The following is a 71,646-nucleotide window of genomic DNA, read 5'->3' on the forward strand; positions in this document are numbered from 1 at the left end:
GATACTACAGTGGTAGAGGCCTCATAGCCCAGAAATGATGACTTTTTACCCGGCCCACATGACACCACCACAGTGAGAAGAGGAAGAGGTACCACATTCCTGTCAAGTGGGGGTAAAGTCCAGGCTCCCCAAATGCTCTCCATTGATCCTTTGATGGGGGTACCTTATTCCTGGACAGTGGGAATGCAAGTTTTATCACTCTACTTGATCTCTTACATCATCCCAGTGGGGATAACGAGGTGTCGAATTACTTAAATTAATGTATAGCATATACAGTAAAGGAAATGCATGTAAGAATGGTCACCAAAATATGATGGTTACTATTTCAGTAGGACCTTTCCTTTTTCTTAATATTTTATGGACTAGTGGAGCCTGTTAAAATAATCATGGATTATTAAACCCACCAGGGTTTATGTTTTTTTATATTTTATTTTTTAAAATATATTTTATTGATTTTTTACAGAGAAGAAGAGAGAGGGATAGAGAAAAACATCAATGAGAGAGAATCATCGATCAGCTGCCTCTTGCACACCTCCTACTGGGGATGTGCCCGCAACCAAGGTACATGCCCTTGACCAGAATCAAACCTGGGACCCTTCAGTCCGCAGGCCTGACGCTCCATCCACTGAGCCAAACTGGTTTTGGCCCACCAGGGTTTAAAACATATTTTTTGCACATTACATCAGAGGCCTACACTGTCACCTGCCTCAGTGATGATTCTGCATAGTGTTTTCCCCATCTATTCCTTGTGAAACAACACACAGAGACACTTGTATCTCGAACTCACTTGTATAACACAAAGAAGTCCAGGAGTAGAGATCACATACAGTTTAGGATTTTGATTAGGGTCATAGTGTAGGTTTAAAAGCCAACTTAGTATCGGTTTAAAAGAACTTAGCTGTCTTACTGCTGAGGCAGATGACAGATCAAGATTAAATACCCCAGCTGAAACATGCAAGACTCAGCTCATAATTTTTTCTGTATGAATCATCAAGGAGAGGAAATTACTCTGTGATTCTAGCCAATTACCAAATATATAGTGAGTGCTACTTTTCTAGGAACCGGCCATTCAGCAGTGGATAAAAGAGGCAAATATTTCTTCCCCATTGACGATTACAATTCCACTGAAAGAAGACAGACAATAAGCCAAGCAAATTAGTCAATTACCTAGCACGTTAGAAGGTAGGAAATGCTAAGGAGACGATTTAAAGGCGGCATGAATATAGAGAGAGCCAGAGATGAGTAAGAATTGCGATTTTAAATAGGCTTCAATAAAAAGGGATTTTTATTCATATCTTGAAATGAATTCTAGGAGGGAGCCATATGAACATTTACGGAAGAGCATCATAAGCCAAGGAAAAGAGGCTACAAAAGTCTTAATGCAGGGATATGCCATCGTGTTTTAGGAGCAAGAGGAGACCACCAAAAATTACTGAGGGGCTGGTAATGTAAGGCTTTTAGTTTTACTCTGAGTAATATAAGAAGCCAGTGGAGGGTTTTAAGCTGAAAGGTGACATGACTGAACTTTACAAACTGTTTATCATTTTATAATATGACACTCTATCCACTGAGCCAAACCAGTTTCGGCTATTTTTATTCTTTAAAAAAATATTTTTTTTCTTCTTTTCTTAATACTCCTCCCTCCAAGAGGTTTAATTTTTCCCCAGCCCTTGAGCATTATTATTTTTTAAATTTCTTTATTGGTTATGGTATCACATAATTGTCCTCATCACATATTTTTATTGATTTTAGAGAGGGAGGAGGAGGGAGAGATAAAAACCTCAATGCTGAGAAACAATCATTGATCAGCTGCCTCCTAAGCGCCCCACAGTGAGGATTGAACCCACAACCCGGGCATGTGCCCTGACCTGGAATGGAACTGTGACCTCCTGGTTCATAGATGGACCTCCTGGTTCACTGAGCAACACCAGCCAGGTGAGAAGTGGGAGAGAAGGCAGGAGGGAGAGATGGAAGGAGGAAAGAACAATGGAAGGGAGGATAAGTTCTTTCCCTTCTGAAACAGTTTGAAGGAAGTGGCCTCAAATGAAGGCAACAACAAGGAAAAGCAAGCGGCCAGGAAAGCATAACCCTGTGAACATGAAGGCAAAGAACCCAGTTTGAGTGGAACAGCTGAGTGTTTCATGAGGCGTCACAAAAGGTAAACCTGGAGAGGTAGTTTTCTAGGCTATAACTGGGACTAGTTTTATTTGTGTTTATCTAAAAAATAAGATATAAATGTTACTGATACTTAACACATGGGACTGACCCTGGAACTCTGGCTTACAAATGAAGACATTTGGGGTCAATATTGGGGGGGAAAATGTTTAAAAAGAACCAAATCCCCTGTCATTTCTCCTAAAAATCTGTCCTAAATCTCTTCTGTCTGCATGCAGTGAGCATCCAAAGGCACTTCCTTGGTGTCTGTGATGTCATTTCCTTTTGAAGCTACCAGCTCCCTGCAGTGTCTATGCTTTATTCAACCCAGACTTTCTGATAACAGATGTGATTTCCAGCTGTGTCTACACGCCAACCACAGCGGGTTCATTAATAACAATTATTAAGCACTTTGTGTTACAAATTGAGCTTGTGGCAACAGAGAAAACATCCCATCACTTGTTTTATGGCCTCTTGTCAGAGCTAACTATAAATCCCCATTATCTCAACATTATCAGCACTACAACATGGGTCTAAGCATGAGTCATGAATAAAACTTTCAAACAGCTCAATCATTCCGGAAAGAACAGAGCATAAATGAGCACTCGATGGTGTCATGTTATATGTGAACTTAAATAATAGCTCAGGCCTTCCTGTCAGCTAATTATGCAAATTATTATTTTTAAGACTTCCATCTGTAGTTGCATGGCGGGTTCATTTATTTAGACACACAATTAGAATTCAATAAGCACCCAGTCCATGCGCTGCCCTCGCGTAACCCAAGAGTTCCTACGAATGATTTATGAAGACCAATGAGAATAAAGAGAGAAAAGTCTCAACTGAGAGAATGTCTCCTGTGATTATAAGGAGTGAGGGGCGAGGGGCGGTTGAATCATATTTTCTCTGAATACTATATTTTACTGGAGAAATCGTTAAATTGGGAAAGATTAATAGAGAAGGAGCCACAAACTGTATTCATTATTGCTTCCTGGGTGGAAGCCCATATGGATTTTCAGTCAATTGTAAAAATATTTACTTAGTGATCGCTCTGTGTTGGGTCCAAGCTGTCTTAAATGATAAAGACAGGACAGAAAGATAAACTGAACGCATACATTTAATTTGTAAGAGAAAAACGGCCAATAGACACATGAAAATTGTCGAAGTTCACAAAGATATGCAAATTTAAACCACTAGACATTACTTTTCATGTTTTAAACGTTATTCCAGCATTGGGAAGGAGGCAGTGGAATTCGAGATCTGATCATCTGCTGAAAGGTGTGTGAAGGGATCCAAACCTTTGGCAATATCAACCAAGAGTTCTAAAAGAGCCCATTGCTTTGTTTCAGTTGAGGTATAATTGACATACCATATTGTACCAGTCTCAGCCATACGACATAATGAGTTGATATTTGTCTATATCGCAAACAGATCACCACCATAGGTCTAGTTAACAACCAAAACTATGGAACATTTCACAAATTTGTGTGTCATCCTTGTGCAGGGATCACGCTAATCTCTGTATCATTCCAACTTTAGTATGTGTGCTGCCGAAGTGGGCACAAGTGTCCATTATTTTTGATGAGTAATTCTAATGTTGGAAAATGTATTAGTTACAGATTTAGTACATGGGGTTTATGACATTGAATTTATAATGGCAAAAAAAAAAAAAAAGGAATAGCAAATAATAAGCTCCATGAAGGGAATGAGAGACTAGCTAAAATAAAGTCTAAAACGAAATGCTTAAATGAATCACAGCACACCCATATGGTGAACTGCCTTGCTGCCATCAAAGGTTATTTTGTAACCCCCGGCTGGATGTGGCTCAGGAGTTGCACTTGAGCGTGGACTCATGAACCAGGAGGTCGTGGTTCAATTCCCAGTCAGGACAAGTCCCAGGCCATGCACAGTTCTTTTTTTTTTTTCTTTTTTTTTTTTTTATATATTTTATTGATTTTGTACAGAGAGGAAGGGAGAGAGATAGAGAGTTAGAAACATCGATGAGAGAGAGTCATCGATCAGCTGCCTCTTGCACACCCCCTACTGGGGATATGCCCGCAACCAAGGTACATGCCCTTGACAGGAATCGAACCCGGGACCTTTCAGTCCCCAAGCCGACGCTCTATCCATTGAGCCAAACCGGTTTCAGCTATGCACAGTTCTTTGTGTCCATCAGCACCAACCTAACCTGAGCACCTATGATCTCTCCCCTGGAGAGACTGCTGTCTTCCCATCCACTCTGCCTGCCTCCACCTCATTACCAATATAAAAAGCCAAGTATTTTCTTTAAAATGTTGATCAAAAGTAATCACTTTCAAGAGTCAGAACGTCCAGTGGTGTCTTTAACAGGCATGCTAGGTGCAGAAACACACAGATAATGAAGCTCCTATGTAATCGCATAAAAATAAAGAGGAAAACCAGACCCCAAGAAAGGGATAGTTAGTTGCCAGAGAGAAGTCCACCGGAAGCTTCTCTGGTACACACAGCTGTATTTTCCTCCTCAGATGTGTGAGGTGCTGGGGATACCTAAGTAATTCATTGACTACATTGAAATTGACAAGGTACTTATTCAACTGTACAAAAATATTTGAACACATTGAAATTGTTTTTTTCCCGTAGGTGACTGCACCAGTGAAGTTTGTAAAAACAAATACACACTCTGTAGGAGCTAAGTTTCTCAACAGCTTCTATTATACTTAGAGAGAAACCTTCAATCCTTACCGCTGACCTACAAGCCTATGCGTGACATGGTCCTCTTCCTATCTCTCTAGACAATCTCTCCATGGCTTCTTATACTTACACTGAAATTTTTAAAATATATTTTATTGATATTTTACAGAGAGGAAGAGAGAGGGATAGAAAGTTAGAAACATCGATGAGAGAGAAACATCGATCAGCTGCCTCCTGCACTCCCCCGACTGGGGATGTGCCCACAACCAAGGTACATGCCCTTGACCGGAATCGAACCTGAGACACACACCCCCCCCCCCCCCCCCCCAGTCCGCAGGCCGATGCTCCATTCACTGAGCTAAACCTGTTTGGCCTTATACTGAATTTTTATCTCTTTATGATTTCAGCTCTTGCATACCTTTGTGTAGTGTCATTCCCTCCGTCTGCCCTACTCTTCACCTGAATAATTTCCACAGGGGTTCAACTATAGTGAAGCATGTATGTCAAACTGATGTTAGGGTTTGACAGGAATATATTTGCATATGTAGCTGAGGAGCCCCCTGAGACAATACTTCTGTTAGGGTAGGAAGCAACCCAGCTACCAAAATGAGCTCAACCCATCAGCACTATTCATTGCAATAAAAAGCTATTCTGAGGAAGGCATGGGTCTATTGCTAGCATTTGTTTCACTCAGTCCCACGAACTGGGAGAGTTGTGATTTAAAGATTGTTGTGGAAAAATCAGTACTGTTTTTTTCTCTTGCGGGAAACTGATTCATTACATAAAGAAAAATGAGTTGGATCCTACTGTGTTAGACACTGTTAGTCACATGTTCAATATCCATATCCCCCTTCTTTGCTGTTTGAACTTTAGTTTTATTTGGGGTGTTACAGTGTCTGCTTGAATGGTTGCTTCTGCATCCTCCTTGAAAGCTCATAGTGTTCACATGATGGACACAGTTATGGCTAATGATACACATGCAGGACACCCCAGGGAGGATGATACTTTGTTAGGAAAAGGAATAGATGTACCTGACAAGGTCTTTCCCCTGTTCTCATATCTTGCTCCTTTGGAGTTGGACATGAAGTCTGGATCTCCAGCAGCCATCTGCTAAAACAAGGAATAAAAAGCACTAAGCAAAGGTCAAGAGATTCACAGAGATGCTAGCCTGACATCAGCCAGCAACTGAACAACTCCATCAGACTTATATTTCCAATTGCACATGACGCTCCCCCATTTATTTATAAGAGAATCAAACTGGTTCATTTCCAAATAGGCAGCAGTTATAGAAAAGGCAGAGTCCATCTTTCCATGGTTGTGCACCTGGCAAGTAAAGTCCTGAACATGAGAATCAAGACACAGTACTGGCAGCCAGATGTCACCTTTCAACGTCCAGTCCCAAGTGTCATGGGTTTCAAGAGGCATTTGTGGCAAAGATCGTGGCTTTCTGACCCTGGATTGCAGCTCTTGCATTATGTCCTTGAGCTTAATAATTTCAATTCTTGATTCTATTCTTGCAGTAATTCCAATTATTATGAAGCCCCTTGCTTCCCATATTAAGTCCCTTTCTGTTTAAGATACCCAAAGTGGTGTTACTTTTGTGCACTGAGCCCTGACAGTAACCATGAATAGAGAATGCACTGGTATTTGATTTTGCCCCGATAGACACATCAAATCCCTTACCTAGAAAGAGTCAAGCCTTTCTCATCTGGAACTCACTGTTATTATGAGCCAAGAGAGCTGTGGAGTCGGGAGCCAGGTGGCACCCAACTTAGGCAGGGAGAGCTGTCATGTGCTCAACCTTTCACTAAAAGCAGCTCTGGGGAGAGATGCTCTCCTCCTGATTAAGTCAGATCACCCTGGAAACGATTCACTCTGCCCTCATCACCGTACCACACATGCTTTCTCAGACGACTCATCTTCAGGTGTCCTTCTTGGCCATATCTCTGATTCTCTCGGGGTCAGCACTCAACTCTCCCTACTGAGCACTCTACCTGTACTTGACCTTGGCTGACCCCACACCTCTACCTCTTAGGTGTCCATAAATCCTTGATCATTCACTACTTCTAGAACACCCAGCTCTGCACATTCTAGTCTTCATCCTGCCCACCTTCATGTTGAGGCAGTAATACTTCCTAGGACTACTTTTGACTTAGGAAGAAAAAGAATCACCAGAAATTTGTAATAAGAAACAAAGCAGTGATGTTTCTGGCAGGACTATGGCAGCCTCTCCACAGAATAATTTTTGCCCTACGAGGCAGCTTCATCATAACCTTAATGATGTCCCCCCACTGCTTAATATAGTGCTGTTCTCATCTCCCGAGCCAGGCGCAGTGTGGACATGGAGACACCCCAGGGCTTCCACGTGTTTGCGTTGTCAAGCTCAGCTCTTGCAAGGCTGTTAATTTCTTCAGAGGTAATTTAACTGCGATTAACTTAAGTTGCCACCAGGTGAATGTTGCAGCCCTAGTTAAACCACTGTAATCTCAGTGGCCAGATTCCCTATAGGCACGAGAAAACAAAGACAGAATGTCATTTGATTTCCACTTGATTGTGTTAAAAAAAAAAAAAAAGAAAAGAAAAGAAAAGAAAAGAAAGCAGTTCTTCGGCATACTGCTTAAACAAAATGAAAATGGAATACTCCAAAGATGTCTTATTCACGTATTTAACCAAAATTTATTGACAACCTACAAAGTACAAAAGATTTCCCTAGAATCTGGGATGGGGCAGAGAACAGGACAAACCAAGCACCTGGCTTCATAGAGCTAAATCCTGAGGGCAAAACAAACAACAAACAAACATAAAAATATGTTTATCAGATAAACTTTATCCTATAAAACATTATATATTATATATATTATATATTATGATATAGTATATAATGATATATAGTATAATGTATTATAGCTCCAAGCACACCAGCCTATAGAATCATAATAATAAGAACCTAGATTTTACTGATTCTTTTGCCCTACCAATTTGGCCATGAAATAACTCATTCCTCTGAAGAGGAATGTCCCCAACTCTTAAGTATTTCTGAACTTTTTAATTAAATTTCTCATGTATGGCTGAAACCGGTTTGGCTCAGTGGTAGAGCGTCGGTCTTCAGACTGAAGGGTCCCAGGTTCGATTCTGGTCAGGGGCATGTACATTGGTTTCGGGTACATCCCCGGTGGGGGGTGTGCAGCAGGCAGCTGGTCAGTATTTCTCTCTCATCGACGTTTCTAGCTCTCTATCTCTCTCCTTTCCTCTCTGTAAAAATCAATAAAAAAATATTTAAAAAAAATTTCTCATGTATGCTTATAGATAAGTCTAGTCAATCATTTTCATCAGCTACCATGTGATTCACACAAGCAACAATGAATATTTATTCTGAGTACCCCTTCCCCACAAGTACCATTGCCTCTGCCACAAACAACTGCTTTATCTTCTATTTACTGATCAAACATTTATTAAACCTCCATTGCTTCAGCAGGGAAAAAAACTAGCCTCTGTCCTCATAGAGCTTATAATATTGCAGTGAAGAAAGACAAGGAACAGAAATGTAGCTGTGAGTAAGTGCAAAGGGGGAATTGAGAAAAGAACAGAGGCTCAGAGGACAGGCTTCTGAACAAAGTCGTCTGTGGGCTGAGACCTAGAGGATAATATGCATTGATTAGGTGAATGACACATGGAACAGTGTCTTCTGTAGAGGAAACAGCATACTATGTGATGCTGAGATGCCCTGCAGGTCTACCAATACCCAGAATAGTCAAAACAGAAACACTGGTCCAAGAAGAAGTAATAGGAACCAGATATCAGCTCCCACTTAAAACAACTAAAAATCAAGGCATACATATAAAATAATAGTCCTGAAGACAGTAGACATTGGAGTACCAAGGGACAGTGAGGAGCGATGAGAAATAAGGTTAGCCCCATTATTTCCCAGTCTATTGCCTGGAGCTGTGGTCAGCAAACTGCCACTCGTGAGCCACATGCGGCTCTTTGGCCCCTTGAGTGTGGCTCTTCCACAAAACACCATGACCTGGATGAGTCTATTTTGTGGAAGCGGCATTAGAAGAAGTTTAAGTTTAAAAAATTTGGCTCTCAAAAGAAAGTCTAATCATTGTACTGTTGATATTTGGCTCTGTGGACTCATGAGTTTGCCGATCACGGGCCTAGAGAGATTCAGAAGGGGGAACTCCCACAGAGCCGAGCACTGTCCTTGAATGAAGGAGATGGAGGTGGGAGCCCAGAGAGGTAAAGGCAGTCAGAGTTTAGTAAGGCAGAGTGCCTTTTCGAAGAGAGTTACACAGAAGGAAAAGTCCAGAGATTGGCAAAGAAGTCCTCTACAGTATTCAACTAAATGCTGTGGACACATGCATGGGAGGAAGTTATGAAAAATCAGAAAAGAGGCAAACAAAAGCATTATAAAGCCAGAGGGATGTGGGGAGGGGGAGAAGGGGGTCGCCATATGAGGTGACAGGAGAAGATTTGACTTTGGGTGGTGGACACATGGTGCTATATAAAGATTTTATCATTTAGAAATCCGCACTGGAAACCATATGTTCATGTTGACCAATGTCACCCCAATAAAATGCAATTTTAAAGAAAGGATTAGAAAGAATAGACACAAAGCTCCCACAGGCCTGGAAACAATGCCTGTGCTCACCAGCCATAGGGAAAGCTTCATAATTAATAATGCACTGAAAAGAGTACTCAGAAGGGTTTTGCTGGCATAGTGGTGGGGAAAAAATAATCCGCTCCAAATGAAATGATTTCCTAATCCTGCATAACAGAAATTAAACGTGACACCGGAGGAGGTCAAATTGCTAACAAGTAACTTAAATACACCAGAACAAAACTCAAGAATATTGATGAAAGTACAAAAGCATCAAACACCAAGAAAAGTCATAATGTCTGAAATCTAGCAAAAAAATTACTTGGCATGCAGCTTAGCCCATAGCTCAGTTGTATGGAACCTTATGCCATACATCAAGAAGGTTGCAGTTCAGTTCTCAGTCAGGGCACATACCTAGGTTTCGGGATCATTCCCTGGTCAGGGCACAGATGGGAGGGAACCGATAGATGTTTCTCTCTCGTGTCACGTGAGAGGACCTCAAAACCTTTATTTATGAAATCTGGAAATTAACCCATTATTAATGGCTAAGCAGAACATGAAACTGCAAGCTTATCCAAGCCTGGGTGTCACAGGCATTGTCAAATAAGTAGCCTTGACACTTCCTAGTACCATAAGGACTACAGTCCCAAGAGTCTAAACTCTGAATCATGCATTCACAAAATTGACAATGTGGATATTGAAAACCTAATAGAATTTTTCTGCAAGACTCCTAGAGCTGAGCTCAAATAATTTATACATAAGAATCTCAGCGAGACTCTCTACGTCCAGCAACAAACTTTAAATTTGAAGCACTGGCCATAGCTTCATAGAACGCCACACTCTCTCCTTGCGGTGCATCCAGCACTGAGACGATGTCAAGGAGAGATCTATAATTTTCATATGAACAGTTTTCAGGGCTCTGGCAAATCTATTCTCCAGATCCCATAAGACCCTCCCACGATCAATCATTTCTCCATGGCATTGGTCAAGCAAACTCATTAGTCAACAGAGCCAAATATCAACAGTACAACGATTGACATTTCTTTGGAGAGCCACATTTTTTTAACTTAAACTTCTTCTAATGCCACTTCTTCAAAATAGACTCGCCCCGGCCATGGTATTTTGTGGAAGAGCCACACTCAAGGGGCCAAAGAGCCGCATGTGGCTCATGAGCCGCGGTTTGCCGACCACTGCTCCATGGAGATGCCCAGCTCCTGGTGGGCTGGTTCAAACTAGCAGGTGCTCCAGCCCAACCCATCAGAGTGCTGAGTTGTCAGGCCACCTCTACCACATACCTGCTCCATTCCTCCTGAGAACTCCATGTGAGATTATAACCAGTTGTCTGGTTGGGTTTTACGCTGGTTATAAATTAACATTTTAACTAGTTTTATTTCCAGTCGAATGTGGAGGATTGGGTAAGGAATGGATTCCAATAGGATTTCAGAATGGCATTTTATTTCATTCTCTCACAGCATCTTAGAAGAGTTACAGTAAAAATAAAATGCTGATGCCTCCCCTACTCTCCCCAGAATCCGCCTTTGCCTCTGTCTAGTAAACTTTCCATTTCAGTGGGGGGAATGAAGCTATTTGTCAGTACCAATGTCAAGAATGAATGCAACTCGAATTCTCCAGCCATTTATTTCGACAATTCTCTATTCCACAGCTGAAATAACTTAACATAAGAAATAGCTGTTCCCTCAGTATAAAACTTGCAAACCTGGTTCCACAAGGCATCGTTCTAAAGAAATAATAATAATGAATCTGGAAGGGCTGCTGGGTAAGACGTTCCATCCATCTTGGTGCCGTGGTAATGCCCACATCCACCGGAGCACTTCCCTCCACCATCCTAGGCTCCCAGCAACATCCCACCGGGCCAATCTCTTCACGTCCCTTTTCATTACCATCATTATAATTGCTGCCATTTCCTCATAAACATTCATGATCCGTCATCGTTCCTCTTTAAACTTGATGTGTTGATGACACCCAAATGGCCCTGAATGGGAAACCCTCAATGACTGAGACATCGGGAAAAATGAGAAAGAATGATGAAATTTTTCATTTTCCCCCTGACAAGTCCCTGGTGCAGACAGCTACAGAACACAAACCTGAGCCACAGGAACGTGGCTTTGTGTGGATGATGGAGTGGCAGTGAGGCTCCCGGGAGTCCTGTGGATAGCCTAGTGTGTTCCACGTCCATCATGTTTGGAAGGATTTCTCCTTCTTCACCAAACTTCTACCCACCTCTTCCACCCTAACCAGGGAGCGTTTGAGGGCCAAGAGCATTAAGAATGTTGTCCAGCCCCAACCGGTTTGGCTCAGTGGCTAGAGCGTCAGCCTGCGGACTGAAGGGTCCCAGGTTCGATTCCGGTCAAGGGCATGTACTTTGGCTGTGGGCACATCCCCAGTGGGGGGGGGGGGGGGGGGAAGGGGGGTTGCAGGAGGCAGCTGGTCGATGTTTCTAACTCTCTATCCCTCTCCCTTCCTCTCTATAAAAAAAAAATCAATTATACATATATATATATATATATATATATATATATATATATATATATATATATATATTTTTTTTTTTTTTTAATGTCCAGTGAAAAAAGCAAATGCTTAGCTTCTCATCTATACTCATAAAGGTGATTATGCTGATTAGACCAGACGTCTTCCGGACGGCTTTCCGGATGTCCTTCCCGACAAAGGACACCTGCCGCTCCAGCTGGCCCAGGAGAAGCCGCCCATGGACCATGGCAAAGAGGCCTCTCTGCCGACCAGCCTCCGCCATGGACCTGTCCGGGGACCTGCCGGAGCCTGAGCACTCACCTGCTGCTGGTAAGTGAAGAGCCGCCCTGCGGGCGAGGAGAAGGGGGCAGGTGGACAGGCTGGTGGCGGCCTGGAGGCCCCGGAGCCTGGGGTGGTCAGCTCGAGGAGAAGGCGGGCAAGCACGCTGGTCTCAGGCAGACCCCGGGGTGCTCACTGCAGTCCCAGAGCCCCATAGCGCTCCGCCACCTTCGCTCGATAGGAAGAAACGGCTCTGCTCCCGGCGCGGGCGGGGGCAGCGCGGTCCCGCTCCCTGCGGGTCTCCGTGTGCGGTCCCCACAAGTCGGGGCAGCCCAACTTCCGGCTGCTCAGCGTGGGCCTGGTGCAGAGCCCCTCCGCCTTCGCACATGGCGCAGCATCCGGGCCTCTAGCTGCAGCCTCCGGCCTGGGTCTGAATCCCTTTTTCATGAGCAACGTTTTTCCACCCGTGCATGTACAAGTTCAAGGTCTTGTTTGGTTTGTTTTTACCCCAGAGGTTGAAGGAATCGCCAGCGTTATTTTTCGTGTTTTTGAACCATCTGCGTGCGTTTTGATTTTTCAGTTGATAGTAGTTCCCGGGGTCACGAAAGTCTCCGTCCACAGAGTCAGGAGCACCAGCCCAGGCCCACCTATCAGCCTGGCCCTGACCATGGGGTGAGTTCCTGCAGGCTGGGGTTTGATCCCCACATGTTAGCCCTGGGAGACCGGTGCCTTTGATATTGCTGTTTGTCTGGATTTTAATTGGACAAATGCCCAGCAGTCCCGGGCACCAGCTTAGCAAAATCGTGCGGGAAGAGAATTAATTCTATCTGGATTTCTTTAAATTCCCTCAGCCCCTACTCACCCCTCTGTAAAGGCACAGAACAAGTGAGGCCCCTTAAGTAAAAATCAGAGGCCTCCAGCAACAGTGGGCCTCTCTCATTACAGTCATTTGGACTGGATGGCATTTGAGTATTTGTTTAGGCGCCATGACAGAGAAACACAAGCGCAAGTCATGATCTCTGCCCTTCAGTAATTCACAATCTTATTAGAGCCAGTGGGTGATAAAAGCGCAGTAATGACATCAGAATGTAAGGCAACAATACAGAGAGGAACAGAGGCCATTGCTAGGGTGATTTTCCAACAATTAGTAAAAAGAGCATGTGCTATGAATTAAATTTAAAATATATGTGTGGGAGTAGCTGCTTCATGAGTATGGCATCCCTTCCTATTTTAAAGGAAGCTGAGTTCCGTGTGAACTGTGTACTACGCTATGATATTTGAGGCACAGAACAAGGGAGGCCCTAAGTGTACCGTGCTTTGATATGTGAGACATTCTTTATTGTACAATGTGATTTATTTCTGTATGCCTCCGTTTTGTAATAGGTAAATTATTAGAATAATACATCTTGCCATAAAATATTACTAGAAGATCAAATGATCAGGTGACATTTATTGCTATTTTCTGTAAAGAACACAATCTGCCAGACGTAGGATATTATTCAGTGCTAAAAATTCATGAGTTATCAAGCCACAGCAAGGTCTGGAGGAGACTTAACTATATTACTAGGTGAACGAAGCCAATCTGAAGAGGCTACATTCTGTATGATTTCAACCACGTGACGCTCTGGAAATGGCAACACGATGGAGATAATAAAAAGGCCAGAGGTTGCCAGTGGGGATGTATGTGTACAGCACAGAGGACTTGGAGGTCACTGAAACTCTTCTGTATAATACTTTAATGGTGGCTGCATGTCAGTGCACATTTATCAAAACCATTAAAAGTGAACGTAAGAGTGAGCCCTAATTAATGTCAACTACGGACTTCCAGCGATGGTACTGTATCCATGTAGGTTAATCAACTACAACACATGTACAGGATGTTGGTAGTAGAAAAGACTGTGCATGTGGGGGTGCAGAGAGCATAAGGGAACTCTTGGTACTTTCTGTTCAATTTTTCTGTGAACCTAAAACTACTCTAAAATATTAAGTCTGGCCCTAGCTGGTTTGGCTCAGTGGATAGAGCATTAGCCTGTGGACTGAAGGGTCCCGGGTTCGATTCAGGTCAAGGGCACATGCCCTCATTGAGGACTTGAAACTCAGTAGGGGGTGTGCAGGAGGTAGCTGATCAATGATTCTTATCATTGATGTTTCTCTCTCTCTCTCTCTCTCTCTCTCTCTCTCTCTCTCTCTTTCCCTTCCTCTCTGAAATCAATAAAAAAAAAATAAATTAAAATAAAATAGTAAATCTACTTTCTGAAGAACAAGCTCTGCAGAAAACAGAGAGGCTGCAGCCGAAGTCCTGACTCCTGAATGATTACATTATGACCGGGGGTGAAGCAGCAAAGGGTCACAATACACTATATAGAAATATTTTCAACCATCATTTATCTTACCACGTTACTAAACAGTTTCTGAGGCACTGGACTAAGCGCTAAGGGTCTAAAATTAATTCAACCCTGACCCTGGTCTTGCGGAGCTCACCGTGTAATGGGACAGAGAGACCTGCAAACATACAGTTGTGCTAAGTAGCAGTGCCTCAACGCAGCAAATGTAAATTGCTCTGGGAGCCCAGGGAGAGATGAAAATTAGCCTGGAGGGGACTGCTGGCTAACACTCAGTGAACCAGAGCTCAGCCAGCCATTATTCACTGGTACCTGTACACGCATGTGCATTAAGTGGCATTGCACCAGGAAACAGGGAAACAAGAGTGAGCCAGATGACAAAGCTCCATTTGGAGAGGGAGATTACAGTTTAAAAAGCCCCTATTTTAATTACTGAAGAATATGATTGTTAAGCAGAACCAGGAAACCGCTTTCCAACAAGAGCAATTCATAAGAAAAAAATATTTTATGTTCAAATCACAGACTACTAACATTAAGGAGAACTTTAATTGCGTTCTGTTACAACAGTTTTCAAATCTAGTTACACATTAGCACCACACAGCAACCTTTTACTTAGCATCCATACCCACTCTTAAGCAGACCAATGAAATCGGAATATCTGGCAATTGGAAGTAGGTATAAGTGGTTTTTAAATATCCCCCAGGTGATTCTGGTGAATAGTGCGGGGTTGAAAATGCCTACTGACCTAATCTTGTCTTTTTATTGATTACAAATCAGTATCTCAAGGTTGAGGACAAGATTATAGAGCTAGTCAATATGACAAAATCCATAATCCACCATACAACTTAAGAACTACAATGTTACCAATAGCTTGTATGTATCTACACAATCCTCCAAGTCCTGTTCCCCAACTAATAATCACTACTCCAAATTGTATGATTGCCTTTTTTTGTTGTTAGTTTATGCCACATGCAGGTACTGTTTACCTCAATAGCACAGTGATGTAGCTTGGCCTTGAACTCCACAAAGAGGGTATTTACCAAATGTAGTCTTAGGACCTTGCTAATCAAAGTTTAACCTTTGAACAAAAGCAGAAGCATCACCCAAAACCTTGTTGGAAATGCACAATCTGGGGCACTAGCTCGGATTCGCTAAATGAGGATCTTCATTTTAACAAGGTACCACATGTTCAGGTTTCATAAGCTCTGTTCTAAAGACTTGTCACTTAGACTTTTCTAAGTTGTTATACTAGTACATGTAGCTGTGGTTTTTTGAATGAGCACTTAGGATGTTTCCAGGGATTTTTTTATATTATGAAAAATATGTAAATGTATTTTTGAACAATCTTATATGTCTCCTAGTGCACAGGGGAAGAATTTTTGTAGGTTACATATCTAAAAGTGGGATTTATGGAAAATAAACTACAGAAAAGTTTGTTCAAGTGCCAAATAGTTTTCCAAAGTATTATGAATTTTACACACCCACCAAAGTGTGTAATTCTCTTGATTTAGATTTTTCTGATTTACTAATAAGTTTAAAAATAATTTTAAATGTTTTCTTACCATAGTTCCTTTTCTGTAGAATGCCTATTTATTTATTTCACCAGTTTGTTTATCACGTTAGTTTGATGCTTTCTTATTGTGTATAGTTTTAAAAAAATATTTAGATGTATGAATGTTTTCAATCACAATGCATTTCCGATTTTTGGAAAGAAACTTTCCAATGCTTCCAATCTTTCCAAAAATCTGGACTTTTTTAAAACGCCGCGGGACGCGGGAAAAATTGTTAGAAATCAGGACTGTCCCGCCAACACCTGGACGATCTGGACACCTTAAGCAGGGGTCTTCAAACTTCTCTCATTATGAGAATCACCTGGTGGAGGTGTTAAAACACAGATTCCTGATAGCACTTCTTATAGTTGGGATCCGGGAATCTGTGTTTTAACAACTCCACCAAGTGATTCTCATAATGAGAGAAGTTTGAAGACCCCTGCCTTAAGGTAATTTGGGGGCTTAAAATGAGAACATTTTCTCATAGTGCTGTCGTGGCGTCTCCTGAACACCAGGGGGCGCCGAGCAGCGCCGCGCCTCCGGGGGAAGGGGGCGCGGCCACTCTCCCAGCATGCCTTGCTCCCGCCCACGGCGACCCGGAAGCTGTCGCCGGTGGCCGCAGGCCGGCCTCCCTGCAGGGCATCTGGGCTGCGGAGCCCAGTCTCCCGCCCGGGGCCGCCCCAGCTCGGCGGAGAGCCTCTGCGAAGCGCGCCTGCGGAGCCGACGGAGGCCACATCCAGCGCCCAGTGCACCCGGGCTCGATCTGGGCCCGCCGCCCGCCCGCGGGGGTGAGATCCCCGCCCAGGTTGGGTGTCTGTGAGTTTGGGGAGGGAGCCCTGCGGCCCCGCCCCGCCTCCTGAGGCTGCGAGGAGCCCAACACCCCAACATGCGGGCTGCGGAGGTACCCCGGAGAGCGGCGTGGCCGCCAGCAGCAGCGACAAGTACCAGGACGAGAGGCAGAGCCGCCATCCCTGGGCAGTGCCTGTAAGGACGTCGAGGCCCAGATCCGCGGCCCCATCGCACCCCAGATCCCCTAGTAACCGGGACACAGTTATGCCCCACCCCTAAAACTCCGAGGTGAAATAGAAAAAGAGCGGCCATCCTTCCCACCATGGAGGCAGAAACAGCATCCTCAGCACCAGGGACCCCAGCAGAGCCCAGCGGTGGTGGCCTCAGTGACCTGCTGAGCAGCCGGAAGCTGATGGTGGTGGGGATCCTGCTGGGCTTCTTCCTGGTCACCCACTTCCTGGTCAGTGTGTGGCTTCTCTGCCTCGTGTTTGCCCTGTTCCTGGTGCTGGGAGGGTTGCAGGGTCCAAGCGCCCTGATGGGGGCTTCCGGCCAGCTGCATTTGGAGCGCTTCTTCACCATGGCCCACTGCTCTCCAGACCCCGAGGCAGAGGGGCAGCTGGAGCAGGAGATCCACCGCACCATCCAGATGATTATCCGGGACTTCGTGTCCTCCTGGTATCGCTCCGTGAGCCAGGAGCCAACCTTCGAGGAAGAAATGGAGGCGGCCATGAAAGGGTTGGCCCAGGAGCTGCGGAAAAGGATGGGCATGGTGGACAGTCCTGCTCTTGCCCAGAGGCTTCTGACGCTCTGCGGTTGTCACCTGCAGAGCTACATCCGGGCCAAGGAGGCAACAGCAGGGGAGCAGAGCGGTGCGGTGGAACCCTTCCAGCTCTGGGAGGCTTACTGCAGGGCCACCGCCCCTCATCCCGCAGTCCAAAGCGCCAGCGCTGAGGTTGCCTATACACGTGGCATTGTGAGTGTGTTGCTTCAAGGGCTGGTGCCAAAGCCCCACTTGGAGACTCGGACAGGACGCCATGTCGTGGTGGAACTCATTACTTGCAATGTGATCTTGCCACTGATCGGCAAGCTGTCAGATCCCGACTGGATCCACCTCATCCTCGTGAGCATCTTTTCCAAGGCCAGAAGTGCTCCAGGAGGAGCGGTTAAACCGCCCTGCCCAGCCAGTGCTCCAGAGCAGCCCTCGGTGCCCACATCTCTGCCCCTGGTTGTTGAGGTACAGAGTCTGCCAGAAGCCAGAGCCCCTTCTCCAGCTGCAGCCCAGCTGCCCCTCAACAGTGATGAGCCAGAGGGACAGGTACGCTCCTCCCCAGAAGTTGAAGAAGGCCACGAAGCTATAGAGGGAGATTTGGGCGGAATGCCAGAGGAAAGAAAAGTAGGAGACAACTCATCTCATTTCCTGCAGCCAGATATCCGAGGCCCTCTCTTCTTATGTGAGGACACAGAGCTGGAGTCTCCCTTGTCCGAACTTGGCAAAGAAACCATCATGCTCATGACCCCAGGCAACTACCTGTCCGACAGGCTCCAGGATGCCCTGTGTGCCCTAGGGGGTTCCCCGTCTCTGCAGCCTAAGGATGATGAGGGTTCTGAAGGAATGGAAGGAGCAGAGGCTGAGGAAGGCTCAGGAACAGAAAAAGAGACAGGCCTGGCCTCCATGTTGAATTCCTGCCCAGAGATCCAGATTGACACAGCAGACAAGGAGGTGGAGCAAGATGTCACCTCTCTGACGACTTTGCTGGCGAGTCCAGAAAGGACGTGCCCACCACGTCCCTCCTGCTTAGAGAAAGATCTTACCAATGGTGTGAGCTCCCTCGATCCTAGTCTGCCACCGGTCCTGCTTTCCTCCTCCCCAGCTGGTCCCCTCAGCTCAGCAACCTTCAGCTTCGAGCCCCTGAACAGTCCAGATGGCCCCGTTGTCATCCAGAACCTGCGTATCACCGGCACCATTACTGCTAGAGAGCACAGTGGCACGGGATTCCACCCATACACGCTCTACACGGTGAAGGTAACAGGACTGGAGATGTGGTCACCCTCTCTAGGCTTGGAATGGGTTTGGAAAGCCGTTAGTGCAGCTAAGGCTCTCAAGGAGAGAGTCTACTCTTTGCTATGAGTCCGAAGTTCATCTGTAAAACAGAATAGTTTTCCATGCAATACCCACATACACAATCCTAGAATTTCAGGGCTGTGAGGATACCGAGGGTCATATTTTTGAGTGGTTCCCAAAGTATAGAGCCTTGTCCAGAAATTCTCTCTTCATGCTTTTTCCCTGCTAATTTATTTATTTTTAATAATTATGAACTTTTTAAATAACTTGATTTGAGAGAGAGAGAAACATCCATGTGAGAGAGTAACGTTGATCAGTAGTCTCCCCTGCACACCCTGACCAGGATTTGAACCCGCCACCTTTTGGTGTATGGGATGATGCTCCAATCAACGGAGACACACTGGCCAGAGCAATTTACTTCTTTTTAAAATACTAGTATCTTCTTGTTTTGGAAGGAAGATTATTTACCTATATATTCCTCAGAAGACAGTAAAATCCTCATTTGCAGAAATGATATAAAGGGAGTTTATGTGTCAGATGGATGGTTCCATTAGGGCAACAATTTCCTAAAACAGATTTTAGGATAGGCTTTCTCCAAGTCTCCTGAGAGCTGTATTTTTTAAAAATCCTAGGACCCCACTTAGGAAATTCTTACTCAGAATATGGGAGAGGCTGTCAATATACATATATATTTAAAAAGCAGCCCAAGTGATTTTGAGGTGTAGTCAGGTTTGGGAATGTAAGTATTGATAGTGCCCCTCAAAGAGTAGAATACTCCATGGAAAGCATTATAACTCCAAAGTACTCCCAAGTTTGGGAGTTCTACCTGGAATTCCACCTGTTTCTTACCTAAGCCTCTTCCTGGACTGATGGACTGCTTTGCTCATGTCAGTTCATAATGACTACCTCTCCCTTTCTCCATGACTCTAGAAATTTTTAAAACATCAGCCTCATATCCCACCAACAAGGGAGATTATTTCTTACATCACTTGCCCACAGTATAGTACCTCCACCAAACAACAGTAATGAGAATAAGCATATACATTGTTCTTCCATAGTGTTTCACTGTAATTTAACTACTGGGTCCAAAAGTCTTCTATACTAAGCTGTACCTTTTTTTTTTTTTTTTAATATATTTTATTGATTTTTTTACAGAGAGGAAGAGAGAGGGATAGAGAGTTAGAAACATTGATGAGAGAGAATTATAGATCAGCTGCCTCTTGCACCCCCTACTGGGGATGTGCCCGCAACTAAATTACATGCCCTTGACCGGAATCGAACCTGGGACTTTTCAGTCCGCAGGCTTATGCTCTATCTACTGAGCCAAACCGGTTTCAGCTAAGCTGTACCTTTCATGCTGTTGAAGGTCTTGGCTCTGGGGAGCATACAGTACAAGTTCTTTTTTTCCCATATACTTCCCTACTAGCATATGAAGACGGCAAACTTTAATCCCTTAGAACATCTCCAACTTTCACATGACTTCTAATATGGATGATGTGTACTTAGGAAAAAAATACTGTTTAGCTCCAAGAATAATAATTTATCTGCCCTGAACAGCAACAAAAAACAACAAACACTTGTCTCTTTAATGCATTCCAGACAATCAAATGATTTTTGTTCATCAGTCATTATGAATTATTTTTCCCCAAACTAATATACATAATCACAGATTGAATATAATGGCAAAATGGTAATCTCCTTATAACACCCAACCCTTTAATTGAGGGGTGAAAGAAGTAGTATTTTTTTTTTTATCAGTGTTGTACCTTCTGTTCTACACTCTGTCTAGGATTTGTAAAGTACTTATGCAGCCATTTTTATAAGTGAAAGTGTTTGCAGGAGGGAGCTTTGAGATGGAAGGAGTAGAGACCAGTAAAACTCATTTTTCCCTTTCTAGGCCATATTATGTTGGAAAATAGATCTCATTCTTTAATTCAGCCACCCTTGGACCTTGAGTTGTTCATTACAACTTAGAGCAGCAATCACATCTGGTAGGTTTGGGAACAGAATAAGATAGATCCCTTCCTTCCCCCTACTCTCCTCTTACTGTGTGGCTTTTGAGCTGATGCAGTAAACAAATTTGTTCATTCAACAGTATGAGACGGCCCTCGACAGCGAGAACAGCAGCAACATGCAACAGTTGGCATACCACACTGTGAATCGCCGCTACCGCGAGTTCCTGAATCTGCAGACTCGCCTGGAGGAGAAATCAGATCTGCGAAAGTTCATCAAAAGTCAGGAGTTTCCCCAGGCCCGGACTGCCTGCTTGCTTTCACATCTAACCACCTTGATCTGAGAGGCTGGGGGCCTGTTGGTTTGTGGGGAGGGTAGAGGGAGAGAAGGCAGCCTTAAGGGTCCTATATGCTGTCACCCCTCCTCCCACTTGCATTCAGGTGGTTTGGAGTTTAGGACTGGACAGCAATGGTCACATTGCTTCTGAGATATTCCTTTGCCATTGAATTCTTTGTCCTGGAGTCTATTTAGTTTAAGCTTAATAAAGAAGCTTTCACATTTCCACTTATGCCTATGAGGTAGCTTGAGGAATTGAATTAACTTTTCCAGATTCATACATTGATTGCTCTTAAATACTAGAATATCCAGAAATTCTTGCCAGCTTTGCTTTAACAAATCAAGTTTTTTAGGTACGCCATGAGACACAGGGACAATAAGAAAATATAATAAAATTTAACTGAAAGGAAGCTAATAAGCAGCAAGTTTATTTTTTAAATAAACGAAGTGTGTTTATTTTAAAAAGCTCACGATCACCCAAATAAACATTTTCATAAGCTTAGGCATAAATTGTGGATTTCAGTTATCATTTTCTTTCTTAATAATAATAGCTGAGCCAAACTTGAAAATATGTGCCAAATTTTCTTCTAAGCACTTTCCACATATTTAGCTCATTGAATTCTCATAACAGCTTATGAGATAAATACTATCATTATCTCCACTTTACGAAAAAGTCCAAGAAAGATTAAGTAACTTGCCTAAGGTCGTTATTATAGGAGGAATTGGAGCCTAAATTTAAATATGGGCAATTGGATTTCAGGGCCCTCATTTGTAACCATTGTAGTGTGTGAGCTCTTCTATCTTAATATTAACATTAATAATGGGAGTAGATCGTATGTATTATATCCCTGGGGTATATTTGGAACTTCTAAAATAAAAAATCACAGGGAAATATATTCAACAGTTCTGCTTTGTTGTTTTTAGTTAAGTTCTGTTAAGTGATTATACTTTTTTTCTTCTTTTTTTCTAAGATGTGAAAGGTCCTAAAAAGCTCTTTCCAGATCTCCCATTTGGAAATATGGATAGTGACAGAGTAGAAGCCCGTAAGAGCCTCCTGGAATCATTTCTAAAGGTCAGCATCCTTCTGTTTTGGCTCTATGTTCTTTAAAAAAAAAAAAAAAAAATATATATATATATATATATATATATATATATATATATATATATTTTTTTTTTTTTAATTGGTTTCAGAGAGGAAAGAAGAGGGAGAGAGATAGAAACATTAATGATAAGAGAGAATCACTGATTGGCTGCCTCCCGCACACTCCCCACTGGGGATTGGCCCTCAACTCAAGCATGTGCCCCTGACCGGAATCAAACCCAGGACCCTTCAGTCCACAGGCCGATGCTCTATCTACTGAGCCAAACCGGCTAGGGCTCTATGCTCTTTTTACCCACCAGACATCCAAGCCTCGGTGGGGAGATCTAGGGGACTGGAATTTCTCTTTGAAGTCCTTCTCGTGTCTTTTGCAGCAACTCTGCGCCATTCCTGAGATCGCTAACAGTGAGGAGATGCAGGAGTTCCTTGCTCTGAACACAGATGCTCGTATTGCCTTTGTCAAGAAACCGTTCATGGTCTCCAGAATAGACAAGGTACTATACGCTCAGCTTTATTTCTTACCAGAGTGGAGGCAGTGCTTTCAAAATAAGGGAGGCGGAGGGTGGTGAGAGGCAACACAGATAAGTTAGTAGAAAAACATGGACTAGGATTTTCAAAACCTATTCCCAAATATTGGTTGGATATCAACTTGTCGAATTACAGTGAGCAACTTTGAGGATACATTATCCCTGACACTCTAAATGTACGCATATCTACTAGGGACCTAGTTATTCTAGTGGCGGGATGTAAGAATAGATCTATACCTCATAGATAGGTGGGAACAGGAAAGTCCTTCCTGGAGGTGAAAGTCATTCCCAATGTTGGTTACTCAGGAAAGAAACCCCTAAGTAGGACACCAAGCTGGATTTAGATCGGTGTTGTCATTCTCTGCTGGAGAACAGTGTGGGTAGACTTGTACCTTCTTCAATAGGGTATCTCAGGACCTTTGGAGATGGTAGGAGAAGGACGTTTGTGTAACACATTAGAGACTGCAAGCAGTGATCACCAACTGATTTTACAGTCCCCAAGGCAAAAGTGTGAGGTTTATGTTTATCCAAGGATGTCTTATATTTTTTAAAAAGTTAGAAAACACTGGCTTGTTGGCAGAAGAGAGGCCTCTCTCTTCTCATCTAGCCTTCAGGGGATAAAATGATAAAGTGGGATTTCACATGGTTGGAGTTGGGAGACATTTACTGCTCTGGTGAAAGAACTGCAAACTAGAGAGGGTTGCACAAGGTAAAAATCCTCAAAGTTCATTCACTGATTCTTTCAGCATCTACATACTGCTTGCCTGTTTAACGCTGTGTGCTATACTGGCTGTTCATGATACAATAGTGAACAAAACAGATAAGGATCTTAATTTTAATAACTCGCAGGTTCAAATTTTGTGAGCCTAGAGAGCTAGTTATATTGTCTAAGCCACATTAAGCATATTCATGCTACCTTCTGTGTTCTTTCCCTAGATTGTTATGCCTTAGTCTTTTTTTTTTTAATTTAATATATTTTATTAGTTTTTACAGAGAGGAAGGGAGAGGGACAGAGAGTTAGAAACATCAATGAGAGAGAAACATTGATCAGCTGCCTCCTGCACACCTCCTACTGGGGATGTGCCCACACCAAGGTACATGCCCTTGACCGGAATCGAATCTGGGACCCTTCAGTCCACAGGCTGATGCTGTATCCGCTGATCCAAACTGGTTATGTCTGTTAGACCCTAGCCTTTACTGTGCTTTTACTTAACCATTACAGCCTTGTCTTAGCTATGCTAGTTCCTTGTTGAGGATTAACCAAGAATGGGTTAAAGAAGTCCCGTTGTTGCTCTGAGCCAGCAGTATTAACTGATGAGAGGCATCGAAGGGAAAGTAAATGTTTCTTCAATATTTAGGGTTTCATTTGTTTGTGCATTTTCTAGCAAATATCTATATCATTTTCTCATTCTGGAAAATAGAATTCTTACTTTTCATTGAGGATTATTTTATTGGTCTTTCTGAGTAGAGAAGTTTATATCAATTTCAGATTTCTTAATCTGGACCTGAGTGATTTTTGTTATTCTTTCTGTCCTAAAGAAGAAAAATTGAATTAACTGGAAGAGCCAGCTCTTTACTCTGTGTGAATTACACTGAACGTGTTTATATTTTACTTGTTTCTAGACATAGTTTGTGTTTTTACAATCTTCATTCTTTCTGTTCTTCATATATTTCCACCTATATTACTTCTGCTTATTCACATCTTGGTGAAAGAGTCAATTTGGAAACTAAAAGTCATTCTTTTACGTACAAAGAAAGAAATTGGAAGTGAAAAATATTTCACCATCCTTCCGAACACCCAGATTTTTATTTATCCTATTGTTTGTTTCATCCTCTTTCCCCATGCCATTGTTTATCTTACTCTGTGAGAAAGAAGTTTTTTATGGACAAAGAGAAAAGGGAGAATAGTTGCCACTAAGTTATTAGCTGGTCTCTAACTATGCTGATGGATAGGGCTCCACTAGATAGCCTAGCTGTCTTCCCATCCTGATTGCATAAAGCACCGTGAGGACACTGCTCATTTGGTGGTTTCCGTCTGACTCTGCCTGCACCTCTGACCCCTGCAGATGGTGGTGAATGCTATCGTGGACACTTTGAAGACAGCATTTCCTCGCTCTGAACCCCAGAGCCCCACAGAGGAGCTGAGTGAGGCCGAGACAGAAAGCAAGCCCCAGACAGAAGGCAAGAAGGCTGGCAAGTGAGAAGCCCTTCAGTCGCCCAGGGACTCTTGCCCAGTTCTCAGGTTGATTCCCAGTCCTCAGCCAAAGCCCATCCCCAACTCTCAAGCTCTAGAAGAGAAGAGGTGGGCCATACATATTAGTTTTTATGCACAGCCAGACCTTGAACTCTTCAGTGCTCAACTGAAAGGAGCCTGAGATCCTGCATAGGCAACTCTGCGGAGTGTTTATCTTGCCATGAGAACCCAGGGCCCAACTGATCAGGGATTTGTGATTAGCAGGAAATCTCTAGAATATGGATCCTCTCCTTTTGTGTTTTCCTGGAAAATTGAGATGTTCTTTCCTATTAAGAGCGAAGGCTTATAATTGATCTCTGTTTGCCATCTTTTCTGGAAATCTTGGCTCAGGGGTTGCATATGCTAGCAATAAACAGGGAAGGGCTCTAATGGATACCTGCAGTGCCCATTCTAGTAACTGGTTGTGACTGCTGCTCTCCTGCACCAGGTCTCAGATTTCCCTGGCAGTACTCAGAGCCAGCATGTGGAAAGGAAGGGCACCACCCCTACCCTTACTGGAAACTTCACATCTGTATATGGGCCATGATGGGGAGAGAGAGAATGTGGAGTGCAGTGTTTGTGTGTGTCTGCTTGAATGGCCAACTGTCTATGTTCATGTTGCATGGGCCGTCAATAACACAATTCTTAGCCTTTTTTTCCTGGGCCTGTGCTTTGAAGTGTGACCATGGACCCATGCTCATGAGAATCCTATCCTTTGAAACGCTGAGGTTTGGACTTGGAGTCTCTTCCCCGGTTTTATTTGGAACACAAGGGGAATAAGATAAGTGGATGTGCATAAAGGTCCTGACAACAACAAATGCCACTTGTATGACCTTCAACAATATTTAATGAGTGTGTAGAGTGTGCTAGCACTCTTATGGCCTCTGGGAATATGACAGACTGGTCCCTATTGCATTAGCTAAACCCCTTTTATAGATGCCCTGTAGACAGCCTAGTGCAAGAATTGCACTGTGTAGTAAAGACTTTCCAAAACATAGGTTGTTTGAAAGATTTCCGGGCCAGGTCCGTTCTGGCAGCTCTGAGCTCTAGAAACTCCCAGAGTAAGCGTAGGCATATTCGTTTTGAGTATTAATACTTGTAAGCCCTTTATATGCTAGGGCAAGATCATGAATTACATTGTGTTTCTGCTCTTTGTTTCTATACCAGGTCCAGATTGAAGTTCTCATCTAGTAAGATCGCTCCAGCGCAGAACTTGGCCAACGCACAAGAGAAGGTTCTCTATGGTCTCCAGGAAGGCACTGTGGTGAGAAACTCCCAGAGAGCTCCTGGCATAAGCTGCCAGGATGTGGCTCCTGCAGTTATAGGCACTTGAGACCTTCTCCAAAGTCAGAGAAGACTTAGGCGCCTGCTAAAGGGCTTACCAGCCTTTGGGTCTCTGATATCTAGTATAAAAGTATTTTCTGCAAGGTCGGCTTCTCAAGGGCCATGGGGGTGGGATAATGTATGGCAGAATGAGAAAGAAAACCCATTCCTGGGAGAGATCAGAGAACCCGGAAGTGTTTGTGGCAAGTGCAAATACAAAGGCATTGGTTTACTTGCAGCATTGCTAAGGTGGTCACGTCAGTTGGGTCTGTGCTCTCGATACATTTTCAGGGAAGGAACGGGGAAAACCTAAAGAACTTTGGTTGCTCCTCTACTTTCTGCACTCCATGTGACGTGCTGCTGACTCTTGCTTCAGGAGTCGGAGGTCCTGTCCATGTCTGGGATGGAAGCCTTTATTGAAAAGCAGACAAAATTACTAGAAATGCAGCCAGCAGACGCCCCAGAAAAAGATCCGGAACATACCCCCAAAGGCTGTGTGGATGGTGACGTGTCAGATGCAGCCGCGCCAGCCCAAGACCTCAGCAACAGTGACCCTGGTGAGTGACAATATCTCACCACACAGAAGGGAGCCAGAGCCCCGTGCACTTGGGACTTACGATAGTTGGGATTCATCATTTTAATTTATCTTCTGTTCAGCTAAGTAAGCCATGTGTTTGAGGTACTGTGCTGATTTCCAGGATGCAAAAAAGAGTACGACACAGTCCCCAGAGCTGAGCTAAGCCGAGTAGAGCCAAGCAGAGGAACGGGGCAAAAAAGGCACAGAGTTCCATCCAGCAAAATAAGACCCATGTTTGTAGTCTCATTACCTTGTTGAAGCTCTTTTCAGCATGCTTCAGCCATTTGAACTGCTTTTACCTATTCCCCTAGTATCTGTGGTACCACTTTCCTGGTTGGTCCCTTCTCGGCCACTTTTGTTAGCTCCCTTCTTAGCCTTCCACAGCGTTATTGTTGGCTCTCTGTTATTACTCTGTACACTACCTGGTGATCTCATTAGTACTATAGGCTTGAACTCTGACACATGTACCGTGATGCCTAATATCAGATGTATTTCCACCCACTCACCTACTGGAAATCTGCAGTGAGATATTCCATAGGGCAGTGCAAAATGGAATTCATAGTTTCCCTGGATCTGTCCTTTTCATTTTATTTATTGCCATGGCAACCGACACCACCCAGTTACTAGAGAAAGAGCAGGGAGAGAGAAGAGGTGAGGATACTTCTCTGTCCTTACAAGCATTGGAGGCAGGGCAGGTTTGCTTCTCAGAGGAATGAAGAGAAAAAATTTTGGAGTCGTGGAGATTAGTATGTTTGCTAAACTATAATTTATATGAAGAAAAATGTTTAATTCCATCAAGATAAAGGCTCCCACTGAAAATAAAGATCATGGAATCTTATGCTCACAAGAAAATAAGAAGTTTGATTTCATCATTGTTTCTCAGGCGCCTGACCTCTGCTCTATGGACCTCAACTTAGCTGTTTGAAAAATGGAATTTACAACCCCGTTTCTTACATATATCTCACTTCTTAAGTAAATGAAGTATTTTGACACCAAAAGCATTAGAAAACTGTAAGAAATTATAAATAAGAGGGAATGGGTAAAACAATAATAATCCAGCCCATATCTCGGTAAATTTTGAACACCATATTGCTAAAGGAATATTTTATTGCTTCCTATCCTTTTGGCTAAGATCAAGTCTACAGGAGTAGTTTATGCCTGAGCAGCCATTTTTCTAGCCCTAAATGCTCATTGATAGAAATGTTATAATTTTTTTCAAAAGTACCTGCTGCCTTGTTTTGCCTTCTCTTATTTTGTTATGACTAATTGTCACCACATGGTGGCAGCTCTGTGTAAATACTAACCCTGAGAAAGTAATAGAATTCAGGAGGATGACTAAGATTCAGAGTGATGCTACTTACCAAGGAACTCAATAGCCCATTTTTGAACAAATGACTAGAAAGCAAATACATCAGCTCCCATGCCCCCTTGAAATACAGTGCAGAAGAAAGAAAACATTTTTTTTTGGATAGGATTAAGAAGGTAGGTTTTATTTCTAATAGACTCACCCAAATCTGAAGTCATTTATGTTCTAAAGAATCCTTAAGGGAGGAGAACTTGGGAAAGCTAAGAGAATACCCATTGGTCCTAAACTAAAAATTATTGTTGACAATTAATTATATTATTCACAGCAATAGCATCAGATAGCTAAGATTCATTCTGGAACATTTTGTGCTCCTGAGACCCCTTAACAGGGTTAAAGAACAGATACTTCCATCCATACCTACCTCTGTTCAGGAGACCTCAGTGTAGCGTGGGTGTGAGCTCATTTGTGGCCAGTCTTTGGAATAGAAATCAGTCACTGTTTTTGGCATTTTCCCAAAGGTGTAGTGCTTTACCTAGCACCACATGCCGTCTCAAAAACAAACTGAAGCTTCCTGGATCCCAACCCAACAGCTCTGTGTAATGGAGTTGCTTTCAAAGCACTTTTTAACAGGAGGAGAATCCCAAATCTTTTCCCAATTCTGCTGCCCACACATTGCTCTGATGCCTTGTGGAGGCGAGTGGAATATAAGTGTGGAAGAGACTGGGCCTTGCCAGTTCCAGTTAGTCACCAGTTGTGAGCACTTACCTGGAACAAAATGTATCTCTTCCCTGGGGGAAATACAAAGGAAACACAACTAGGCAAAATAATTGTGTACAAAGTATTTTTTAAAAGGTCAGAATGTTTTACTAAGTGACTAACATAAACAAAAGAATTGTGAAGAAATACAGAGCCTATCACTGAACTTTTAGATATGAAGTATCTTTTGATATAAGAACTGATGGATTACAAAAATACAGGATAAGATAAAGTGCATTGAAAGATGTCCTCAAGTATGTCTTTTCTGAATTTTTATTTTATTTATTTATTTATTTTATTTTATTTTTTTTTATTTTTTTTTCCATTTTTTTATTTATTAAATTATTATCTGTGTACATATTTTAACATTGCCCCTCCCCCCATACATACCCTCCCTCCCCAGAGTTTTGTGTCCATTAGTTGTACTTATATGCATGTATACAAGTCCTTTGGTTGATCTCTTATTTTATTTTCTTATATATTTTATTGATTTTTTTTTACAGAGGAAGAGAGAGGGACAGAGAGTCAGAAACATTGATGAGAGAGAAACATCGATCAGCTGCCTCCTGCACACCCCTCACTGGGGATGTGCCCACAACCCAGGTACATGCCCTTGACTGGAATCGAACCTGGGACCCTTCAGTCTGCAAGCCGATGCTCTAACCGGTTTCGGCCTGAGTTACTTTTGATGCCTTTTTATTCTCCAGGAACAGAGACAGAGTTAGCTGACACAGCCCTAGATCTGGTCCTCTTGCTGCTGATGGAACAGTGGAGATGGTTGTGCACCGAAAACATGCAAAAAGTTCTTCATCTTACCTTTGGGACCCTCATTCAGAGGTAAGACTGGTGAGTCCCTCACAATGAGTCTCACATTGGACAGGGGTGGCCATAATACTGCATTCTCCACTAGGAAGGGGAAGGGAACTTGTGGTCATAAAGAAGGTAGAGTCTGCTACGGAGGTACAGAAATGAAGACTGCCAGGAGAGGACCAGAAAGCTTGAATTAATCACCTTGTTTGAATTGACTCTGCTTCTGAAGGACTTCTGAGTCACAGACACTGCCTGTGATTTTAAAATACTTCATCCGATCTTTTCCTACTCCAGGATCAATTCTCCATCCGGTTATACCCTTAAGCCCTGAATTTTTCACCTTTTCTCAGTGGACATTTCTCTTACCTGATAATATATAGCCAGTGATAATCAAAACAAGAAAGATGAGGGGAAAAACAGATCGGTGCTCTCAAAGATTATTTTCTCAGAACGGGGTGTAAATGTTTACAATTGAAGAAGCGCTTAATTGCCACAGGATGGCAAAGAATAGGATACTTGGATTTAAAACTTGGGTTTTATAAGTTAGGCTTTATAATCCTAATACCATTTGAAACTCCAGGAAGTTTTGTATACAGAGTTCAAAGTCTTTGGCTGCTGACTTCCTAACCGTGAAACATGCAAGCTTTGCTAAACTGAAGGCCAGACACTGTCTCTGAACCAGACACACCTAGTGCTTGAGGGTTAGCCACTTGTTTTGATCTCTCTCTCATGAGACATTCTGGCACATCACAAAATAAGAAGCCAAATCCTGACCTCTTCTGTAAGCATGTGGCTCATGCTAATAGGCACTCCAAAAATAAAAACTTCTTTTAAAATAAGTATGGCTCCAGCCTACAACATGTAGAAAATCCATCACCGACAGGTAGTTAAATCTCCCTTTTCACACACAAAGTTGCATGGGATCAGGGAGGCTTCATACATTTTAATCAGAAAGTAACTAAGTGGAAAAAGGGTCCACATTTATCTTTGCTGAGTGTTTCTCATATGCTAGCCTATTTTCTTATAGCATGCTAGTGAGGTAGGTACTTCAATTACAAAATAAAGAAATAAAGCTTGGCAAAGTCAACTAACTTGCCAAAGGCCATAGTTTAATGACTCGCCTGGAGTTTGAAGCTGGCTATATATAACTCCAAAGCCAGTGTGCTTTTCCCTACATATTATAGCCTGGAGATTGGCTGTATATGAATCCCATATATTTCAACTGTGAAACCCACATATATAATCGTGGCTAGTCTCTATGGCGCTTCCCCCCTTGTCCCTTCTCCACATGTAGGAGTGCTTTTTCTGAAAGGGCAAATACGAACGTATATTCTGCACTTCATATCCTTCTGTGGTTCTCTGTTGTCAACTAAAGTGACTTTCCCAGGGGTCCCTGGGGTGCCTCAGAAGCCACTTAGAAACCCAGGGAAACTAAGTGGACCCTGTCCAATCAAAGCAGGTTCTTTTGGGTTAATTTAGTAGGAAACAAAAAATATAGATGAGTCAGGAAAATTTCAAAAGATTGAGATTCATATATAGAAAAGCGAGGAAGACATTTCCCTGAAGTTTAAATAACTCAACATTAAAGGGCTTGGGTCAGTACCAAATAGAGAGAAACACATATTTGGGGAATTATAGGCACATCATTGAAGAGGTGGTACGATGTGCAGCAAGGGTTCGTGGAAATCTAAGACAGGAAACTTAAATAGAAGGGAATCACAGGCTGTGAGCATCACAGGCCAGGTCACATTTTCTCAGTGGGTGATGATTATACATTTTTAGTGATCAGGAAGAGATGAGAATTGAGTGGCTGGTGTGTAAAGAAGCAAATACAATATGCATATGCAATCTAGTCTAAGCTGTTTCTTGGTTTCACTGATAGAAATTTGTCCAGGCTATTTTGTAGCACTCAACCCACTTTATCTTAAAATACTCATAACTGTCCAACTGGGGAATTGTTCTGGACTTATTCCTTATTCACTGAAAAAAAATAGTAAGGGCTCTTTATGAACAAAGCAGATGCAGTCCCTACTTCTCACATATTTTTCAAGTTAGTGGGGCTAAGAACTGAGGCCATATCATGACCACAAAGCTTAATGTATGGTGGAGCCAGAAATGAAACACAGTATTCCACATGCCATATTCTTTCTTTTTTTTTCTTTTTTTTAAATATATTTTATTGATTTTTTTTTTTACAGAGAGGAAGAGAGAGGGATAGGGAGTTATAAAGATCGATGAGAGAGAGATTCATCGATCAGCTGCCTTCTGCACACCTCCTACTGGGGATGTGCCCACAATCAAGGTATATGCCCTTGACCGGAATCGAACCTGGGACCTTTCAGTCCACAGGCCGATGCCCTATCCACTGAGCCAAACCGGTTTCAGCTCCACATGCCATAATCTTATCCTCTACAACACACTGGTATCTGCTATATGTAACCTCCCTGAGCTTCAATTTCATCATCTGGAAAACAGAAAGAATAATGCTATCCTGTGTCTTTAGGTGCATGGAGCATACCCAATAAATGTTAGGTTTTAATGTTAGCTCTTCAGGAAAAGGAAAGAAGGGTATAAAGTATTTTCCTCTTTCTAATTCCTCCAGCTAGTGCCCCGAAATTTGTTCTACTTTTTATGTCTTCAGAATACCCACCCCCCATGCCACCCTCCTTCAGCTACCACTATCCCAATTGTGCCTGTCCCTCTGAGTTATACAGAATATACTGCCCCTCTTCGTGAATTTCCTATCCTGGGTTCACAGTATTCTTGAAGCTTCCTTAGGATAGGGGTGAAGAAGTCATGGATCATGGAGGAGCAATCCTAGCTCCCCCTCCAGAGGCTCAAAGGGTCTGATGCCTCTGGCTGTGGTCTCAGACCAGCAAGTTCCCATGTATGTGGTACACATGGGATGATGGGGCTTATTTCAGGATTTGTGTGTAGACACTGATAATCTTATCAGCTTCAGGACATTTACCATCTAGCAAGCATCTGGTGAGAGTTTGCTTTGTGCAGACTCTGTGCTGAACACTATAAGCATAGTGAATTATTTAGTTCCATCAAAAGCCCTGTGAAAGAGGAATGAAGATCCCCGATTCAGATGAGGAAACAGACATACAAAGAATTATGGTTCCTCAGGCAAGATCACAAAGCTTCTAAGTGTACCACAGGCTGATTTTGAACCCAGGTTTGTTTGATTTTCAGCTCTAATGACTATTTCTCAGGATCAGACTGTTACTCCGTAATTTGAAGGGATAAAAGCCAGTCCAAAAATCTTTGACTTAGGGCAGTATACATTCCCCAAGAGGATATTACATTCAGTGTGTAAAATCCAAACTGCATTTCCACGTATGCACACTCACTACCCAAAAGGCCCTGCGCTAGCCTGGAGTCAGCCTACGTTGCTTGTTCCTGACAGCTTGCACGTTTTTATTTTTAAAAAGAGGTTCATGCAGTGCCACATTCTTTGGCTTCGCCTTGGTAAGCAAATAAAACGGAATTTGATATCTCCTCAAAGCTGTAGCACCCCCTCCCCCACCTACTACTCCTCCTACGAGAAGAGGTGTGGTGTGGCCCCAGCAGTTCAGTGTTGACCTCCTGAGACGGTCCCATGACTGCTGCCCGGAGACAGCGTGTTTTTTCACTCTCAAACCACAAGTATCTGAGCCAGGTCCTTTTGCAGAGCACTCGGGCTCTCTGTGTTTGAGCTCTGCACTTCAAAGAGAAGCAGAGTCCGCATTAATGCCACAGGCAGCTACTGCCATTCCCTATCTGGAAGACACTGCCTTATCAGGGATGGTACAGCCATCTGGATTTAGATGCATCTCCTCCCTCAGATGTTACCAGTTTCTAACTTGCAGCATCATCGTCATCTCCAAGATGGGTTAATTTCTTCTGCTCCCAGCTTTGTTTACTCTCCTTGCTTCCTTAAAAGACCTATGTACATTACTCAGTCCCCTCAAAAGCCCTAGGAAAGAGGAAGCTGAGACATACAAAGTATTATGGTCACTTAAACAAGACCTATGTACATAACTCCCTTGAATGCCAGGGATTTCTGCCAGATCCTAAGCGTTCATTCTCCTTCTCTCCCTCTCTCCCTCTTTCTCTCTTCCTTTTCCCCTCTCCCCTTCCCCCCCCCTCTATTCCCCTGTCTTCCTCTTTCCTCTCTCTCCCTTTCTTCATTTCTCCTTTCCTCCTCCTCTCTCTCTCCTTCCCTCCCTTCTTCCCTCCCCCGCAAGGAAAAATTAAAAAGAGTAACTTCAACCTCATGGCCCCTCCTTCTAAGCCAAGGTTGAAAGAGTTCTGATCTGAGCCAAGCTTCATAAATCTCCCTTGATGGTTGATGGTTTGGAGAAAGTGGGGGAGGGGAGCCGTAGAGAAGTTAGATGCCCAAAAAAGGTATTGTTAAGTCAAAGGGGAGTCTTGCACATATGCGCGCCTGACCTCTTATGTCAGCTTCTGTGCCGGGAACATCCAATTATGTAAGAAGGAGCACTCCTTATTTGGATTTAGAGATGGAATGAGGAGTGGGGGTAGCCATTTATGCCAAGGAATAAATCCAGCTTGTGTGAACTGCTCATGTCCACACAAGGAAGGAACTTGACAATATTTTTGCAAACATCAGAATCAGGTTCAGGAAATTGGACAAGCATGTAGACATAGACTAGGTTGGAGGGAAAGGAGAGGTACTATGCTCCATTGATGGTAGAAGGTTTGGGCAAGAAGATCCAGCCAAGGTAAGAAGTGAGATTATTGTGGAGTACTGATGTAGAGTGAAGGAATGAGAAGCAGCTGGACCCGTTCCCTGCCTGGATGCCCGGAGTAATGCCATCCTAAAAATACGAGCCAGGCTAGCAGTGGAGTACTCGAACGCCACGTCCCGTGGCTCTGCCCTTCCCGTGGCCCCAAGATGGCATCAGACTCGGTGTCAAAAGGGCAGCAGACACATTCCTGGCATCTGCATCAGGATTTCTTAGTGAGTGAGAGAAAGAGAGAGAGAGAGACTGTGTGTGTGTAAGTGTGTGTTGGGGACACTTGGGAATGGAATAGCGTGGCAAAGAAAAAGAGTAGGAAGAAAAGAGAAGATTCCATGACCTGTGAGCAAAGGAGAGTTGAAAAGTATGGCAAGTCAGGAAGTAAATAGAGAGGAAGAAGAAAAGAAAAATTGCAGTAGGTGTAAAGGTCCAACAAGCAGTGGACCCCGGAGAAAGTTAAATGACAAGCTCTGGACCTTATGCTATGCCATGGAATTATTGTCGCAGACTTTTGCTAGAGGCCCAAATCCAAAATTATCTCAAACTATGTCTTCAGATGTTCCCATCAGATTATTTCCTGGCCCTCCAAGTCTTTTCTGCATCCTTCAAATCTCTTTCTTCATATCTGTCTATGCACACCTACATACATGCTTCAAACGTTCCCTGGTCATATCCAGAGCAGAAACTCTTGAGTTTCTTCACAACCAAGGAACTTCTTACTTCTTAACCCAGGTACTTGCACCCCTCTGCCTTTGCCTTCCAGGACACTAACTTTATTTAGTTCTTGTTATGGTGGCCTCTTTACAAGTAATTTTTGAAAAGTATAAGGTTTGCTGCCTATGTGTACTTATTAAGTGCATGCTGTGTGCTAGCTCTTCATACCTATGGTGGCAGTTTCTACTTGAAGGTGCTTTCAGCCTCTTTGAAGGGATAACCCATAGAAGTAGAAATATTAAATAGGAGGTCAGATGACCTGATACTTGTCCCATGCAGCATGGCATAAATACTAGGTAGGCTTTATAGAAGTAAGGGTTTAAAGCTTATAAGCTAAGTATCATTTAGACTGGTTTAGGAGAAAGCATATTCCAGGCACTTGGTTGTAAAATGTTTTTTAAAGAAGGGGATGGGGAATTTTCTACTTTTAAATAAAAAGAACCTTTAAATATATTTTGAATATTTTTAGCCAGCCCCTTTCTGAAGGTGTGTGCGCTTACAACACAAGACAGATCCTTTTGTTAAATGTATTATTACATTTTGTTAAATGTAAATGTCAGGCTATTTCTGCTTGGGAGCCTTAAGACAGAAATTCTCCCTCTGGGCACCAGGAGGCGCTGCAGCTTAAATAATACCCATTCACCTTAGAGGAAGCCACGTTTTGGAATTATGGTCCTTGCCTTGGAGTGATAGTAATCAAAATCCTTCCTGTTTTGCTCCATGATTCCAAAGTTACTTATCTGTCCTCTCCTGGGTATCACTGACTTTTAGAAGAGTTATCTTTCACCTTTCACCCTTCTCCCTTCTGACCTGATCGGTCTTTAGCATTCGCTTGCTTCTCTGACCAGGGTACTCTCCCAAAGCCATCCCTTAGGGTGCATCCCATTGTCAGGGATTCAGTGCTCAGAGCCGATTCACTGAGAACAGTTTTGCCTCAAGAATCAGAATGAACCAGGAAGTCTCCAGTAATAAAACCACCTGGACATCCAAAGGTGAAAAATTCTGTCCACACTTTCTACACACTAGTTTGTCCTGTACTCAAGGCCCTTTGGGATACCAAAGTCTTAGATATACATCTCACCGAGGGAGAGTTTACCCGTCTTCTAATTACCCATAACTCCACAGGGTCAGTCCTCCCCGATCTTCATAATGGTTCACTATGCTAATATTTACCTCCCTGAACCTGCTAGGAGAATATGTTTTACAAAAGGAAACAATGAGGCATTAAATACAAAGCTTGCTCGGGATCCTGCCATGGTTTTAGTTCCTTGGATCTTGTAGGGTTTTTCAAGGAGATCCAAAAGAATGTTTTCCTGACACGTGCACAAACACACAAGACTCGGAACATTGCCTTCATTGTTCTCACTTGATCTTGATCACTTGTGAAGAAGACAAGGCAAGAATTAGCCTGTTTCATGAGGGAGCGAGCCAGAATTTGGGAAAGTCCCTTCAGCATTTAAGTGGTCAAATCAGGCTCAAAACTGTTTGTGTCTTTTCAGTGTTATTTTCACTTATTACTACACACTGCCGGTGCAAATTCTTTGTAGCTCTTTGGGTAGTTACCCCAGAGAGGTATGGACCTATTGTGTGCTCACTCTTGGGGTGACACAACTGTGCTGGCCTCGTCCTAACAGACATCAGTTGGATTTGGAGCAGAGATGTTGGCTGTTCTGGAGACTCTGAGGGATTTGTTGATTGTGAGGAAGATGTCCAGCTGCTGCTTTTACTTGGATCAAATGAATAGTAGGCAGTCATCCAAAAAGTATGACTTTGATTTTGCCTCGCTTTAAAGTCTCTCCGCCCTGATTTTTTAGAGCTGGATTATGGTGCATTGATAGCGACATGGTATGGTACTGAGAAAAGTTGATCTGAAGGTCTTTAGAGCTACACTATATCGGCATAATACGCTTTCAAGTTGGAATCCTGAGGGTGTCACACTACTCAGATCTAGGACAGATTTCTAGAGATCTCCCTTTGCAGGCAGTCTCATTTGTCCCCAGAACACAGAACCCCTAAGTGCGCCCCTTCCTTTCTGTATTTGATGGAAAGGTAGCCTGTAACACCCCTCCCCCGCCCCCCAATATCTTGCTACCTCCTTTTCTTTTCTTCTTAATAGTTACAAGGAATGGACCAGAGTCAGTTTGATGCTGTTCCATTTATCAGGGGCACTTCCCAAAATACAAGCGTGACTCACGGTCCTTAGAACCCCTTTGCTTTTGTTTGACTTTCATCTCCTCTGTCCTGTGGGCGTACTTGCCCAGAAAACTGACAAAAACATAGCTGCTGACAGTCTTCCCGAGGATTTATAGAGTGTCAGAGACGAAGCATGGCTGACCCACTCCCTGGCCCTCCACCTTTTTTCCCTTCTGGAGGGGGATGCATAACCAGGTGGAATTGCCTGGGTTCTTCATGCTGAATTCTGAATTCTAGCTCCGCTGACTTAGTGCCCAGTACACTTCTTACAGCATCCACCCTACAGCTGGTGTATTGGCACACAGCTTAGCCTAAACAAGAAATTATTAGGAAAATGAACTTGCCAAATGTTTACGTAAGTACTTATAAAATGCCAGATTCAAAAAATTTCTAGATAGCCCACTATTCTTTAATCTATTATTATCCTCCATAAGCATGAATAGTTAAGCTCACTGTGCTGCCGCTGCTTTAAGTATTGTGACATTTGCCTTCTGCAAAGCTTATTTTGAGCCATGCGCCATGCCTTAAGACCAGTGTTTGTCCTCATACAGCATTGATTTCCTCAGTAGCTAATATTTATTGATTACCTACCCTGTGCCAGACACTATGTTAAGTGATCCAAATACAAAGACTCCAAATTCTTACCCTAGGAAGTTGGATATCCTCTTGGCGATGCAATCTTATAAATAAAGCCATGTAGTATAAAGTTAGGACTTTATAAAGAACTTTCTATGTGATTCAGAGAAAGGACTTGGTAATCAGTTATGAGAGACCGGGGTAGGCTTACAGAGGAGAGGCCATCTGAGATAGGAGTTAAAGGATGAAGGAAAGTTGAGAATAAACATTAAAGAATAGAGCACTAAAGGTAAAATAGATGGCATATTTGTGATACTCAAATAAGTCAGGTTTGACTTGGGATATATGATATGCAATACTAGTGGCCAAAGATTACACTGACAATTGCTATATGAAGATGTGTTGGGTTAGAGAGAGACAAATATCATGCCTTTTAAAAAATGGGCGCAGGGTGTTGAACCTGACATTTGTCTCTGGAAATTTCTGAAGCAGTTTGTTCAGTAGATGTTTTGTGAACACTTGGGGAAGTAGATGGCAAGCTCTCGAAACCAGTGCGCATTCAATGGGAACCTGTCCTGCTTGTAAACATAGTTTTTATTTCTTTAGCAGGATTATTAGACATTAAATAAAAGGAATGTATTGGCAATTATATTATGTCTGAATTTCAGTAAGTTTTGCTATATGTTCACAATATCCATAGGAACAGAATGGATATACATAGCTTAGTCTGTAGTACTTTTAAACTATTTGTGGCAAATTGAGTGTCTTTAGTCCAAAAATATCTAATAAATGGATGTCAACCTCAAGGGAAATTTCTAGTGATAGAGCGTTGCCCTCATTATCCTGTTAAATTCTTTTATCAGAGAATAGCAAAGTAGCACCCACTCAGGATGATGAGTGGTTAATCTCTCTCCTTCATTCATCAAACAGTTGTCTTCTGTGTGCTCAACTTTGAGGTTGGTGGAGTCCAGGATGTATAACTGGTATAAAAAGTTGGGGAGCAATAATAGATGTATTTAAAAATGCATAGTGTTGCCGTATGAAAGATTTAAATGTGGTAACTTTGGTACCTCATGTTAACTTTAGGGGGTACAGGTAGGAGCAATGACTAGAAGTTAGAAGAAGGCAGGCTTTCGTTGCCATTATTTAAGAAGCATCTCTAATGAACTGAAATTATACTTTTCAGGAATTAAGCAACTTCCCCAAAGTCACATTTCTAATTGGTGGAGAAGCTAAAATAAAAGCTCAACTCTGGATTCAAGGGCTAGGATCCTTGGCATTACTTTGTGAGGAGGTTAGATGGGGGTAACCTCAAAATATCCTACCAGCTCTAACGTGGCCTATTGCTATGAAATACTCATAGGTTCTCAGCGTTTTTAGGTGAATTGATGAAATTGGAATGAATAACCTTTAAGATTCAACAGATGATTTCTTTAACTTGATTAATAATGTTCCAATTTTTAATATATATTTATAGCCCTAACTTATACATTGCTAATCAAAACCAAAACACTCTGTGGCTAGATATAAAAGTAGGGAACTCAGATTCTTAAATTATAGCATTTAGGCAATATTTAGTCTACTCTTGAAGCACATGTTTTAAAGATGTGGATCTGTGATTTAAAACATAAAAGCAAAAATCAAGGAAGAAATTATGTAGACTCCATGAGCCATGTTAGATTTTACAGCAGTCACTGGGAGAAAGAAATAGGAGTTTCTTGCCCTTGAGGTTCCTTTCCCCCTCATTCTTCTCCCAACAGGAAAGGATGGTGACCTAGATCCATAGTCAGGGGGTCACAGTGCTGAACTTCCTCAGACACAGCCAGGGAGCCTGGGTTTGGGTAGTTAGAGGGCTGAGAAGCCCAGAGCTGGGAGCCACCAGAGAGAAACTGACTAAACACAAGAAAGGGCCATGGCAGGAAGGCAAGAGGCCTGCGAAAGGAATCAGAGGGAAGAGAGCTGTTACTTTTATCAGGCGTGAAGTTGGCAAAAAATAACTTGTTTAATGGGAAAAGCCATGGATCCACACCATCACCCTTAAGATCTCTTTGTTTCTACGCGGTAGATTGGTGCTGCTGACTTAATGAGCAAATGCTCATAGTGCTGTGCTAGGCCTGCAGGTTGTGCCATTATAAACATTCTACAGGGTGCTGGGTGGTGGGGAGTGTTTGCAGGAGGGCCAAAAATGTGGTTTGTGGCCCCCCTCCTTCCCCATTTTCTTGGAATTTTTAATTTCTTATATCTATATCAATGTTTTTAAAACTTTATAACAGATTAGAAATGTTTTACATCATGACCCACTATGAACACACACATACACACACACATGCACACACAAATACACATCTGATATATCCATCTACCCTGTTTCCCCGAAAATAAGACAGTATCTTATATTAATTTTTTCTCCCAAAGTTGCTCTAGGTCTTATTTTCAGGGGATGTCTTATTTTGGGGGAAACATGGTAGTAACTATATACATATATGAAATAAAAGGGTCCCAAAACATGAGATTCACTTTTATAATTTCTGTTCTAATCTATTTCTATTTTAGATGTAGTTAAATGTCACAAACCACAAAGCTAATTACATAGCCTCTGCTGCTATTCATCCCAAATTTTAAAATAAAATGGCCTGATACATTGTATGCAAAGGGTCCTAAGACTAAGACAGTGATTCTCAACTGAGAGTTTATCCCACAGAGAACCTATGGCGATGTCTGGAGCATTGTCACACAGCTAGAACTGGGGTGGGGAATGCTACTACACCTTTCACCATGCACAGGACCACCTTCGCACAAAGAATTAGTAGTGTCAAGGTTGGAAAAGCTGCCTAAGGGTAGTAAGGTGAGTTGACAATTCTAACCTACTGCATATCTATTTAGAATGTGAGAAGTTTTGACCTGCTCTTTCTTTCCTCTCCTTTTCTTCAAACAAACAGTATTTGGTATATTAAGATGAGGTTGAAGTGTAATTGCCCTAATGTTGTCTACAGTTGTACAGCCCAGTGAATAAAAGAGGTACAAGGAATGAGTCTATTTTCTTTTATTGGGATTGCACCAGGCATTTTTGTTAGAATATTGATACTGCTCTCATGAATATTTTCTGTGTTTTGATTTCACTACCCTCCCCTCGCCCCTTCCTCCTCCCCACGATGCCATACTTACTTAGGATCCTGCCTCACTCAGCCATGGCAGCTCTTAGAAAAGAAGTGAAGGGAATTGGGCTAATGAGATTAGACATGGTCCCTAAAGCTTTCTCCCCTACTCATGACATTTGATTCTGCTGTTTTGATGGGAAATGACCTTCGGCAAACCTTGAAGTGCCATCTTAAGCCTAGTATTAAACTGTTTCAGTTTTTTAGCCACTGCTTCATTCCTCTATCTGTAGCTATTTTAGACCAGGTTCCTTTGAACATGGATGCGGTGAGCACTCCCTAATCTCTACATCCTTTCTCCTTCCACACCTGGCATCAAAGAGGCTCTTGAATGTCTCAGTGTCAATCTGTTGTTGCTTTTTCTCATTTTATTGGCTATTTCTGGGCCCACTGGGAAGACTTCCATTTGCTCTGAACCATTCAGATGGCCTGACCGAACAGACCTGGTTTGGCTTTTTTCTTCTTTTGTTTGGGAAAATATGGAGGAGGATGGAAGGAGATATCTCTAAGTCAAATATCAGAACTGGAATAGTAGTCAGAAATAAAACCAATTCTGCCTGAAGCTTTTCTCTACCATAGTTGCCTCATGCATTTTGTATTACATTTGTATTTAGTAAATTATTTCTTACAAGTAATTCATAATTCATTGTCAGAGACGCACGCGCGCATGTGTGTGCGCACGTGTGTGTATGTGTCCCCACCTTGAAACTTTAGATTTCTGTTAGCATAATAATGGTACCAACAGATTCCAGAAATTTCAGCACATAAATTTCATTTTCTTCAAGAGAACTATAGGGACACAGATTTCTTTTTAACCTTCTCACTCCCGGGTCAAGTATAGAAAGACAGACCATATGTGAAATAGAGAGCTGAAGAAAACCAACGAAAAGGAGTTAAGCCTTTGGCCAGAAGGCTCAGTTGATTGGAGCATCGTTCTGTGCACCAAAATGTTGTGGATTTGCTTCCCAGTCAGGGCACATACCTAGGTTGTGGATTTGATTCCTAGTCAGGTGCGTATAGGAGGGAACTGATCAAAATTTCTCTCACATCAATGTTTCTCTCTTCTCTCCTTCCTCTTTCTAAAATCAACAAAAACATATCTTTGGATGACGATTAAAACAAGGAATTAAGACATCACTCTCTTCTTTAACACTCCAGCGCCTAATCTCTTTGCTTTTTCTGCTGTAGTTCAGCTTCAGAAAAATCGGAGCAGGGCGAAGGGAATTAATAAGGTTAGATCCAGGACTGGTAGAGTATGGATTATCTCTAGAGAAGACTGTAGAATAAAAGGAAGGGAAATAGGAGTGGAGAGGAGAGATGAGATGATTGAAGAAACGCCTATCTTCATGGTTATCAATTGGTTGGTTCTATGCTTGGTGTTAGGCACGAAGATGAGCCAGAAGTCCTGAATGTGGCAATGGACAACTGTAGACAGGCAATGTGTATAATAATAAGGCATGCCTTAGAACCTGTCTGCAGCGCACCCACATTTTGTATTGTCTGAGGGGCAGGGCAGTATTGGCAGATGGAATAGTTGGTGGTGGTGGTGATTTTCTTGATTTGGGTTTTATCATATTTCCTTCCAGATTGAGATATTCATCATTCATGACAAGATACCATATCTCAGAAGTTCTGTGAACAAGAGAGATTTATTGCCCTAGTCTCCTCCATGGGCTGCCTGGAGCTAGGAAACGAAAGGCGCTAATTCCAGGCTCCAGTCCAGGAGAAGCCTCTGTTTTCCTGGAGTAGGGGGGTTGAGAGGTGGGGGAGGGGGAGAACCTGGGCAAGAGGAGCATCCTGAAGAGGGAATGATTAAATCTCTGGTAGAAGAGATGTGGTTTGTAGCTTTATCCTTCAGGGCACGAGAGGGAATAAGGAGGAAAAAAACTGCAGCAGCTAGCAAATAGAGGCCATTTTCTAAACTCCTCCTCCTCCTCTTAGACATGAAGTCTGTTATTTCTGCCAGTTTGCACACGTATGTCTTGTATTCCTGGGCCTGACTCTTTTAGGGCCTCCGTTGATCGGTTCTGGCCTCCGGGCTTATAGAACTTGACACGGTGCCTTTGTTGCATGAGCAGTTGACATTCCACCTGGAGATTTCCATCAGCTTTGTCAGTTCTGCATATTATCTTAGTGAAATCCCACAATTTGACTTGGCTCACTGACTCACATTATCAAGGGCTCATTTTTACTTTTTCATACTTTGATTCTTCTTCCTAACATTCCCATTTGGAGTTGGATGAGTTGGAGTCCTGTAGATTTGTATAAATGGATACATTCATATTTTTCACTTGCTAAAATTTGTTTGGCACTTGTATGCTTGAGTCACTAAGTTACCGTGAAAGAATGGGAATAAGTCCTATTCCCATGAGATGAAGTGACACTGAATTCAAAGTAATCAGGCTCATACATTGAGACCCAGAGGTGACCAAGGCACTCAGAGTTGCCGGTGGGTATTATGCTAAGTCTCAGAAGGGTTGAGTGGGTTTTGAGATACTTTTGAAGAGTTGAGTCACATGCATTATTGGCCCCAGAGCACAAAAATCAGGGCACACTTACTACATGCGTATGTGAGTGAGAAACTGAACTAGATCTAATTCCAGCGGAAGGTTTCTTGTTTAGGATTCTGGCTCTTGGAAGGCCTTACACATTTGGTTTCTCAGTGCTAGCCCTTCTCCCTCCTGTCAGTTAGATGAGACCCTAGTGCAGAAGTCACTCAAGTACGTGTGGCTTGAGGTGAGGAAGAGAACCTGGGGTGACAGTTGGGTCACTTGCTTCCTTGCAGAGAACCCGATCGGGTCATTGTATCCGCCCCCTTGGTGGCCCTCTTCTATAAACAGGAACAGGAATTCTTGCTGCTGGATCCCTTTCATCGGGCGTCTTAGGCTCGCTGAATGAAAGCCCTATAAAAAGGAGATGCAGCCCTAATAATAACAAATACGATCGTGATGGCTATTTCGGGCCAGAGCAGCTTTTTGCCGCTCTTGATCTCCATCAATGTGTGCCATTCTTGCCCTGCCATTACCTTTCAAGCTTCCTATTCTTAGAATTATGTGTGAGCCCTAGGCTTCGGGGATTGCAGCCCCCAAGGCTGGAATGCCTAGCGTGAGTGGAATGCAGACTGTCTGGTAGAGTGGAGGTTAAATAAAGTTTGCCTTGGAAGCCTCCCCTGCTCTTGGATGGGCGACAGTGACTTGGGTGTAGGAACGGTGGCAGGGGCTGCCATGTGGTGCTGTATCAAACAGGCTTTCGTGCATGAGTAGCAGTGGTTGATGGACCATCCATTATAATCATAGCCAGGCCAGTCTCAACCATACATACTGAGGAGGCCTCAGTGGTCTTGAAGCCATCTAAGCCATTAACTATAAAGCCTGTGTGTGCTCGATACTGAGAAGTTACAATTGCTGTGCAGTAGAACTGAGTTGGAGTGGTGCAGCCTGGCCCAGAGACGGGCCCTTGGTTGTGTTCTGTGAAACCCTGTTGAGGTGTGGCTCAAAGTAGAGACTCAGTAAATAATGTCATCATTATTACTCATCTTTAATTTCTGTGAGCCAGGATGTTGCATTGGCTTGGTTTCATTTGTGAGAGTTGGCACTAACTTTGCTTTGCCCTATTTCAATTGTCAGATTGTCAAGTAATTTATACCTGCTACGCCCTTTCCGTCTGGTTTATCTGACCTTTCTCTTCTCTTCCTCGCCAGGTGGCTAGAGGTGCAAGTAGCCAATCTAACATGTCCCCAGTGCTGGGTGCGGTACCTCCGACTTCTCCAGGAGTCCATCTGGCCAGGTGGGGTTTTGCCTAAGTGTCCACGGCCTGTAAGGACCCAGGAGCAGAAGGTGGCAGCTGAGAAACAGGCTTTGCAGAGCCTTATGGGAATCCTACCAGGTAATTGGACAATGAGAGTGACTATACTAATAACTGTTCTCTTCTAATCAAGCTTCGCCACCGTTATCCCACCCCTTTCCTATTTTTCAAAGGGTCTTAAATATGGCCAGACTCAATCTGTTGACCCACCGAATCTCAGGCTAATAGGAACATGATCAGGGCTGGATTCTTTCACTCCTCACCCAAGTGATATGAGGAGATGGAAAGGATCACTGTGACCACACCAGAAATAGTCTGTTCGAATCCCGCAGCTATCGGAGTAATAACTGTGTGCAGCTAATAAAAATATATATTTAAAAATAAAATAAATGCTTTTATTGATTTCAGAGAGAGAAAGGAAGAGAGAAAGAGAAACATCAATGATGAGAGAGAATCTCTGATGGATTGCCTGCTGCACATGCTACACTGGGGATCGAACCCGCAACCTGTGCATGTGCCCTGACCGGGAATCAAACCATGATCTCCTGGTTCATAGGTCGTCATTGCTCCACCACTGAGCCATGTCAGTTGGGCAATAAGAGCATATTTTAAACACATATTTTTTTCTTAGCTTTTCTTTTTTCTGAGGATTTTTAGTTTGGCTCTGTAGTTCAGTGGTATGCCAAAAATCACTATTTGAATAAAGATAGTGGGTTTCCCTACCTGACCTTTCTTTTCTCTTCTCCCACAAGTGGCTAGTAGTACAAGAGATAATGAGAAGATGTTACTGTAAGACTAAAACTATATCTGTGTTTTCTCCTTTAGATATTGTAGTGAAGATCCTGGGGGTGGACAAATGCCAGCTGAGCTGGAGTCTAGTCTTGGAGTCACTGCAGCAACCCCTCATCAACAGGTAGGCCGAAAAGTGTGCCCCAGCTTTCGCCTAACTGAAGCCATCTCTGTCTCGGGTGCCCATGCTGAGAAAGAGTGGATTGCCGTCTCTCCTTGCCCTGGGCCTGACTGCAGACTAATGTCTAAGTCCTCACACACTAAGCAAAGCCCGCGCTGCTGGCGCCTGAGCAGGTTGTCCTGTGTAGTGAGCTAGAGCTAGACCAGTCTCTGTGTTTGCATTCAGAAGGCCCCCCTTGAGCTACTAAAAACGCCAGGTCACCCTCCAGCCTGTTCAGTGTGCTTGATGGTTCTTTCTGCCGTTCGTGAACACTAAGAGCATCCCCTGGTCTGGGCAATGCAAGCCCTATAATGATTGTCAGCCATGGGCTCTTTTCCTCACTGCGAAGCTGTGATTACTATTAGGATCAGGAATGGTTTTTGTTTACTATGAGATAGATCAGATAACGAGGTTGGACTTTGGTAAATCGACCAGAAAAACGGAAGGAATACTCTAGAATAATTCAAAAGAGGTAGGTATTTCCTGGTTGGTGCCTTGGTATAGAATGCTTTTGAAAAGTATGGAGTACTTCCACTCCTCTCTCAAACTCTGTCCCAAAGAAGAGAGCATTTACTAAGTCCCATTCCTCAATGCCCTGGCCTTTGCCTCATTGCCGGTAAGGTGACCAGTGAATCGTAGTGAATGAATTATGAGAGACAGCAGTCATCGGTGGCTGAATTTCTTAGAAAGTTGCTATCCTTCCCTCACAGAAACAGTGCTGCCATACTAACTTAGCTATGTAAATAAGGATGGAATTTCCTAAAATCGAGCCTCAAATTCTGTTTCTGTTTTTACTGAGGCCATAGCTATTTGGCCCCAACTATTGAAGGTTAGAGTCCACTAGGGATATCAGTAATGGGGGGGGTGGGAGGGGGAAAGGGAGGGAAAACAAGTGTCGTCAACAAGACCTGGTGTCTCCTGACTGAGCCAGCCCTTCCTCTAAGTTGTTTTGTCCATTCCATTTGTTTCAGGCATTTGATTTACTGCCTCTGGGACATCATCCTGGAATTCTTGGATCTCAGTGACTCAGTTGAGGAGTCCACCATCAGCACCTCTGCCTCAGAAACCCCAGACAACCCCAAGAGGATGGGTATCTCCCCGTAGCCATTGGTCATTACCCGTTCTTCGAAGGTTACGAAGGAGGCTCACTCTGCCACCAGGGACCAGTAGGAGGCCTTGCCCTCTGGGCTGTGGCTCAGAAGGCATGGGGCTCACTAGCACAGCTTTCCCTTCGTTCTACTCCATCTGTAGCAGGTGATGGAGGGATATATGTATCAATTGTATGCATGTCCAAGTGTCCTATGTTTTTTGTGGTGTTTGGGGCATTGCTGGTGGGTGGATTCTGTGTCCTTTGAATAAGGAATCTGTGAGCCCCTTTTGCTCTCCTCAAGATTGTTTGCCGGTAGCCTGGCCCTATGCAGACGTGTACCAAATCCACCAACAAACAAATCTATATAAACCAAGAAAAAAAATAGATTTCTTTGGAGGAGAACATAATTTTCTGAGCTCTTTTCCCACCAGGAAACTGGAAGTTCAGTCAGGACCATTCTTGAAAGCCAGACCCCTAGTTTGCCAACAATTCTAGAGGAGGGAGGGTAAGCATTTCTCAAGGGACTGCTTGCTGATTGGCTGTTTTCCAGCACATCAGCCCTATGGAGGGTGTCATTGAAGGCTACTTCCCTGGGTGGCTATACGTCTCCTATGAAGACTTCAGAGCAGACTGCCAGCCCACCTCCACCCCATTTCCTGGAAGAAAGTTGGGTCACAGATTTTGCTGATTTTGTTTCCTCCTAGACTCCTCCCCAGTAGCAGTTGAGTTTGGGCCTTTGTGGCCTCTCTGCCTTCCTTCAACAAAATCCCATGGCAATTTGCATATTCAGCTCAGTGCTTCCAAGGGGAAGGGCTGAGAATGCCCAAAAAGTAGGAGCCCCAGGAAAGAGCAGGTTCTCTCCTCACAAGTCTCACGGGGAACTTTTCATCGGAACCAGTAATGTTAGCAAACCTACAGGGAATTGATGGCCCACAGAGAGATTTTAACTTCCTGTTCTGGAGGGCCTAGTCTTTAAGAATACCAGTGACGAAGGCAAAGGGGCTGTGTCAGGCTGTGGTGCCTTCAGAAACAAGGAACCATTAGGCCATGGCCAGGTAGCTCAGTTGTTTAGAGCATCATCCCAGTATGCCAAGGTTGCGTTTTCAATCCTGTCAGAGCACATACATGAATCAACCAATGAATGTGTAAATAAGTGAAACAACAAATCAATCTTTCATTCTTTCTCTCTCCTTTCTTCTAAAATCATTAAAAATAAAAATGGAACAATTAGGAAAAAGTGTTGGTAGAGTAGGGGGCGGAGGGAAAGTCATAAGGGAATGGTGTACATAAATGCATGTGAGTAGCTGACAAAGACGTTTGAAGGGCGTCATTGGGACCTTTGCTCACTCTTCATTCTTCAGCACCGGCCTGCTAGAGCCCTGCTTTCCCTGAGTCATGGATCCTCCTATTTGGGGGCGGGTCTTGGGGGTAGACGGACGAGAAGGGGTAGGTTTAGAACAAGAGTCAAGATTCTGTTCAACTCTGAAGTAGGTGATGTGCACACACGGTGGTTTATGTGAAAGTTGTGAAATCTCTTTACTCCCTCAACCTGCCCCCCCCCCCAGGCTTTTAACCATAAAACTTGTGCTATGTAATAGAGAGGCTTGAGATATGTTACTGCCTAAAGGCAAGGAGATAAGTGAGGTAGTGTCTCCTGGAGCCTTCTAGCCTTAAAAAGTTGATCATTACAGTGATTTCTGTGGCTTTAGTTACCTGAGACCCTCACAGGCCTCATTTTTTTTCTGTCTTTGGTGAGCACTTACAGGGTGTGGCACTGCAGCAAGTCCAGCTGACTTCCTGGAGCTGGTCCTTTACCTCTTTCCTCACTTATTAGTCCACAGAGCCAAATATCAACAGGACAACGATTGGAATTTCTTTTGAGAGCCACATTTTTTAAACTTAAACTTCTTCTAACGTCACTTCTTCAAAATAGACTCGCCCAGGCTGTGGTATTTTGTGGAAGAGCCACACTCAAGGGGCCAAAGAGCCGCATGTGGCTCGTGAGCCGCAGTTTGCCGACCACGGCTCTAGGACCAAGGTGCTCTTCGTGACAGCTGGAGCCCTAGCTTCTGTTGCCGTCTCTCCCCATACTTGACCCTCATATGTGTTTTGTTTTGTTTTGAATCTACATTGCTTCAAGTCCTTGTTACTAGTCCTGGCTCAGAAATGCTAGAAAACCAGTACATAGCTGTCACACCAGGAAACCCTGTGGCTGTAAATTCTAAGGAATCTTTTGGCACTTCCAACCCAAAGAACACTTCCATATATTTCATATTATATAAGAGACCCCACCTGTACTTCCTTTGCCCCAAAAAGATAAGTTGTCCTCACACCCTCCTTCTACCCACAGGGGAAATAGTGGATATCGCCAAAGAAATCATCAAAACCCATCTGGCCTTGAGACAGCCTGCCAACTTGTTACTTGGGTAACAAGTTCAGACAATGAGGGAGATTGATTGGCATTTGGGAGAGAGCCACAGGTTTCAGGAGAATATACTCCCAGCTGAAAGTGATAAAAGCCAGGGAAGAATTGGGCCTGCACTTACCCAGAAGATTTTTTTATCCTTTTTTTTTTCCCCTACCCAGCCCATCCATTTTCCAACTACCTCATCTCACCCAACGACAGTTGTTAGGTCCTGGGTGGAGTAAAAATATGTGTAAACATGGCCCCTGGCGATAGGAGTTAGAATGTTTTGGACCGAAACGACTAGGAAAATGTATTTTCCTCCATAAAATTAGTACCTGAGTAGGTAAGCCCGGGGGTTAATGGTTTCAGCAACTCTGACCTCATTAATGGCTGGATTCTTTCCATCTTTTCTGTAAATATGCAAGTCTGTCCTTCATGGTAGTTACAGTTTAGGGCATCACAACATCTGAAAGAATCTAGGCATTGCCCTCATTTTTTTCTTTTAAAAAGCAAGGAAACTATTTCTCAGAAGCCCTTCAAGAATCTCGTTGGCCAGAACTTCCCACCCGTAAACCAATCCACTGACATTGAGAATGGCATTATCAGGATTGACTACACTAGTACTTATCTCCCCTCCCTCCAGAGGAGCTCACCCTATAGGAAGGTTAGATACCTAAGAAAAATGGTTATATGTTAGCAAGAAGCAGCAGAGAATGAGTGTTGAAAGTGTCTATTAGAGTCATTCTGCCAACATCAACAAATCCCCATGATTTGCCTGTACTAGCTAAGAGGTCACAGCAGCTGAAGGTGACAGTTGAACCACTTCTCATACATTAACTTACTTAACTCACACATCAATCTTGTAAGGAAGGTTTTTATTATATACTAGAGGCCTGGTACACCGATTTGTGCACTGGTGGAGTCCCTTGGCCTGGCCTGCACCCTCTTGCAATCCAGAATCCTTGGGGGATGTCAGAGAGCCAGTTTCAGCCTGATCCCCACAGGCCAGGCCCAGAGACCATTCACTGGACCTCTAGTATGCATATATTAGATCTTTGGTTAACTCTTCCTGCCCTCCCCTCTTTCCCCTTCCCTCTGAGATTCATCAGTCTGTTCCATGTTTCCATGTCTGTGTGTTGAGCATCTGCCCTCTGGTGGTCATTGCACATCATAATTACCAGACGGTCACTCAGGTCAGCCAGTCGCTTAGGCTTTTATATATATAGATCCCATGTATAGAAGAGAAGCACAGCACAGAGAAGTTGTGGTTTGCCAATAGTCACTTGCAAGGAAATGGCAGAAGCAGCTGTAAATCTTGTAAGTCTACCCGCAAGTGTCCATCATAACCATTATATTGAGCTGCTTTTCTTCTTTCAAAGCAAATGAGACCAGGCTCTCACAGAGCCTGTAATCTAGTAGGGGAGCCAGCACATTTTTTTTGGTAAGAGGCCAGCGAAAAAATATTTTCGGCTTTGTGGCAGCCTCTGTTGCAACTACTCAGCCCTTCCATTGTTGCATAAAAGCATAGACAATACATACACAAATGACTCTGGCTGCGCTCCAATAAAACTATTTACAAAAGCAGGCAGCTGGCCAGATTTGGCTCGTGAGTGGTGTACAGACCCCTTGTCTAGTGAATTAGAATCAAACCTAAGTGTGTGTGTGTGTGTGAGAGAGAGAGAAAGAGAGAGAGAGAGAGATTTACCCGGATCTTCTTAAAGGCCTAGTGTGCTGCTTGTGTATCAAGCTATCAAATGTCAAGGGGAATGCTGCTCTCTCTTCACACTTTGAGTTTCAAGGGTTTAGAACAGACAACACCCATTGGGTGTGATTATGGAAAGGCACTTAATGAGCTTGGGGGACCATGGAAAGCCTTAGTTGATACTCTAAATGGACTCCTGGAGGATGAATCAAAATTAGCCAGTAGAAGCAAGGGAGGGTGTCCCGATGGAGGCAGCAATGAACAATGTAAGAGAAGTCGCAAGAAGACAAGTGTTTGATTTCATTGAGGCTCTAAAGCAGTGGTCAGCAAACTCATTAGTCAAACAGAGCCAAATATCAACAGTACAACGATTGAAATTTCTTTTGAGAGCCGAAAACTGACTTCTGCTCATGGGCCACGAAGTTTCAATCGCACTGTACGTGCACACCTACAAGTGATATTTTGTGGGAGAGCCACACTCAAGGGGCCAAAGAGCCGCATGTGGCTCGCGAGCCACTGCATTAGAGCAATCAAACTCAGAAACGGGTAGAGTGCTGGTTGTGGGAGGTCCAAGGGAGGGGAGAGAGGCACTGGGGTGATGCGCATAGTTTCAATTTTGCAAGAAAAGAAGTTCTGGAGTTCTTCCTTACAGCAGTGTCTGCACACATAGCCCTGCTGAACTGTACACAAAACGGACAAGATGGTAAGTTTTAGGTGATGCATATTCCACTCTAGTCAAGAAATTCCTAAATAAAAGACAGAAAATTGCATGTGGTGCCACAAAGTGGGAGCACAGTACGCAGGAACAGAGCAGTCTGAGGCAGGAAAGGACGTGGAGTCGGAAGAGGTGCCTGGCCTAGAGTGCTCAGGAGCCTGGGACCATCTTTACATCGTGGGGATATTGGAAGGCTTCCTGAGGAGTATTCCTCATGGTGACAATCCCTAAGAGTTCATGGGAGACAAGGGCTTTGTTTTTCATCCTATCCCTATTGTCTTGACTGTTGTCCTCCTCATGTTCTGACCCCCTTTCATTTGTTCAAGCCTGCCCCCAATTCCTGTATGTGAGGTAGCGCCAGGGCCTCATGGAGTAAGATGAACTTGAGAGCTCATTGGGAATTGAATGACATCCTAGCTCTGCCACTTAATCAGCCGTGAGGAGGCGGTCAGCCAGCTTCACATGTCTTAGAAAAGGTGACAAATACAGCCTTTTTGAGAAATGAATGAGGTAACATACACAAACACGCTTAAGTGCCACAAAGCCCCTTGGACTGCTGTGGATCCTCAGTGTCCTTTGTCCTGGAACAAGAAGTGCTTTCCCAGGAAGGAAAGGGAGGTGAGCCAACCATGCTGGGTACAAGTGCGAATGGGAACCAGGGAAGGAGTGGTATTTGGGGAGGGAGGCAACCATGATGATTTTGCACTTGAAGGTCATTTCCTTTCCACCGGGAGCGCCAGAAATCACAGGCAGCAGATGTTTGCTCTGCATCTGTGGACCAAAGGATGGAACCAAGGATGGGGATGTTTCAGCTAGCACCCCCTCTCCTCTCCCCTTTCTTCCCCCCATCATTCCTTTGTGGTCTAGAGGCTGAGAGATGCTGCTACACTCACAACTGTGTTTGAGCGAGCCAGTGATGGAGACGGCCCCACACATTATTTTCACAGCCGAAGACTCCCCTGATAGTTCTTACACAGACAACACTGGCCAGTTTAGAAAGAAGACATAAAGCCAGAAGAATGTGTCAAGCAAAAAGCAAGTGAAAACAGCTCTTTTCCGGCTGTGGCCCAGTAGCAACAGGGATGGAAAGCAGACAGCTCTGAAGTGGTGGAAGCAACTTGGGCACCAGCCGTCTATTCTCACGTTGGCCAAGCGTTCTTGCCACCTCTCTGTCCCTTCCCACCTGACTCTGATCCCAATGTGCATTTGAACTCTACTTCCGGGGAAGTGAGAACAAGCGTGTGATAAAATACAGAAAACCGCTGCTGGGAAGCAATGGTTTGCTGGCACATTTGGCATCTTGATGTTTCTTCACCAACGTGGCAGAATCTGGTTTTCCCTACATATCTCGATTCTTCAGCCCTTACCTACAGACCCTACTGTGTAAGTCACTAGCACACTCTTTCTGAGATGTGGGAAGTTGGAAGGGGAAAAATAACAGAAAAAAAATGGAATAGTATCAAGATCCAAACTTAGAAAACATTTCTTGGAGTGACATTATCTACTCGTTTAATCCAAAATAGACCTCTGGGGCTAGTCAGTGTTTGAGGAATGGCAAGCTACTTTTGAGATTAGGGTGTTATAATGATTAAGTCTGGGGCTCATATTTAAATCCACACTTGAGCTTTGTTTTCCTTCCCATCCTGATCCATGTCACTGTTGCGCCCTGTTGTTATGAGCAGTGAGAGCTGGCTCTAATTATTTCCAGACACTTGGATGAGCCCATGAGGGGCAAGACCAAGCTCAATGAACACAAAGCCACATAATAGCACAATCTGCAGGCGCTGTGGCCTCTCTGAATTGGATTTGCTGATCTGCAAACCTGGGTACATAGCCCCTTATCTGTGCTCTTGGGAAGGAGCCACTCTGCCCCTGTACCTACTGAAAGATTAACTGTGATGTAGCAAAAGGTCTACATTTCATATCTTGCCATCAGAAAAGACAGACCTTATTAACAAAAGCAGAACACTCTTGTGGTGTTTATATCCTTTGCAGATACTCACAGGAGTCCAAATTCAACAAGGTGATGGCAAGCCAACACCTTTCCAGCTTCATGTGGCTGTGTCCAAAGTGTGCCGTCTGTTATCCATAATCACAAAGGGTTCTTTCAAGAGTAGCGAGAGTGCCTCTCCTGATGGCTTCATATGTTTCTAGGAGCATCATGTGGGCTTGGTTGGCAGTAGGACTCTCACTTGGGCAGTGGTCGGCAAACTGTGGCTCATGAGCCACGGTTTGCCATCCTGTTGACTAATGAGTTTGCTGACCACTGCACTTGGGGATAGATGTATTAGGGAGATGGCTTCCCAGACATCCAGGGGCTTCATCTAGCTGTTGTTTCCTGCTTCTGTATTTTGGCCCATGCTCCTCTTTCCACCAGGTAGATTACCTTCCTTCAGCTGGGCATAGGTGGGCACCCTCTATCTGTCAGGGCCAATTCAAGTTCCACCTTCTCCACTAAGCTTTATCTGATTGTACCAGTCAAAACGCTCTCTTTCCTCAGAATTACTTACATTGCCTCTAAGATAAGTACGTGTGTGTAGGTAGATAGATACATGGATACATGGATGGATGGATAGATTAATGATAAACAGATAGATAAATTATAGATAATAGATACAGTCTTCAGTAAGAGTATATTTCTTCAGGTGCAAGGAACATATCCCGTATCTCTGATTCTCATTATATCCCCATGTCTCCTCAACTTTCCCATATACAGGGTGGGGCAAAAGTAGATTTACAGTTGTTTGTATGGAAAAATAATACAATAATCAATAAATAAAACAAGAATAAACTGTGTTTCTGATACAACTATAAACCTACTTTCCCCCTCCCCCCACCTGTATATACCTAGTGCATAGTAGGTACAAAATAAATACTGAAGCTCATCTAATTAAAGATTATTTACTTTTAGGAAGTAAAATGTGTTAATAAATTCAGTAAAAAGAATTTGCTGAAAATAAGATGTAGAGAGGGACAAGGGAGACAAATTTTTTCTTTTTAGGACCTTATGTCTTTATTCAACATCAAATGTCAACTGAAAGAAGTTTGTTTTTTATATTTTCTATGCCAAAATCCACATAGTTTTGTAATAGTACTGTTTGCAGCCTAAGTATGTGGGCTATAAGGTTCTAAAGCTGTGCACTTTTAAAGAAAATCAGTCCTGATTTGAAAATAGGTTTTTTTAAAATTATTCAGTCACAAAAATATCTAACATACACTGTCTGCTCCCCAGTTTTCAACTTTCATCTATTCTACCTCACTGGGATCAGAAAACAGATGGAAGGAAGGGGGAAGGGAAAGGAAAGGAAAAGAAGAAGAAGAAGAAAAATCTGCCTGCAGGAAATACTCTCAACTCTTTCCCTGCCTCAGACACAAATTCAAAAGGAATACAATTACCATGAAGAAAAAAAATTAATTTATCCTCCATTTGCTCTCTGAGTTGCCTTGGAAATCTGTTGGTTTCAGATTTGAAATTCTTCATTTCACACCTCTAAGAGCTCATCTAAGCCATGTCTAGGACACTCCAGGGAAAACTTTTCAAAGATGAAGTAATAACCTTGAAGAAAAGAAAATAACATACATTCTTCTTACCTCTTACAGACGTTTGCTGTCTTTCCAATCACATTTGCTGCAGCAACTATTTGCCTGAACACAACACATCAAAACTATAAGAAAAAAAAACAAACAAAAACAACTAATGAATCTAAGACGTCTGGATCAGTTTAGGTCAAGGCGTTGGCCCTGTGGGGGTGAAATCACCTGCTCTTTGTGGACCCCAGACTAAGCCTCCACGCCATGTTTGAATGAGTGCAAGAGCTGGTAGAGGAGCAAAGGAGGAAGTTCAGTGAGAATGAAGACAGTGCATTTCAGGAGAAGAAGGAAACTAGGTGACTTAGTGCTTGGGTCAGGCCTGCTCGAGAAACCCATCTGCTATGGAGCAGAGTCCCTTCCTTCTGCCAGTGCACACTTGCACAGCACATGGTGTGGGCTAGCTCTGGAGCCAAGACTGAGTCTGCAGTCTCCAGTGTGAACCTCCTTGGAATTAACCACGGACTCCAATGGGGAGCAGCACTGGGCAATTAACACCAGATCTGTTGCAGACAGCCTTGAGCTGCATATGGACGTCCAAAAAGTTTCCTTCTCCATGATCTGTTTGGATGAGATAGAGAAAGTGGTGCTCTGATGTTTGAAATGGAAGTTGCCCCATGTATAGGTGTGTTCCTGGCTTAGATGTGAGCCTGTGAGTGGCATATGGCGTTCACAGTAGCTTTCCTTCTCTGTGTTTATTTCTGAAACCCTTTCAAAACAAAACTAAGTAACAACAGAAAAGAAAACCTTAAAAAAACACACACACACACACAAAAAAACAAAACAAAAACTAATTTCTCTGCCACTTCTCCTCTTTTTGTACACCTCCAAAACTACCTCTTCTTTATCCCAAAACTATTGTTCCATGTCAGGTTACCAATCTTCGTGGGTTAACTTGGCTGCCTAACTAGTCTAATTGTCTTTTGGGTAAATGAATATGGAAGTTGACTTACGGTTACATGCCAATGGTAAGTATAATATTTCTTGTTCTTGACTCCACATTTTATATTCTATGAGGAAGATTGCCCTAGTATTCCCTTCTAAGAAATCAGAATAACCACCAACCCAAGACCCTCTCCCCCATACACACACACACACACACACACACACACACACAATTGTTATGTTGAAGTCCTGGTCCTCATGTGACTATATTAGGAGTTGGGCCTTCAAGAGGAAATTAGATAGAGATGAGGTCACGAGGGTGGAGCCCCCATGAAGGAATTAGTGCCCTTATATGAAGAAGATGCACTATGGCTTCTTTGTTCTTCACTCTCATGAAGAAAAAGTCATGGGAGCATATGATGAGGAGATGGGGACCTCACTCCAAGAGAAGGAGCCTTAGAATGAAACCTACCCCACCAGCATCGTAACCTTGGACTTCTCAGCCTCCAGAACTGTGAGAAATGAATTTCTGTCATCTCACAGTTCCTCTCCACCTAAGCTCCTAACAGACTTTGCCTGCGCCCAGTTGCCTTTTCCAGAAATGAAGTTGGCAGCCCTTTTGTGTTCCTGAGTAATGTTTTTCTTTCCTTCTGATAGGCTTGAAATCCTTGTTGCCATCTGGCAGTTTTCTTTCCATCTTCCTACACACACCATGGAGCCCACACCCTGCGAAATCCCCTTAACTATTAGTAAACCAGATGACAAACACCAAATTCCACGTGAGTGAGGGAAGCCCCAGGCCCTGTCTCCTCTGTTGCCCTTTGGTTGTGAAAATACACCCGATCCTCGGTTGCACACTAAGCATGTTCATGGGTGGGCAGCCTTCCTGAGACTGGGGAAGCTCTGAGGGACCCGTTGCCACAGCAACAGCAGCTCCTGACACTGGCTGAGGTAGAAATGTCCCCAGAAAGACTTCATGGTGACCCAGCTGTGAGCACACACCCAGCTGGAGCCACTTGGGAGCTGGAAGGAAAGACCCCTTTACCACAAAAGGAGGAATCTGATGACTTCTGAGCTCAAAACATGATGGAGTTCATTTCCCCCTGAGAGACACACTCTCCAACCTCTAACCCAACCTGGGTGAAAGGTCCCTTCCTCCGCTTTAGGTTACAATAAATAGGAGCAGTAACATCAAAGCACTTGAATTGCCTTCCTGTCCAGGGAGGGGGCCTGGGGGAGTAGGGAGAGGGGTTCTGCCACCAGCAGATGAAGAGGGAAGGCAGGGGGAAGGGGGACAGAAAGTCTGCTTCCTTGGGATTTGCTGATATTGAATGGCGGTGATTGATTGTTTCAGCTCACAGGAACACACAACACCCTAAATGGGTGCAGATTTCAGCCTTAAAGGAGAAAGCTCTTTGCCACAGGAAATCAGGAGATTAACAGTATCCATGAACCCCAAATAGATTGTGCCGGCTTAGTTCTTTAGGCACATAAAGGCCGAAAAGGAATCATTTCAAAAGTGAGTTTTAAAAAAAAAAAAATCCTCTGAAATTGTTTGGAATTGTCTCAGGGACACAGTATCTTGAACAAATTCCCACTCACCCCAAAATTACCCAGAAAGGAAGCAATGAAATGGGTGGAACACCTTGGCTTGGGCATTGCAGAGCTGGCTTCTAGTCATGGGCCATAGTGAACTTGGACAAATCTCTTCACTACTCTGGACTTGGATTTCTTTTCTTCCCAAGGTTGGATGGGTCATAGATAAGGCCCTGCCGAGCTCCAGAACACCACTTAGAGAGTACAGACTCTGTCCTTCCATCCAGGCCAGTTTCTAGGACACTGATAATGCTTTCTAAATGCTTGCCATGAAAATGAATGAGTGATTAGATTTCATGTTGACTTGGATCTCAATGGAGATTTTTTTCCCCACCTCATTTGAGTCTCAGTTTGAAGAAGGAAGAAAGGAAGAGTAATGAAAATCAGGAGGGAAGGAAATAAGCTTTGGGAGGTGTGGAGAGCTGCTACAGCATTTGGCCAGGTTCAAGCCTGGGACTGAGAGGGCACGATCCTCTTGTGGCAAAGCCACGTGTTAAGTCCCAGCACAATTATAGCCAAAGGCTATAGTAAGCTTGACCTTATGGTCCGAACCTGTAGTCCCAGTTGGCTAAGTGATACAGGCTGTGGGAGGTGCAGCAAGTGAACAAAGCTTGATCAGGTGCATGTAATTGAGTAGATTCGAAACCTACAAGAACATTGTAAACATTTTGACCAGGCCCTTACTTTGCCTAGTGGAATCTGACTATAAAATAAAGACATGGCTTGAAGGCTGTGGTGTTGTCTATCAGAGAGGGCAGCATCCCTCCCAGACCCAGTTTTCTTCTCTTGTCTGTCTTTTCTCCATCCTTAACCACCCTCTCTCAGGTTCACCCATGGCCATGCCAGCTCAGCACAGAGATGTTCTTCCTGAGAAGAGGGTCTTGACTTTCTCTGGCCTGCCGAAGTCAAATTAAGCTACACCCCAATTTTTAATGGAGTCCAAGGACCTAGTCACCTCCAACTGGCCTTTCTCAGGATGACAGTAGTATTGATAATCCAAGTACTGAGTATACTTTCCCACTTCTAAGAGTATTTTTCATTAACCCTCTCATTTTATCTTTTTTTATTCTTCTGAGGAATATAACACTTTACTCATGAATGAGACTTTCTAAATTGCAAAGTATTTCATATCCAATATCTTATCTAGAGCTGAGAATCACTTTTTAAGTAATTTGGAAACTTAGTGGTGTTCCCATTTTACTAAAGAAACTGAAATGCAGAGAGTTTATCTCTTGCCCGAGATCACACACAACCCCTCCCATTTTTTCAAGAGGCAACAGCCCGTGGGTTAAGAAATTGGCTCTGCCAACAGCCAGCCAGGTGGGAATCTCAGCTCTGCCACTGATGAGCTCTGTGATTTACACCCTCTGTATCCTAGTTTCCTCAGGATTTGTAGAACAACTTCTAGCATGCAATGCAGCTTAAGTGTTTTTTATTATCATTGGCAGAGCCGAGACTAGAACCTACCCCTTCTACAATAGCTTCAGGATGTTTCTGCCGCCCTACACCAACATTACCCTGGATACACAAGTGACAACCTACAGCCTTCAATGTCTAAGTGAAAAGCTCACCCAAAGCCTTTCTGTTCATTGGATCTAGAGCTAAGGTCTCTTGGAACTCGAGTCCGCTCACCATCAAACCATGCTGCCCTTCACTGCTCTGGAGAGGGCATCAACCATCCTGGGTTTTTAACGTTGATACACCCAGCACTCTCCTTCCATGTTGCTGACATCCGAAAGGCAGGCTCTCTGGATGGTCTTCAGACTTAAGAGACAAAAAGGCTGAGGATGACTCACTGATGAAGTGACAGGTCTCTCCTGCTGTCGCCCAATGGAACAGTCTCTCTTCTTTCCCTTCCTATAGCTGTCATCATCAGTGCCAGACCAATCAATATCTGACCACTTGTTTACGGCTCCCTGAGTACAAGCCTTGCCTTTGCACCTTCCTGATGCCCTCCTTGAGAATACGGACTATGCTGCTGTGTAGGGGTCTGCATGCTCCAGGGAACACAGCAAAGAGCTCGTCTATCACAGACACATAAATAGTCTGGACTCCTGTGCTGATGATTTGATAATGGGCTCTCCAAGTGGTTGACAATGGTCCCTCCCTCTTGGTCGCAAGTTCAAAATGATGGAAGAACTTGCTTAGATGGCACTGGACACCACAGTGTGGTACCCTGAGCATGGGCAGATGTTTCAGGAATTGTGTGTTGGGGCAGCAGCAGGGGCTGGGGAGGGGAGCAAGCTCTCCCTGCACTCACACCAGGTCTCTGATTGCACGTCCTGTGAGCAGGCAACAGGCCTGAGCTAGGGCTGGTCCTCTTGTCTATCCGACCTCATAGCGCCCCCGAACCAGACGTGACCTTGTTTACCATTAAAAACAGGCGAGCATCAGCTTCCAGAGTCACTTGGCCCCATCGCCCTGTGACAGAAGAGGCCCCACATGCAAAGGGCAGCGCAAATCCAGAGCTTTAAAATAACCCAAATGGTGTCGTTTTCTGATCAAATTCCTTTCCCTGTCGGGTCTGTGATTTTGGAGCCGGAGAATGTCCCTCACAGCTCCGGTTTCCCCGCGGCTGCACCAGTCCGGGCCTGGAATGTGAGCACTGGCCGTGGAGGCCTGATATAACCATGTCACAGTCCCCAAATGGAGAGACATGATCTCATAGACGGTGGCAGCAGGTGGGCACCAGGGTGCTGCTGGCAGGCACTGCTCAGATCTGGCCCTGGGAGAGCCCTACAGTCCTCGGTGGACAGATGTCTGAGGCCCCCCGACTCCAATCTGCGCCTACTCAATCTCCGCACCACAGCGGGCACAGGCAAGCACACAGGCCAAGGTGGAGACAGGCTCACTTGTGGACAAACTATGTGTTGTTTTTTTTGTGTGTGTTTTTTTTTGCAGAAACGGAGCCTGGTACAGAGGCCCCTGAGCAAGGAGAGGGCTTGGTCAGAATGCAGAGCGCAGCAATTAGATTTTCAGGATAAAAGACAGGGCATTTGGTGTGAGAGCTAAGCTGCTGTCCTGCCTTAGCTGTGCCCCTGTGGGCAGGAATGCTCTACCCACAGGCAGGGGGAGCCAGGCCTATGAGGTGACCACCCCTTTCAGCACTAGGAGAGGAGGAGGCATCCCAGGGAAACCACAGCTCTCATGGAGAATAAGGGGCTTCGTGTCCTAACCTGTTCATCACAGAAGAGCGTAGGGAGGAGAGAGGCACCTGCTCCTCCAGCCTCAGAAAGAGGGGCCTCATCCTCTCCTCCTCGTTGGCGCGTTCACACCACTCTTCCCACCATAGCCAAGCTGGTGTCCACACGTGCCCTGCCCACCGCCCTGCTTCGCACTGGGAAAGCTTTCTTTCTGTTCACTCTTTCTCCACGGTCCTGCTGAAGAGGCCCTTGAGGTCCTGCGCTCCCTCAGATCCAGTGTCCACCACCCAATGTCTCGGCACACACCTCTCCCCTCCCCCATCCTTTACCAGCAGTGTGGGGGTCAGTGCGGGTTCATCCCGGGATCCCTCAGCGCAGAGATGGTATCCTATCTCTTGCTACTCGCAGTGCCTAGTAACGTGCCCCCAGCAATGACTCTTCCTTCTGAGCATACTTGCTCGCTGATGATGACCCATCACACTCACCATCAAAACGTAAGACGGGCCCTGGTCGGTGTGGCTCAGTTGGTTGAGAGTCATGCCCTGCACCCAGAGGCCTCAGGTTTGGTTCCGGGTCAGGGCACATGCCCGGGTTGCCAGCTGGATCCGCAGTAGAGGGAGTTCAGGAGGAAGATCAATGATTTTGTCTTTCCCTTTTCCTTCCTTTCACTCTAAAATAAAAAATAAAAAAAAATCTTTTAAAAATAAATAGACATTTACCATATGCAATTTCAGCCACTGTCAAATTTAAAAACAAAAACATAAGATGGAATCAGGGATGCAGCCGCCTCCCCCACCTCCTTGTCTTTCTCCAGCGCACCCAGCAAGCTGGCATCGGCGTTTCCCTTGCCTGGCGTCGTCTTTCCAGGCACTTCCGGAGGCCCCCTCACTCACTCCGTTGTCTCTACCCAAATGCCAGCCCCTCGGAGAAGAGGTTCCTGACTATTCTGTGTGTTTAACTTTCCTCACCCCATAGCCCTCGCCTGCTTCCGTCCTCTTCACAGCACTTGTTACCAGCTGCATTCTGGCACTCTACACTGCATCCCACTATACCGCACATCTTCACATGTTAACTGTGTTTGACCCTCATCCGCCTGGAAGCTCCATGAGGGCTAAGACCTCGAGGTACTTCCAGCTTGTCCTCGGTGTCTACAGCGGTGTCGGGAGTATCAAAGCCACTCACTAGTTACTGAATGAATGGATGGGAAAAGGCATGAGCAAATGAACCTTTCTCCCTAAAGTCAGGACCATTGTGTGTGACCATGCAGTCACATCGGGCAGTGGTCGGCAAACTCATGAGTCCACACAGCCAAATATCAACAGCACAACGATGGAAATTTCTTTGGAGAGCCACATTTTGTAAACTTAAACTTTTTCTAACGCCACTTCTTCAACATAGACTCGCCCAGGCCGTAGTATTTTGTGGAAGAACCATACTCAAAGGGCCAAAGAGCCACATGTGGCTCACGAGCCTCAATTTGCCGACCACGGACCTTGGGAATGGGAGGAGGCGTCCTTTCAAAGAACCAAAGGGCATTCGAACTCTAACGGTCTTTGCGAGGCCAACCCCAACTGTGCAAAGAAGGAAACTGAGCCCCAGAGCGGGGAAATGGATGGAATGAACACTCAGAAAGTTAATATCTTTGACTTCTAACAGTTAACCCTTCCTGGAGCAAGGTCTCATGTGAAAAGTCATCTGAACAGATCCTGAGCTCCAAATTTCCTACTGGCTTTGCCTTAGAAACAATTTGTATTGGAATCAAAAAGCAAAACAAGAGAGAACAGAGCTGGTAGCATAAAGTTTCATGCTCCCATGCCTCCACAGTATTTTGAGAAGCATTGCTGAAAAGGGAGCATCTATCCTGATCTTTTCAGAGTCCCTTCACTAGCCTAGACCTGCATGAATCCTGGCAAATCGTCTCTTCCTTCTCCCCTACCTTGTGGGTTAGGCAGACCCTCCAGGACTGCCCGGATGTGGAATAAAGAAGCACATGCCCCAAGCTGAGCTACAAGTGGGGCTCCAGGCCTCCATTGGGCCTCTCCTGGGCACCTGTGAAATGCTGACTGTGGGTCCCTGAGGAAGGACTGGGCCAGTCCGTGCCGCTGGTCAGGGGTTTGCTGCACTGTGCCTGTCAGTGTTCATCAGAAAACAGCCACCCTAGTGGTTCTTTAAAACAAAACAATTTTCCAGAGGGCTCTAAGAAAGTCCCACCCACCCAGGCAAAGCCTTCTCCCACAGCGGTCCTCCAGGGTGGCTCCTCCCTCGTTCTCGCTGTAAGATCGCGTTTGACAGCATCGAAAACCAACAGCTCAACAGCAATACTTTCTTGGAAGGACACGCTGGCATGGGATGTGTCCCCAATCACAATAAGCCTCTCGGGGACGTCCGTTTCAAGCTGGACTCGCACTGAGGTTCTGCAGGGCTGACGGCGGAGCCCAGGCTGAGCCCCGCCAGGGCCGTCAGGGATCACCAACAGGGATCGCCAACAGCGCGGCAGGGCTGAGTGAAGATGTGGGGTCAAGAATGTTACCAAAGGGTTCAGACAAGGGGACGTGGAAATGCCACACAGCCCCTTTCTTAGGAAAGGGTTTTCACACGGGGTCTGCTGGTCTCTTCAAAGGTCTCCTCAGGGACTGATGTCTTAGAGGAGGGACGTGTGGGTCAGAGTGGCATCCCCCTTCCTTTCCCTTCACTTCTCTTCTCTACCCAACTCCTTTCCCTCATGGCCCACAAGTCTCTTCTAGCCACTTGCCACTGTTGTCAGTGCTGTGTGTGCCTCTTAGAGGGGCTGGGTGTGGACATGTTGTCTCCAGGGAGCGTGCCTGGTCGTCTGTGCCCGGCCACTCATCACATCGCATGCCGCATGCCGCATGCCTTTGATGGTTATAAAGCCCTCTTTCTCCTCTTGGTTCCAGGGCACAAGGCAACAGAAGGACAAACATCAAAGGGAGAAATGGCCTCAGGGGCATCCCTGTTAGCTGTGACCTGGAAATAAGCACCAGAGGGCGCCCAAGACCTCCCAAGTCAGGCCACAGAGGTGACATCGCGGCCAGGAGGTGGCACTGTTGCCCTACTCAGCGCGATGAGAAAGATGCTACCTAGCTTGGGGTGCGCTATGAACCTTCTTGGGGGACCTCTCTGGGTGCAGAGGGTGACCCCTGGAGGAGGTGCCCCGCTGTCTTTACAAAACATCGCATCTCTTTGACTTCCCCCCTCCTCTTAGAAGCGAATCCATGTCCCAGAAGGCCTGACTCGATGGAAAGCTCTGGTTGGGGAGCCTTGGCCCTTGTGGGGTCCTTCAGTCTGGAATGCACTTCTCCATCTGCACAGGGTCTGTCCCCTCAGTGCCTTTCCTGGCCACCCCAAATAAAAGAGCAGTGCCCTCCTGCCCTCTGCAGCCCTGGCACGTCCACCATCCTGCACTATGTTCATAGACACAGTTATCAACATCTGCTGCTAGTGCCCGGCCAGTGTGGCTCAATGGTTGAGCGTAAACCTACAAACCAGGAGGTCACAGTTAAAATCCCAGTTCGGACACATGCCTGGGTTGTGGGCTCCATTCCCAGGGTGAGGCATGCACAAGACAGTTGATCAATGATGTTCTCATCATTGATGTTCCTATCTCTCTCCCTCTCCCTTCCTCTCTAAAATGAATAAAAAATAATTTTAAAAAAAAAAACCAACCCACAACATCGGCTGCTACATACATGCTCGCTCTTGCTGTTCAGTGTCTTCTGCTACTAAAATGCGGCCTCGTGAAGGCAGCGTCCTTGCTTTCTCCAATGACATCCTCAGTGCCTGGCACACACGGCCATGATGTAAGCATCCGATGAATAAGTAAGCGAATAAGTACACCCATGAGCAAGTGGCAAACAAACTGCCAGGCCTTAGTCAAAGCCAGTGTCCTCGGCACTGGTGCCACCCACCCAGAGTTGTCCATGGTTGCTTGTTCCTGAGCCGCTACCCAAACGTCAGAGCCAGTCCGGGCCCTGCCTCCTCTGGGAAACCTGGATCTTCCCACCGGCTGCGTCCCTGGCGAGATTTAGTCCTTGCCTTTTACTATCATGTTTCCCAGAATCCATTGAACTGTAGGTGCACCTGAACAGGAAAACATAATGCATCAATTCATTATCAGCCATTAACACTGCTGAACAGACTAAAATAACACACACACAGACATACCATTTCTTCTCCAACAGATTCAAGCTGAAGTAGAGCTCCGTGGCCTGGTGCTGGGAGCATGCCGGGCGTGGCAATTCACACATCGCACCAATTGCCCAAGGTTTCCTGCTCTCTGCCTTCCTGGTGCCCCTGGGAATTGCATTGTCCAGGCCTTTGTGGTGGGTGGCACCATGTGACTGGTTCTAGGCAATCAGACACCTAGGCCTGTTACTTATTTAAAGTGCTAATGAGCGACCTTTCAGAGTACCCTTCCCTTTTGGCTCAGCCTCTGGCCACCTTGGAGGGGGTGGCTGCTGGGCCTGCCCCAGTCCTGTGAGGCTGTGATGACCAAGGATCCCGATGTCCCCATCTCTGCACAAGTCTTCTTCTTCTTCTTCTTTTTCTTCTTCTTCTTCTTCTTCTTCTTCTTCTTCTTCTTCTTCTTCTTCTTCTTCTCCTCTTCTTCTTCTCTCTCCTCCTTCTCCTTCTTCTTCTTCTTCTTCTTCTTCTTCTTCTTCTTCTTCTTCTTCTTCTTCTTTTCTAATTTAATATATTTTATTGAATTTTTACAGAGAGGAAGAAAGATAAAGAGAGTTAGAAACATCGATGAAAGAGAAACATAGACCAGCTGCCTCCTTCACACCCCCTATTGGGGATGTGCCCACAACCAAGGTACATGCCCTTGACCGGAATCCAACCCTGGATCTTTCAGTCCGCAGCCTATGCTCTATCTACTGAGCCAAATCAGTTTTGGCTCTGCACAAGTCTTTTGACCACTGTTTTTTTTAGAGAAATAACAGCGTCTCAGTAACTTAACAAGTTTCCCAGAATCACACAGCTAATGACAGCGAGGAGTGGAACCCACACGTGTTTGTGTTAAAACCCATCACTTATACTTGCTCTCTCCAAACCTTCATGGAATACATAAGAAACAGGAAAATGGGAATACCAGCTGTTTCCTGGCAAAAAAAAAAAAGCTCTGGAGGGCACCACCGCTTTGGGGGGGGGTCAAGGGAAGAGGGATGCTGGGAAGAGGGTTATAAAAACTGGTGACATAGCTACGGCCGGTGCGGCTCAGTGATTGAGTGTTGACCGATGAACCAGGAGGTCACAGTTTGGTTCCCGGTCAGGGCACATGCCAGGGTTGCGGGCTCAATCCCCAGTGGGGGGCATGCAGGAGACAGCCGATCAATGATTCTCTCTCATCATGGATGTTTCTATCTCTCTCTCCCTCTCCCTTCCTCTCAGAAATAAAATATACATATATATATATATATATATATATATATATATATATATATATATATATATATTAAAACAAACAAAAACAAAAAAACCACTGGTGGTCTAAAAGGGGAAGCTCTGCTGGGGAGCTTTTGTTTTGTTTGCTGGGCAGTTAGAATCCTTGTCTTCAGTTTGATTCTCTCCCATTGCACACTCCTCAGCAAGTTAACAAATCCCAGGGAAACTCGCCTGTCCCAGGCCCTGCACTGGAGGCTGGGGGGCCTTAGGAACTAGCCCTTGAGGCCCTGCTGCAGGGCCTGCAGACCACCCCGTGGGCCCACTCTCCCATTTCTCCCCCAAGAGGCGGTCACCACGGCTGAGGACACCCCCTGAGCGGTGGCTCTCAGAGCTGCTGCTGCAGGTCAGGTCCCAGCTCCTCCCTGTTCTCTCTGTGCCGTTGGGCACAGCTTTTGTCATGTCTGTGGAGTTCCATGCCTGACCTGCCCAGAGCTCTGCTTGTGTATGTGGCCCGATAGTCCAAGAGATGGGCGAGGCACCTGAGCCCACACCAGGAAGGTAAGCGTTTGTGAGCATGCAGATAGGCACTGGGACCAAATAGGCCTTGCCACTCTGATTTTTAGCTTCTAGCAGAGGGAGGGTGTGAGTGGATTCCCACCAACACTGATTCGTTAAGAGATTGGCCACTGAAAAAGAGCCACTGCAGATACTGTGGGCAGACCGGTGGCTTTTGAAAATGAACTGCTGGCTGAAGGTGACCACGGCTCCTCCCCCGCACTGAATACAAGGCCAGCAAGGCCCTGGCGTGCCCCTGAGGGAACCGGCTTCCTGCTGCTGCTCTTACTGTTTTACTGTCACACAGTTCCCTTTTGAGACTATAAGGAGGCTTGCTTAATCCCCATCTGTGAGGTCAGTACTTCTTTTTTCAATCTTTATTGTTGAAAGTGTTACATAGGTCCTCCTTTTCCCCCCATTAATCTTTTCCAGCCTGCTCCCATGCCCCGCATCCCCGGCCCTCACTACCCTATGGTCTGTGTCCACGGGTTATGCATATACGCATGCAGGTTCATTGGTCAGTTCTTGCACGGCCGCTTCTAGAACCCAGGAAAGACCTTCTCTGGGCCAGATGCTCCGCTACTTCTGCAGGGAACATTGGGAGGGCCTTGATGCTACACAGGGAGATGGAGATTGGGAGGAGGAGGGAGACAGAAGAAGGGCCTGAGTGAAGAGGAAGTGGGGTGTGGGAGACAGAGGAATAACATTTCAATTCTCTATTTCCCGTAATGCCGTAGTCGGCAAACTCATGAGTCTACAGAGCCAAATATCAACAGTACAACGACTGAAATTTCTTTGGAGAACCACATTTTTTAAACTTAAACTTCTAATGCCACTTCCTCAAAATAGACTTAGCCCAGGCCAGGGTATTTTGTGAAAGAGCCACACTCAAGGGGCCAAAGAGCCGTGTGTGGCTCGCTAGACGCAGTTTGCTGACTACGCGGCCTTAAGGACTTCATTGCTGAGGAGAGCCAATGAGGTGTATGTTATTTACATTCTCTCTAGAAGAAGCTTATAACAAGTGGAATTCCTGCTAGCCCAGAAAAAAAGGCACCCTAAAAAGCAAAGGACATTGGCTACATGGGACACGTTGTTACTGTAAGCTGGTCAGCACGGAACAGTTCTCATGCCTGGCATTCATTCCCCCTTAGGGATGGAGCATCGGGCTCGCCTGGGACCGCCTGGGTCTTAGCAACCAGGAAACCCATCAGTTCCAGGCAAAGCAGGATGGTTGGTTATCCTCCCTCTGCCTAAAATACCCCACCATCACCACCACCGCCTCCCCTCTCATCTACCTCTTGGTGAAAGTGTCAAACTGCTCCTTCAAAGCAACATCCAGGAAACCACCCATAATCCCTTGCGCAGGGCACACCCTTGTGTCTGCGTTGCCTTGGCTCCTTTTACTTAACTCAACAATAGCACTTAGTGGCCTGTGCTGCAATTATTTGTTTAGCCCTCAAATGTGCTTCTCGCTAATAGTCTAAACCACTTACGGCAGGCTCGCCCTTACGTTGGAGTATCTGGTGCCCAAATAAACAAACGTTTGCTGGTGATAGGAATGAATACATGAAGCCATAGAGGAATTTGAGGAAGGCTGTCTTCTGTTCCCTGGGAAACACGGGAAGGTCCTTGAGCCATCTCCACCTTTCCAAACGACAGGGAGGTGATGATGAGCATCTCCAAAGGTCTGAATCCTGTGAGCACAGGGCAAGAATGCCTGCACACAGTTCCCTACTCACTGCTGACGGGGTACCTAGAGGTTCCCCCAAATAAAAGACTATTCCTTGGGTTAAAACAGATTTCTCCCCTTGCCCAGCACCTGCCCAGACTGTTGTATAAAATCCTTTTTCATACGCATCCAAATGAGTGGCCTAATAACTCAATAATCTCCTCAGCATGGAGGACTATGTGAACCTGGCAACACAGGAATGGCTGTGCTTCTAGAGGAGAAACACCTCAATTATGAGGATTAGAATGCTCTCCAGGGCATCCTCTTTAGATGTGGTTTGCACCTAGTCATTTGCTAATTCCAACACCCACCCATCTCCCCTAGGTGACCACTCAGCCTCTTCTGGTGTCTCTGACTCTGATCTTGTCCCTGTAGTCAGTCAGCCACTCAGCAGTCAGACACTTTTACTACATCTTTTATCTCCTTTTAAAAGCCCTGTTTGAAACCCTTCAGTTCCCAACCCCCTTCCCAAACCCTCAGCAGGGCTTTATTTTATTTTTATTTTTATTTTAAAAAATATTTTGTTTATTCTCACCAGAGGATATTTTTTCCCATTGAATTTTAGGGAGAATGGAAGAGAGAGAGAAGACAGAGAGAAACATCGATGTGAGAGAAACACATCAATTGGTTGCCTCCTGCCCAACCTGGAGAAGGTACGTGCCCTTGACCGGAATTAAACCCGGGACCTTTTGGTCTACAGGCCGAAGCTCTAGCCACTGAGCCAACCTTTCTAGGACTCAGCAGGGTTTTAGAAGGCCCTTCGTGACCTGCTTGCTTCTCTGCCCTCAGCACTCACTGCCATGAACTGCTCCCTTCTCTCCAAGGGCAGGAACACACCCACCCTCCTCCCACTGTGGATGGAAGAGGCGTCCCATACTAAACCTGACAAGCTCAGGGGAAGCCTGCATGGTGTCCTTACAAACTCAGAGATGAAAAGTAACCACAGAGAATGGTCTGAACGTAAAAATTCCTAACTCAAAACAGGTCATGGAGGGCAGTCACATCCTAGGCCTGTAGCTTCCTTGACTTTATCTTAAGTGAGCCTGTCTGTTGTCTTTGTGCATCTATGAAAACATTCCTTTGAAACGTCAGGGGAATCTTCTTTTCCAGAGCACAGGAGACCACAGAACCCCGCATCATTATCTTGTTCCTCGAATACCATCTCTGTGTGCTGGAAATGCCAACTATCCTGTACCCAGCATTGTAAGGGAAGTATGTGAGTTCTCTGTTTCACTCTTTATCCAATCCCAGAGACTTCCCTGCCTTGCTTTCTCCTGCCTCCCTAATTTGTCATCAATGGGTTCTATGTCACACTCCCTTCCTCCTCCTCCTTTGATTCTAATGTATAAAACTGTTGTAGACCACAAGAATGGACTGGATGTTAGACCAGTGGGGTCAGACTGGACCGGGGTTGTGCAACCTCGGCACTTGAGTTCTGGCTAGGAAAGAATTCAGAGCTGAGACTCCACCTATAAGAGAACATTTATTTGGAAAATCACAGAGGTAGCCCAGCCAGGGTGGCTCAGCGGTTAAATGTCAACCCATGAACCAGAAGGTTTCAGTTCAATTCCTGGTCAGGCACATGCAAGGGTTGTGGGCTTGATCCCCAGTGTGTGTGGAGGATGGGGGGGTGTGAGGGGGCATGCAGGAGGCAGCCAATAGATGTTTCTTGTAGACATTTCTCTATATATATCCTTCTCCCTCCCCTTCTCTCTAAATTAAAAAAAAAAATTTTCTTAAAAAAAAAAATCAGAAGTAGAAGTAATTCATAAAAGAAATGGGCTGAGGCCGAAACCGGTTTGGCTCAGTGGATAGAGCATTGGCGTGCGGGCTGAAAGATCCCAGGTTTGATTCCAGTCAAGGGCTTGTTCCTTGGTTGCAGGCACATCCCCAGTAGGGGGTGTGCAAGAGACAGCTGATCGATGATTCTCTCTCATTGATGTTTCTAACTCTCTATCCCTCTCCCTTCCTCTCTATAAAAAAATCAATAATATATATATATATATATATATATATATATATATATATATATATTTAAAAGAAACGGGCTGAGGAAACACTTTATAGGGGCAAAGGGAGGGAGGGTCCTTGGAGCTTGGGAAAGAGGAAGCTAATGGTAACTGGGGGAGGAGGAGGGGCAGGAGGAAAGGAAAGAGGAGGGAAAAGGCTCCCCGTTCTCCCAGGAGGGAGAGCACATTGGGTCCTCCATCCTAAGGGTTTTAAGGGTGGAGATTTTAAGGGGGTCCCAAGGGTAAACATCTCAATAGCTTCCCAGGTGTGTCTTTTCGGGGTGAAGTCTCCTCTGACTGACTGGGCAGCCCCAGGGCAGGGGGTCATCATCCAAGGCAGCTGATCCTGAGGCCAGTCAGTGGCTTGTTTGTTTTTGTTGCTTTCCTGGGCCTGGAGCTGAAATGCAATGGGAGCCTAGATGCTGTCTCCAGGGAGGAAAGGTCAGGGGGTCTGAAACACTGGACCAGCACCAGGGATCTGCTAGGGGAGGAAAGATCACCCTGGGGGCGAGGACCCCCCACTCCCCCATGATTGTCCTTTCCTGGGCACCTGGGGCAACCTCTGTACCTGGCCCCTCGTCTTTGCTCTGCTCATGTCTGTCTGTCTAACTGCCTCTCACATAACAAGTTGCAAAACTGCCACCAGCTGCAAAACTGCCATTCTCTGGAGCATTTCCTCACTCCCTTGAGATTCTGCTTCCCGGTAGTTGTCAGTTTGGCTCAAATAAACTCATAAAAAAAAAAAAAAATCTCTGCAGGTTTGGCCATTTATTGCACTGGCACTGCCCAGTACACTCAAGACTTACTCTTCTCCAGAGGACATGCCTTTGCC

The 71,646-nt window shown here is 44.6% G+C and overlaps 1 protein-coding gene and 1 non-coding gene across 4 annotated transcripts; one reads left to right on the forward strand and one right to left on the reverse strand.

The window, feature by feature from the left end:
• Positions 1-3,610: 3,610 nt before the first annotated feature.
• On the reverse strand, positions 3,611-3,714 carry LOC118725767. Its single transcript, XR_004990111.1, has one exon. It is a non-coding gene; the product is annotated as a U6 spliceosomal RNA (small nuclear RNA).
• Positions 3,715-16,668: 12,954 nt separating this feature from the next.
• On the forward strand, positions 16,669-47,452 carry SNX19 (sorting nexin 19). 3 transcript variants are annotated; one of them, XM_036448949.2, is made up of 11 exons: positions 16,671-18,894; positions 21,029-21,167; positions 22,194-22,294; positions 22,696-22,815; positions 24,915-25,045; positions 26,249-26,345; positions 26,781-26,961; positions 29,751-29,880; positions 44,940-45,124; positions 45,869-45,956; positions 46,964-47,452. In XM_036448949.2, the coding sequence occupies exons 1-11, from the start codon at positions 17,194-17,196 to the stop codon at positions 47,094-47,096; spliced, it is 3,006 nt and encodes a 1,001-aa protein (XP_036304842.1). In that variant the 5' UTR covers positions 16,671-17,193; the 3' UTR covers positions 47,097-47,452. The 3 variants fall into 3 exon arrangements, with proteins under 3 accessions (XP_045441391.1, XP_036304842.1, XP_036304846.1); XM_045585435.1 differs by lacking the exons at positions 44,940-45,124; positions 45,869-45,956; positions 46,964-47,452 and adding an exon at positions 36,164-36,307 and having other exon boundaries at positions 16,669-18,894; XM_036448953.2 differs by lacking the exons at positions 16,671-18,894; positions 21,029-21,167; positions 22,194-22,294; positions 22,696-22,815; positions 26,249-26,345 and having other exon boundaries at positions 24,916-25,045.
• Positions 47,453-71,646: the final 24,194 nt, after the last annotated feature.

The sequence above is a fragment of the Pipistrellus kuhlii genome, unplaced genomic scaffold (genome assembly GCF_014108245.1).
Source record: "Pipistrellus kuhlii isolate mPipKuh1 unplaced genomic scaffold, mPipKuh1.p scaffold_m20_p_20, whole genome shotgun sequence".
In the NCBI taxonomy this organism is placed as follows: Eukaryota; Metazoa; Chordata; class Mammalia; order Chiroptera; family Vespertilionidae; genus Pipistrellus; species Pipistrellus kuhlii.

What these genes read in the sequence shown, in the direction of transcription:
- SNX19 (XM_036448949.2), top strand. Translation starts at nt 17,194, where the DNA reads ATGGAGGCAGAAACAGCATCCTCAGCACCAGGGACCCCAGCAGAGCCC. An exon ending in GTCTCCAGGAAGGCACTGTG is followed by an intron (nt 26,346 to 26,780) that starts GTGAGAAACTCC and finishes CTCTTGCTTCAG; the next exon opens with GAGTCGGAGGTCCTGTCCAT. An exon ending in CCTTATGGGAATCCTACCAG is followed by an intron (nt 45,125 to 45,868) that starts GTAATTGGACAA and finishes TTTCTCCTTTAG; the next exon opens with ATATTGTAGTGAAGATCCTG.